Raw genomic sequence first — 72,089 nt, forward strand, 5'->3', positions numbered from 1 at the left:
CCTTTACCTATTTTGAGATATGTTCAGTTTGTGACATATCACATGTCTCTTCATGCTTCATTTTCAATAACTTTAAAACAATATACCCAGTAGATTAGGGGACAGATTAATTCAAAGTTAAACAAATAAATATAGGAATTTAAACGTGGTATCCTTGTAGGACACAAATGTGGACTAGGAGTGACTTTCTACTGTAACAACTTTCTGAACCCCTTGCTGACCAAAACCAAGTTTGCTTTGGGCATAGAGTGTTTAAAAATTCTTCATGGAAACAGATGCCTCAATATTGCCTGAAGTTAAAAAATGCTTCAGAAAAATGCCCATTTTAGACACCAAGGAGTTGTAATACATGATGTAAATTTCAAGACACAAATCCATAAAAAACCAGACAGCTCTATATGCTTCAAGTTATACTGTGAACTTTAAAAAATACCTATGTAATACACAAAATATTCTGTGTAACAAAGTAACTGGAAAAATTTCCACATAAACAATAAATTACTCCCTAAGCTATTTCACTAGCTGTAAAACTGGCAATGCACAACTGTGCCAGCCGTTTTATATAAGATAATCTCCATATATAGCTTATTGCCTCCCAAAAGAATGTATATGTTGGTTGTAGTGCAGTTACAATCTGGGACAACTATTCATTTCTACTCTTTCTTGAAGTCTTTGAATAATGCCTTCTTGTGATAGTTTAATTAATAATTAGTATATCATTAACTTACCCAATTATTTGCATTGTCTCAACTTACTCTATGTGACCCTCAGTGCTACTGGTAACAGAAATTGCTTGTGGTTTGTTTATGTTTAAAATGGTGATGCTGTCAGCGTGAGGTGCATGCACAGGGGACGAGGTAAACACACCATCACTGTAACATTTCATAAATCCAAGTCCTCGGATTTTGAGAGCAGCTGACCGCAGCTGTTAATTCTGGTAATCCAGAGGAAAACTCCAGACTGACACTTAGAGACCGTCACTCAGGCAACACATCAGGGTCCTACCAGGCACATCAAAGAAGGTGTTAGCAAGTGAAGTCTGATGGAATTTCTGATCCCAGATCCTCTCCGTGTGCTTGCACTTTGCTTGCAACATGTGTACCCTCATCAGTGATTGCATAGTTGAGTCGTGTAATTTAGTCATGTAATTTGCTTCAGAAATTCCAAATTACAAAATCAAGGAAGAAGCTTAAGGAAAAGCATAGTAAGTGTAGCTATTCTTATAAATGCAAATTACTGATTTTTTTTACACAAAAAAAAAAAAAAAAGAGGAGCAAGCTTTCTTGTCCACACTTCCATTAGAACATATTTTAATTATCAGAGATTTATTTTTCTACTTTTCTTCCCACTCTTTACTTAACTTTTAGTTTACAAAGCAAACTACACCATCCCTCAAGAGGTCTAATACAATTGACTTCAACATTTCAGAAGCAATTTGAATATGCTCAAACAGCTGTAGACACTTTATTTTGTATGAATAATTTTAGTGTTTGAGAAACACAAACTGTTCTGATTTGAAGTCCACTTTTTAGACAGGTAACTGCTGTAGAATGGGCTGTGCATGCTTTTTCTAAGTTTTCCTGCCAGCATAGCCCCGTGGTAAGGCCTCTGAAACCCATCTAAGGGAAATGAAGATGCTCTTTCCCTCCCTGTCCATGTCATACTGGCTGTCACTAGCAGTGAAAGCAGATGTGCTAGAAGTTTTTCCTGTATTTATTTATTCAATAGAGATATTACCTAACCCTTAACTTCATACACTCTGCCAAAACTATTTCAGAGGTCACTAAAAAGCATGACATAAAAACCTGAGGAACAGGACAAGATTTATGAAGAGATACAAATGCCTCCAGAATGTAAAGTAGGACATTCAGTTTGTCCCATCCAAGTGGATTCTGCTAGAACTTCCTAATCTTAGTAGAATATATTATTATGAACTGTTAGTTTTCCCTCCTTGGGAAAATTACTGCTGTATGAATATATAAGATCTTCCACCACTACATCCCTTATGTATATAAATTAGTCACTGGGGTTTCTCATAAATAGATTTTTTATCTGGAAAAAAAATCATGTCTAGTTTCACATGGGCTCATACGGGTTTCATACTGAATCACCTCTCTTCAGGCCACAAGGACCCATGCTTCCATGCTCTGCTTCTCCTCCCTCCCAGAAAGTGCTGCAGCTTGTACAGAAGCAGAAAAACACCACTTAGGCCCACCAGCACCACAGAAAATACCAATCTTACCCTGAAAACTTTTCCTCAAAGGATGCTTTTCTCTGATTTCTGTCATTCAGCAACTGCTAATTTTCATGAAGAATTAAAATTGTCTTAGAGCATTCTAACTCCTGTGCAATCCTTTGAAACTGAACAGTGGACTCAGTGTGGGTCTGACAGATAGGTGGATGGCATGCACAACCATTTACATATTCTTTCCTTAGGAAAGCAGGCTTGAGATTCTGCAGCATGGTACTCTTAATTAATGGAAGCTCTAACTGGGACGCAAAATAAGACTCCTAGTTACACAGAAATTTAAGTTGTAAGGAAATTGTTTATTATTGAGGTGCCGAAATTGCTCTCCAGGTGTCATAAAATGACAAACTACATTTTAAAAGCAATTTAATACATTACATAATGGTGTACCTTCAGGCTTGAGGAACAGTGAACTTTAGTGCCATGAAACTAAACAGAACACATAATTAGGTTTTAAAGAGCAAAAATTTTGTCCTCTATTACCAAAGTATCCAATGTCTTTAAAATAAACATCTCTTCTCCTCCTTAGCTTTTGGGAGATGAAGCTTCATGTTTGTGTGTGTGCACATGAGTGTATGTGTTTATATGTATACTTGTGTATACATTAAGGATCTTGGGAAGAGGCAGATCAAAATAGCTTTTATTTATAAACCTTTTTCTGTATGCTTTGGGAGCAAATTACAAAGTTTAAGTCCTGTGTCTGAAAAAGTTCTGTTGTCCCTGCCCTGGAAACCTCCCTCATTTACCAAGGATTTTACAGCTGTAGTAGAATTTAGAGGGGTATTGTGTCACTGAGGTGCTTAAATCCTGTTCCACAGACAGCTTTGATTATCAGGACAGACTTTGAAATCAAACTCTGCATTCAGCGCATAGCCAGCTGAACTCCAGGGCAAACATATTACCATGACCTGTTGCTAAATACATAGGGCTGCTGTGTTTTACAACTGCCTGAGTTTTTATAGCATGGAGCTTTGTCCCTGAGGATGAGTTGCAGCAATGAAATATGAAGGTCAGTGATGTAAATATTGTTGTGGTCAGGAGCGAGGCTGATAACAAAGGACACAATGTACAGCTCATTATGGAAACAATATTTTTGTTATTGGCAGACTGGAATCAAAGAGAATCCCCATGCTTCACTGTTTGACACAGGTGCTCTGCTGGGAAGCAGTTCCTTTTTCCTGAAGGCAGAAATCAAGTTCCACTTAAATTTACTGTCATCCAAATGCTAAATCAATGTCAGACAAGTGCTAATTTTGGTGGGCCATTACATTCAGTGTAATCCGTACAACTATTTCCGCTTCATCTGGATACTAATCTTGGCAGTGCACTGAGAATTCAGGAAGAAACTAGTATTGTTCCAACTTCATACCATGTTCAAATGAGAAAACTAAATTGTAACTTGACTTATCAGGTATGTTGCAGCTTTTTAGATTGAGAAATCATTACAATTATCCTAATTAAAAGGACATGAGATATTTCAGAACATTGTTTCAGCTCTGAGGATGACAAACAATGTGCAGGACATCAGGGAAGTGGCAGTGGAGAGATTGCAGACAAATTCTGATTTTGACGGAATGAAAACATGGAACATAAGTAGTGCATCTTATTTTGCATGGGCTTATGGATGACCCTGCAAGTCTTGATTCACAGGTGAATTGGAGGTTTTTCCTCACAAAAATGTTTATGTAGAAGGCATTAATTTTTGGAATGACTTCTACAGAGCAACTGTGTCTTGGCCACTGTTGGAATTATTGTGCACATGAGAATGTGTAACATACTTATGAATGATACTGTTAGGAATAGCAACAGCTAAAGCAGAAATAATCTCAGATAATCTCACACATTTAATGTAGATATCCTGTTGTACTGTGCATGCATTTATTTGTGTATATCAAATGGACAATTAATATACACAAGTGCAGGTGTTTGTTTTGTTCAGCTAGAAAGGTATTCATGAGCAAGCAGATACACTTTAAATTTTAAAGCTGATATAGCCTTTAGAACAGGCTTTTACTTCTTCATGGTGAATTCTTTTGGTGCATACAGCTGAAAGATGCAGATCATGGTTCTTTTCCCTTAAACAAAATTCTGCAGCAAGTGTACCACTCCAGATATTTTCAAAATAAACATTAAATATAACCCCTTGTATAAGGGGTGTTTCTATAGGGGCTAGTTTCTATAGGCCTTGGTCATACTAAACTGCCACCCTAGGTTTTGCTTGCATGTATTTACAAACAGGATGCTGAATGTTACTACACAATTTTAAATAAATGTTTTCAGTGAAGCAAAATTTAAAGCTTTCCAAATGTATCTTTTAAATAATAGATTAAAAGTAACAAATATCTGTTCACATATATTATTAGTTCATGTTTATGTGGTATTACCCATCAATATGATGAACAAGTACATATTCCCTATAAAATTCCTCACTCTAATAATGTATCTAAATATATTTAATTCTAAAATTGAAAGACTTTGTAACAGTTCTTGACTATTGGAAGCCATGGTGTTATTCACAGCTCAGTGCAAAGCAGGCTGCCTGGAATCCTCAATAGTGCATCTGAAGTTCTTTCTCAATGAATTAAACTTAAGCTGTCTCTAAAATTAATCTCTACTTAAAAGTAATAAAGTAATATGCATCTCATTTCCTCCCTCCAGGGGCTGATGAGTCAGCTTAGACATTTTGGGAAGATGAGTTCCCAGCTGAGCTGTTGTAACTTCTGGCAGATATCATGAGCAGACAACAGACTGCCTGCGGTTCCATCTCGAATGATCTGGAAAAGAATTTATTGAAAAAATTTTGCTTATTTGAGCATATTCATGTTTTGAAACAATCCAGCATTTCATAATACCAAAGCAGTAGGTTAAAGTTTGGATATGATCAGTTCCTGGTTTAGGTAAATAGGTAACTAGATAACAGAGGATAATTCACAAATATTTGAGCATGTGAATCATGAATGAAGCCTATGACCCTCCAAGTCAATAAAGACAAGCACAAAAAACACCAAGGAATCTGATATCTAGGTAGGGCAATGTACCCAGGATGCAAATTATCTCACTCTGTGGAGGGCACTCTGCTTTAAGACTTCATTACAGATGCTCAGAAAACTGTGAGAAATCCATCATACCTTCAAACAGCTCATTGGTTATGAGAAAGTGGTTTTGGTGCATAATCTCTGTGACTTTGACTCATCTGCAGAAAGTAGGTAGAACTGACTAATAATGTCAGACACATAATACCACTTCACAGTATCTGCTTAAAAATTGCTACTACCATCTGGCCACCCCTAAATACTTACCAAGAGTTTAAAATCTTTTACAAGTGAAATGAAACCTTGTGTTTGTCAGAATATTAAAACTGATCTTCCCCCTTCTCTTTCCTGATATGGGAGCATTTATGGGATATGGGAGTGTCTTTTTTCTCTGCTTTAGATATTACTGGTGCCTGCTGAAAAGAATAGAGAAACTCCAACAAAGAAGTTAATTCTTAACTTTTCCTTTTTCCTCAGTTTTAATCACCATTAGGTATGTGTGTGTTAGCTTTATAGTTTGGAATCCTTAACAACTGAGAAGAATTTAAAGTAAATTGACAAGAAATGCCAAACAAAGCAGTTTTTCACGAGTTACTGTGGTGTTGCTGAAGAGCCAGTTCCTTAAAAAAGTTTAAAAGTACTTTACTGCAAAATAGAAAGAAAGCTCTTGCGACATTTTAAATCATGATAAACTGCAGCATAAGAGAGACTCCTCATGAAACTGAGATGGAAGTACATGTAGGGTGGACCAGAAAGGGTCCCTAAAACATTCTTCAGTTCTGCAAATGCATGTGCTTTTCTGCATTTCTATTATTAGGATACTGTCTGGCTCCTGGACCAACACACTGCTGGTGTTTGGAGACTACAGGCTCTCAATACCAGTAGTCTCGAAAACCTTTGTGGATCCATTTGGGATACACTCTTATGTCTTTGCATGCTGTGATTTTTCTTGTAAGGCCTATGACTGGGTTTGGAGAGACTTCTTGGGACTTACCCAGTCCTAGATTCCAGAATCTTTGAATTCATTCTAATAGCTTCTCAGATAAAATTACAGAGACGATACCTCAGTCAAAAGAGATGATTCCTCAATCAGGATGATGTTAGGACAAGATTTCAGATCAGTGAGGTGGAGTATAAGGAGTAATGCATAACACTTTTCTTTGCCTACTGACAGTGCTGTCCTTGTACCTCCCTTGTACCTCTGAATTTGTTCAGCCAAGAAGTTTACTGTTTAGTCTAAATTCACTTCCTCAGCTCACTTTATAGGCAAAGGGAAAAGATAAATACTTTCCAAAGACTTATTGGCCCCATCCACTCTCAAAATCTATTTAAAGGTTAATTGTTCTTTTTCTCTCCACTGAGATTTACAGAGCATTTTGTTGGTAAAAATATTTAGGCTGTAACTGGTAAAATATGATCTGATAAAAATATCAGGCACAGCAAATTTCTCTTTATGGACTTTTCATAAAGTAAAGCAAATCAACTAGGAATTTTAAATAATATTGGAATAAATGTCTATACTGAACTCATGAAATCATACAAAAATCTCTACTACCTTATACATTGTCTGTATATGGCATTAACATACTGTAGATTAAGAATTTTCTGTAAGGAATGCCTACAACAGTCTTGCAAATATTCAGAATCACTTAAACATCACTTACTAAGTATATCATATTTGCTTTCTTCTTCAGTCTCAAGCACTAAAGACAATCATTATGAAGATACTATGAAGATAATAAAGATCTAATTTTTGATGTCTTTTACAGTGTCATGAAATACATCATCTAGGCAACTGCATGAGTTCATTTTAACAAGAAGGAAATTGCTATATTAAGAAAAGAAAACCACGGGGGCGGGGGGGTGGTGAGAAAAACAAATAGAATGGAATGACATAAAATGCAGGCATATTTTGTAAATTCTCATATCTCTTGTAAAGAAACAGTTCCTGAGGACTTAGGCTTCTTAACATTTATATTTTCTTAAGGAGAGGTAATCTCCGAGACTGAGTTACATCAGTATGAAGATTACTTATTTACATACACCCTTCAATGAAAATGAAAGAATGAAAATAAAAATGTTAAAACTAATGCTCTTAAAAAAAACACGATCTGTTCTCTTGTATCTAAATGGACATTTGTATGCAGATATTTAAAACTGACCTCTTCCTGTCCAAAACCCATAAGGCCTATTATTCTTCCATTTTAGTAAAAGGGAGCTCCAGGGACAGTCACGAGTGAGATTGAATGTCTGAAGGTGGAGAGTGACTTGGATACCAGTAACTGAAATCTGTGCAAATTAAAACCCTGTGGCTCTGAGAAGAGACTAAAATAAGCAGAAGAGCTAGAAGCCATTTTAAAAAGTGCTTGAAAAGGGATTGTTAAAACTGTTGTTACAAACTGGAATAAATGAGGCACAGATGCTTAGACTGAAAGGACAAAAAAAAACCCAACACCTCACACATTTCAGAATATCTTTGGTGGCTGCGATCTGAATATTTGTATCAGAAGTTTCTGCAAATCAAAATAAATATATAACTCATATATCTGTTTGGTATTGCCTTCTATCAGGAGGATAACCAAGATGGTGAAGGGCGTTTAGGGAAGCTGCATGAGGTGCAGCTGAGGTCACTTGGCTTGTTGTCCCTGGAGAAGAAGAGACTGAGGGGACACCTCACAGGGGTCTTCAGCTTCCTCATGAGGGGAAGAGGAGGAGCAGAAACTGATCTTTTCTCTGTGGTGACCAGTGACAGCACCCAAGAGAATGGGCTGAAGTTGTTTCAGGGGAGATTTAGGCTGGATATTGGGAAAAGGTTCTTCCCCAGAGGGTGGTTGGGCGCTGGAACAGCTCCCCAGGGCAGTGCTCACAGCATTATCCAGCTCAAGAAGCATTTGGATAATGCTCTCAGACACATGGTGTGACTCTGGGGGTGTGCTGTGCAGGGCCAGGAGCTGGACTTAATGATCCTTAAGGGTCCATTCCAGTTCAGAATATTCTATGATTCAATGATAAAGGGGAATTGTTTTCCCTTAGGAGAACAGTACTTTAGCTGCTACTGTTCATTTCTTGATTCTTCATGAAGAGTTGTTGAAAGGAATGTTTATAATATAAGGAAGTATGTTACCTAGTTGCAGAGGGAAACAAATCCTGTGAGCAACAACTCACAGTTGCCTGATGTAGTCCATCTGTTGAAAAATCACACCTAATTAGAAGCTCCTGTATCCCCTGTGGCAGTTTGGCAAGAGCAGTGAATTTGCTCCAGAAATATGACTTGTCTTTTGCTGAGATAGAAGAGCTTTTGGATCTAACAGCTCTTTCTGCCTTACTGTCTGCAAATGTGACTGTATCCCTGTTGTGAGTTGCATTAAAAGAAGTGTTAAGGCATTAATATCCTATTTTAGTGGCATTTTTCTCTCTGAGAAATCTACATTTTTGCTATGAAGAATGCTGGCAGAACTGGTGTGTAAATGTTGTCGTGCAGATTTCCTAGTTGAGCTAGTTGTTACAATCAAGGAACATGTTTTAAATAAAGTTAACCATGACATAATAAATATCTTCATAAAGATGTGCTGCAGGCTTTTAGTAACAAGCTAGTCACTGATGTGAATGGACTCATTCTTCACTTACTCAAGGTAAAATCAGTATCTCAACATCCATAGTAATTTCTACTGAAATATACTGAAAAAGCATATAGATAATGATTGATAATATAAAATTTCTTTTATCAAGAGTATTCCATGGCTATAAATATGTGTTGATGCTTTAGCTGGGAAAATCTTACATTTTAACAGTAAAAAATCAAAATACTAAAAGGAATTACCTGACTTCTACTTGAAAAAGGGATATCTGTATCAGATAAAAGTTATAGTCAACATAAAAAAGGTCCGATTTTCATTACTTTAAGCAAATGCCCCGAAAGGATTACACATTTCCAGCAAAACCTCCACTTACCAGATCCAGTGCTGCTCACTTGACTTAGTTCTTCATCATCTTCATCATCACTATCACAGTTTAATGGCTGAAAAGCTGTTTCTGACTCTGTGTCTCCTTGATGAGCATCTGGCTTTTGCTCAGCAAAGCTTCGCAAGGCCACAAGGCGATGGTGTATTGCTGCATAAAGGTGTTCTGTGTCTTTTGAGCTTGCCTGCAGAACATAAAATGTATACAATGCAAAACAACTGAGAAAAATCTCTATTTTAAAACATTCATTTAAAAGTATTGAAAGAGTTGTACTTTGTCCTTTCTAATCAAAACAATCAGCTTAAGATCCACACTTAATAATTAACATCCAAATATTAAATACAAATAATGTGAAGTTCTTTTATGTGGTCTGAGCTTTATATGCAGCTGTTGATTATTTTCTCTATAGTTACAAGAAACATAAGCTTAAAAATTACTTTCCCTGGAGAACAGATCAGTTTTTATGGAGTATTTGATATTTAGATGATTCTTGGGCTTGGTTCTAGAAGTAGGAAAGCTCTGACATACAGTCTTCAGGTGGATACTGTAGGGATGGATAACAAGCCTCTTCAATATCTGTAGAAGCAGGTTCCTGCAACCCGTGCCACACCCATACAGCTCTCATTTATTGTGACTTCCTCATAGATGTCTATTTTTACTGCCCAGTAGTGCCAATACAAATTTACGGAATGCAAGTTTCTCTATGAAAACAGTGCAGTACTGTTTCACTCTCTATGAAAACAGTGCAGTACACTTGGAAATCAGGACATTTGTAATTCTCACAAGCAGACCAGCAGTCCAGCACAGCCATAGTCAATGTTAAGTCCTAAGTCAATCCCTGTTAAGAAGTGACAGATTTACAGTACTTGCATATACAATGCATGGTGCTTTGCTTGTGTATGATATGTCACACTTCCTGGAAATGATGATTTATTTGTCTTTCCCAGCAAGCTGAATCCTTCCTAGAAAGATCTGCTGGGGAAACCATAAACATCCTTAGACTCATGTGGATGTTCTCACTTTCCAACTAGGGACATATGGGCTATCTATTTGCAAATAAGTCCAGCACATTTCCTTCTCCAATTTAGCCCTTGCTGGATAAAATCAGGGTTCCCAGGACATCCTTGGGTCTTACACATGGTGATATTGGAACTCTGTATTCTTCTCAACTGAGAAATGGAGGTCCTGCCTTGGTTGGATTTATTGCAAGTGCTATGTTGAGAACTATGGCAGAAAGCTGCTGCCTTTTACCAGAGTAATTTACAAAATGTTAACTACTTGCGAAGAAATTGTAAGTGTATTGCTTTCATTAAAGAAGAGCCATTTCTGCACATTATTGGAATGATATCCATTCCATTGGTGGTAGGTGAACCAGAATCTGGGAACGTCTGTCTTAAGGCCAGATTATATCATCACACCTGTTTTTTTATTCTAATGCATTCCATAATAAAAGCCATGTAACATCTAAGCTGAGCACAGTTTGATAGAGCATGAAGGCCATTTGCTAAAACCAACCTTCAACAGCCCTTCAGAATTCTACATGAAGTGGGGTTTTGGGTGCAGCTGTTGTCTCCTACTCACCTGAGTTAGAAATACTTGAACAGAATGGTCCTCTTGATCTGTGGCAGTGAAGCACAGGCTCTTTCTGTTTGCTCTTTTTATAACCATTTGTTCCCACAGTTGGGTGTTGAGAATCAGTCTCAAGCTACCTTGATTTCGCATAACTAAAATAAGAAGGTTAATATGATAAGATACACTGCAGCTGTTTTTTCCAGCACTTGTATACAACTAATATTTTCAAAAATTATTCTTTATGATTTGGTATAAAATCCTGATATAGTGAGATTTTTACTTTTTTAGTATCCAAATATAGTAGTTTGTTTCAATATGTCTGGCACACAAAGGAAGTAATCTGCTGAAACTGTGCAATACAGTACAAAACAGTGACAGCACATTTAAAAAAACATTCCAGAAGAGTCTTGAAACAGTGCTGCTGAAAAAGCAGAACCAACAAAGAGCAAACTGTTAGCCTGGTGACTGGGCTGAAGACACAGTACATCAGAGAAGTACACAGAGAAGTACCTCAGAGAACCTAACAATGTACGTGAGCCCAGTTCCTCAGTCTGGAACACACAGAACTTTATCACATAAAAAGAATCTTAGCAACTTGACTTAAATACAACAATCTTCTCAGATTTAAATGTTCTGAAACAAACTCTCACCAACAATAATACAAGTTATTTGATGTTTTCTGTACGGAATATTTCTTTATTTAACTCGTACTTAGCCTTGACTGTAACATTCCATGCTTATTGCTAGAAGTGTCATTAAGCCTCAGGGATCCTCTGCCTCTTTCAGTCCAGCTTAAAGAAAGCTTATTAAATACAAAAAGCTTGCAGTTGATCTGAAAGAGAAATACATAATGAAAACTGCCAGCTAACGCTAGTTTTATTGGCTCTAAAATAACAACTTTACATTTACAACTTTATGGTTGTAAAACTTTTGATATGGCTTTTAATACATCCATGTATTACACGGCATGTGCAGAAAGGTACACAGATATATCCGTACATAGATATATAGATGTATCACCTTTACTACTTAAAATGAAGGGGCTCTTAGATCTGTGATCTCTTTTCTCACCATAGAAAACATTCAACATGAGTCCCAGTTTACTTTTTCAATTGTTTCATCTTTATTAACTCTTTGTCTGTTGAGAAAGTTGCTGAGGCCCTTCAGTTTTGCTGCTGCTGTGTTTTTAAGAGTAGCAGCAGTCTCTGATATCCACCAGCAAAGCTAAATTTGCTGCAGAAGTTGTACAACCTTAATTCCTCACTCTTCACAAATGTTATGCAACAGGATACTAGTACTGCTAGAAGAGTACTGCTCCAAAGATAGTAAAACTTTTGTGTTCTGCTAAGACAGAAAAATTAATCAAAAATAAAATAATGTTAAGATTTTTTAAATCATAATTGCTATTTTCTGAGAAAATAATATTTTGAAGCCAAAGAATAACAAGATACGCTCAGCCAGGTTGGAAAGATAATTGCTATTTTAGCTGAACTATAAAACAAATTACTTTTACAACACATTGCTTTTTTTTCCCCAAAAATTTTTTTCATAAACCCCATCTTTACTCAAATCACTTCCAGCTCTAAGGTTGTGATTACAGCTAGTATACGATGTAGATGCTTATAAAATACCACTGAAATAGGCACCTACTAAAAGAGACTACAAAATAAACAAATATAGTATGAAAAAGAACATACCAACTTACAGAAAAATGGGTTAACTGAGGCATAGCTTAAAAAAAGGCAAAAATTTAAAATATAAATTGAAGTTATTTTCAGATTGCTGCATCTGCAGTTGATCTAGATATTCTTTTCAACAACTAAACTACTCATCACGGTTTTATGAAATACACACCTGCAATACATTTTGTTCTGCTTCTTCTCCAGTTATAACTTCAACTTTATCTAACAGGATTTTCTCCACTGGCTTGGAAACACAAGCAGCTGCTGATTCAATTAGTGTTGCATTCTTCAACAAAGGTCTTTCTGTAGGAAAAAAAAAAAGAAATTCTTTCTGTACAGGGAGTATTTTGGGAATAGTTTTAGGATAACAAAACTAGTACAGGTCACACAGGAAGTGACCTCAGTAATACCTCTGGTATCTCACATTGTTTAGTGTTATTAATAAGTTTTTGGCCAAAGGAACAAACATTAGAGGAAAAGGCAGGAATACAAAATACCTCACTAAAAAGGCTTTTACAGAATTGAACAGGGCTGTTTATAGTTGCAGAGATCTGTCCCCAGGGAGAAATAGGAACAATCAGAAAGAAGGCCTAAATATTTAGAAGCTGATTTTCCAAATTAAACTCATCTGATATATTGTTATGCCAAGTATACCTATCCCAATACTCAGAATAATAATACATTTATAATGAATATTTAACAGGAACAGAGAAGGACAATATTTAAAAGGAACAACATTATTACAAAGCTCTGTATCTTCGCATAATCTATACACATGTTCTGAGGGGTTTATATTTAGAATTTTTTACTTATAAGAATGCTTACACAAATCATAGGATCTAATACATCTGTTAGTAAAGAGGAGGGCAGAATTTATCAAGAAGGCTCACAACAGGGGCCTGCTGGGGACTCCCTCACAGCCTAGGTTTACATGGCTCGCTTAGTAGAAATCTCACACCAGAGTCACAAACAAACCCTGAAATCTGTCTATGTTGAACTTTCAGTCCCACAGTTATAATCTAAAATAACAAAGTAATTGATATGAGAATTTGAAAAATGCAAGCAGCAGACAGCCTAAAATTTTAATTCAGCGATGTCCACAAGGCATTCATAAAGGTCGCTGCATTTTTCTTCAGACAATAAACAATAATCTGTAATAAATAATAATAGTCTGTAACATTTTCTTGAGTTAGTCCAGTTCACATGTCATAAAACAAACTCTGCCTGCTTTCTGAAAATAGATTTTGGCATACTCATGACTGGGTATCTTGAGAATAGTATTGACCACCACTTATGTGACATCCTCTAAAATAGAGTGAGATATAACAATAAAGCCAACTGTGCTTGTTTGCTGAGTATGCTTACTTGTTTGTGGCCTGACATGAGAAGATCCTGTGGACATGGACGTTATTTCTCCTTTGTGTAAATCAGCTTCATTGCACAGCTTGGGATGCTTCTCAGGACTCTAGAAAAACACAGGGGAAATAAGAATTCCTATTTTAAAAAATGGCTATGTTAATTTATATCAAATAGAATATTGAATAATGATGGCATGTTAGGCTGAAGGCAACCAATTTTAATAGCTTCAGAGTAAAAGTAGCCCACATGATACAATTTCAGTCTCTAGAGGAAGTAATATTACTATCATAGAATCAGTACATCTTTCTTCCTTCAAGAAGAATGACATCTTCGTATGGATCCTGGACTAGTATTTAAATCCAATGAATAATTTAGGTGTTAAGGTACTGGTTTATTTCCAGTTCAAGCCCATAAGTTCCCAGAAGAGTAGTAGAGAACGCCCAGACACCACAAACTTAACCTCAGGAGACTTAAAAATTTCTATCACCTTCAGTTTTGCAGTTAAATTTTCTTAGTCATGTCTAAATAAATGATTGTGGCTCCTGACAATGCTCAGTGTCTCAACTCATACCTTATAAAAGAATCTTAGCCAGAAGACATCCCAAACCTATGGCTGCCAAGCTTTTTGCCTGGCAGATAAGCATACAGTTTTCATCCTACTTCAACTGAAAACTGAATTTCAAATCTGTTTTCAATGGTGCAGTCCTCAGCTTCAGAACCACTTTTTTGTCCTAGAGTCCTTCAGGGCATAAGCTGCCTCACAAGCATGCACAATATGCTTTAACACGGATACTCTCTAAGGTGTCAAAGTTTTCCTTCATACTTATTTATCACAGAATCACAGGATGGTTTAGGTTGAAAGGGGCCTTAAAAATCATCTGGTTCCAGCTTCTCTGCCATGGGAAGGAACACCTTTAATTAGACCAGGTTGCTCAGAGCCCCATCCAGCTCGGCCTTGGATGGTCATCCTGGATGACCTCCAGGGATGGGGCCTCCACAGCATTTCTAGGGATTTGTTTTACAGTGGTGTCACCTCCTCAAAGAGAATAATTTCTTCCTAATAGCAAACCCAAACCTACTGTCCTTCAGTTTGAAGCTGTTTCCCCTTGTCCTGTCACGCCTGTGAACAGTCTCTTCAGCTTTCTTGTCGGCTTCCCTTCAGGAAAGGAACCCATCCAACCGCTTACAGTTACTATGGAAGTTATTTGAGCAGCAGGAACCACCACATTGTTTTATCTTATGTTGAGGGTGTTCCACTTTACATGGAAGAGATAAAAACCTCTTTTTCAAGTAAAAATCCAGGAGTGCATATTGGTAGGCATTAGTAATTAAAGAACCTGTCTAGGGTGGTGAAGATAGGAATGCCTACTCCTCCAGCAGCACATCCTTAGATATTTTCTCCTCAAGAGACATTGGAACCATAATTACTCACATCTTTAAAAGAAGGACGACCTAAAAAGAACCAATATCTGAAAAAGTAATCGCACTCTTAAGTACACTAACCTTGATAAAAGGTCTTCCAACATGTGCAGATCCAACCAAAACTCTTTCAACCATGTTTTCCCCAAACACAAAATCTGAATTGCTGCTGTTTTGTACACTTCTTTCTTTAAGCAACTGACTTCTGTGGGGACAAAATAACAGAAGAATGTGATTCACCACATTTAAAGCGCTGTAAAGATTCACCACACCTAACATTAAAGAAAAACTTTAAAGAGTAATCACCTAAGTAATCAGATAAATTCTTTAAGAGAATTTGAGAATATTCTCTATGGAAAATTTCACAAAAGGAACAGAGTATCACAGTGAATTTCATTAAGATTATTGAGGCCATTCCTTAGGACCAAAGAACAAGCAGCAAAACAGCATCCCACTTCTCCTCATGGAAGTGTCTTACTCCAGAAATTTTAATGAGTTGCTTTAGTTTCCTTTTGCTCCTCCAAAGGACTACCAACAATTAACACCTATCCTTTCAAGTTCTCCACTACTGTGCAGAATAATGTACACTTTGGTGCCTTATAGGCATTCCTTCATCATCCTCATGTTTTGGAAGTGCAGGAAGGCAATGTATTCACATACACACACAAATACTGAAAAAATGTACAGATTTGATAGCAGAATGCTTAAGATGAGGTGTGAGTAAAACAGGAGGGAAAAGTGTTCCGATTTTTCAATTACCTGTTCCAGAGATATATGTAAGATGAGAAGCAAACTCAATACTTGCAATCCTTTGGTACTGGCCAGCTATATTTTAGAGATTACATTCAAGAATATTCTATACAAGTAGAATTGTGATTGGACTTGCTAATTACATAGCAAATTTAAATTAACAGGGTTCTTTTTTTGCAAAAGTCACTAGAAAAATCCTTGTAAACTCCTTTATGTGGAAGTTGTTCCTGCTGCTGGTTTGGTTTTGGTTTTGATTTGTTTGGTTTTGTTCTTTTTATGAGAGGGTTGTACATTGTTTGTGCTTTCTGTAGAGCTTAATTCTGCACGTCTTACTGGCATAGGCAAAACCATGCAAGTTATTTTCACTTTCTGTTCCAGAAGGATGACTTGGCAGAAAGGCAGCCTGATACTGTGTCACAAGTGGTGCATTCTTCAGCACCACTCACTTCTCTTTCACAGTATTTATCACCCTCGGGAGGGCTTAACATAACATATGTCATGTACAGGATATTCCTGTTAATTAGCTGGGTTTGTTGGCAGAACTTTGATGATTTCCTCTAAAATAGTTTCTCTGTTCACAACTACAGTGCACTTAAAACCTCTTCAAGGATGAAGGGCTTACCGAGTACTACCTCTCTCCATCCTTTTTAATGAGAAAAATACTCCTTAGCATTCTTATGCTTGATGTGTTTCTAAGACAACACATTTGCTAGGAGCAAAACAGAGAAATCAGTAAATACTTGTTTTTTCAGCCTTTAAAGCTTCTATGCATGTTCTGGGCCATGAACAGGAAATCTGAAGTGTGTTAATGAGTTTTTTATTCTTAAACACATTCCTCACTAAAATTCACTGGAATGTGACCAATTTCCATACTGATTCCATTTCAACTGCTACTTCTAGGCTGTTCCAATAGCAGCTTAAGGACAGCACTGCAAAAGAGCTAAAAAAACCCCAAGAATTAGAGGCTTATTTCTAAGAAAAAATGTAGGAAATTGTTTTGATTATATTCAGAAATGTAAGAAAAATTAATCAATGCAATCAGTTCTCTTTTAAGAGAAAGTTAACTGGAAGTGCCAGCCTTAAAATGTTATTAAAACCTCAACAGCCTTATGTTGCTGTATGGCAAGAACAAAGTGTTCTTGCCAGGGATGCATTGTCAGGGATGCAAAGTGTTCTTGCCCCAGGGATAGCATTTGTCATGGAGATACAAAACACAGTCCCTGATATCAGGGAATGATCACTAACAACGAACAATTGGAGGAGAAATATGGATCAAGTACTCAGATGGGATTATGAGGGGAATGATTCAGGTACTGGCCTTCTCAGAATGTCCAAAAAGGAACTGAGTAGCTGCCAGTTCCAGTGCTGGCCTCAAACCCTTTCAGTTATATAAGCAAATCCTTGTGCAAAGTTGAGTTGCTGTGAGTGCAAGCCTGTATTTTCCCACTGTTGTATTTCTGTCACTTGTGACACAAGTTTTCCAAGCTTTTCATCAGAATCAACAAACTGGAATTTTTTTCCTTTGCAGTTTATTATTATAGTCAGCCCAGGAAATGAAATTTAGTGGTTTCATGGAACATGGACAGCTGCAGCTACTGCAGGGGGATAACAAGGTATTTTCACTCACTTCCCCACAGAATCATATAACGGATAGATGGAGATGTGGAAGAGGAGCAAAAGTGAGAGAGAGCAAAGCAATCTCTGCATTTTATTTTATAAATAAATGTCAACAGTTATGCCTTGGTTGGAAATTAAAAGCAAACCTAAAAAGTTGTTTTCTTAGCAATGAGGTCTGGCTGCAATGTTCACTTACTGTTCAGCATGTATACAGAGTTTAATAAAGTAATTTGCTTCTTATTGATGAGAAAACAGCAATGCCAGAAAGATTTTACCTAAGTATTTTACAGCATCAGTCACTTAATATGGATCAGAAGAATGGCACATCCTTCTGCAATCTCAGAATAGCAGTAGGCACCTGGTAGTATTTAAATTAGTTTTCAACTGTCAAAGGAACCAACATTTACCATGATTATGATAGAACTACTCTGTGGTGATATTCTAGAATTCATGAGGCCCAAACACCCCAAGCATGGTGTTTGTGAAAAAAAAAAAAAAAAGACAAGAGAAAGAAATACCACAAGTACCTTTAAGTTAACTTGTTGGCACTGAATCACTGTGTTGCATTTCTCTACTTCACAAGAGAAAGTCACTCACCAATCTTTTCCTAGATACTATGCAGCTGACAGAAGGTAAATAAATTTAAATTTAAAGTACCAACAGCAGCTGATTTAGCTTTTCTTACATGCATTACCATCATTCAGATTCTCCTAAAAACCCAGTGTGCTCTGTGGCTGCATGTTGTCCCCAGAGGGCATCACAACAGCATTAAATGTAATAGAAAAGGTTAGTTCTTCCAAAATCACAGCAAGCGTCTGCCCTCTAATGATTCTAATAGTTATTTTTTTTGATAGGAATTAAGAATCTATGTTGTTCGTGCATCTAAACTCCCTTGCCTCCTCAGAACCCTGGCACTGTGCACCACAACCTTTATCTGTGGTCCATCTAGCCCTGGCACAGACTCCTTTGCAATTTACATATTCTATGCCCTCCTTGGGTAGGAGAGGGAATTAGGCAGCATTAGAAATCTATTATCTGTGGCCCTAGCAATTTTGAAAAGTCATTCTCTCATCAAAAGTGATACCAGGTGTATTCCTGATGCTCACAATTTCCAGGTTAAAAACCCTCATCAAGATTAGCAAGCAGTATTAATACATGAGACAACCAGAGACCTAGAGTTCTCATGAGTCAGTCCCCAGAGAGAGGTAATAGCCCACTTTTGCACCAGTATGGCTTCTTCTCAGTGCTGGCCTTGAACCCTTTCTGTTTCCCAAGCAAAACCTTGTGCAAAGCTGAACACATGACCAGAAGCCAGAGTTTTCCCAGCACTGTATTTCTGTCACGTATGACACAAGTTTTCCAAGATTTTAGTTAAAATCTGATTAATCTCCAAGAATGGGGCTCTTTCCATCACATACAGTGTCAAGAGGATGGGGAAGCATCCTACTCCAAGGACATCAGCCTCCTCACAGAAATTCTGAAGTCTGTGCTGCACAAAAATGCCAGCCTATCACAGTCACCACAGACAGCTTCTCGTGCCAGAAGTTCTGCTTTGTGAATGAAAGTAGAGCATCAATTGCAGCATTCACCTGGTATTCCAAATCAACTCTGTATTTTTTTCTTTATGCTTCTTGTGTCCAATATGCTGAAATATATTGGTTATTGCTCAAAAGAATGACATTTGGCATATGAAGCTCATGTGAATGGACACAAATCCTGGCACTGCACACAAACAGCAGAGAGCCTGTGTGGGTGCAGATTGCATGGCCTTAGTACCATGTTAGGCATGGATGATGAAAGAGCATGCCACCAGCCAAGTGACAAGATGATGCAGAAATATAATAAACAAAAACTTACTGTGTTTTTTGAGAGCTGGAAAGACTCATGGTAATAGATGACCCAATTGCTGTTTTGGAATTTACTGAATTCTCAGTGGATGAATAAGAGCTGTCTTCAGATAGCTAGGAATAATAAAATCAAATTGATTAATTACAGCTAGTATATTTTCTGCTATTAACAGATCTGCTAGAATCCAGAGTCACTAAGGTATAAAGATACACAGACAGATAAAGATATGGATAATAGATGTTGTAGTTGGCAGAGCTTCCTCCAGCTGGGTACTAAACCAGAGCCCTCAATTAAAATACTAAAATCTCACTTTCTAAATAAACAAAATCCAAAACACCCAAAGCTGATTTTCTGACAGAACCCTCATATCAGAAAGGTAAGACAGTCTGCAGAGAAGAGATAATTTTTCAAACACAGTCAGCATGAGTTTAACATTTCATATCATGTTAGTGATACAGTAATTCCACTGAAACTTAAATGGGAACTTTCTTGAAAATAATGCATTCTTTAATGCATGATTAATTAATTGCATAATTAAGTAATTAATTAATTGCTTTAAAACAGCACTGGTTTGTTTGGTGTTTGGTTTTGATTGTTTTGAGTGTTTCTGTTTGTTTGGTTTTTTTCCTTAATTGGAGTTCCAGTAAAATTATTTTTCTTTTTACCTGAACACATGCTTCTTTCTTAGTCATTAGAGATACTACAGGAATTTCAGGACAGGTCAGGACTTGTGGGGGCTGTAAAGTGGCAGGTCTAATGACATTCCACAATTGACTTGGTGACAAGGATCCTTGCAAAATACAAAGACAAAATATTTAAACATACACTTTTTCTTCACATCTAATTCATACCTTTATGTCTTGCCTCTTAACTGAAACTTTCAAAACATTTACAAATAGTATTTACTGTTTGCTTCATTTTGTGAAAAATTGTAATGGTTTCTAAAATACACAACTCTGAAGTGAAAACAATGTGTTATCCTATCAGGATAAAAAAGTAATGTTATGTACATAAACATTTTATTTGTAATTACAAAATATATTTGTATTTATATATTTAAGTACATCTTTGTACTTATATTTGTTGCTTTGTTTTAGGTATGTCTTCTGGCATTTCAGATTTAATTCTCAGCCTCAGATGCCAAAAGGTTTCTTCACTGCCTTCTCCAGAAGCAGAGGTAAAATGTGAAATGTGAAATTTCACTATGGAAGGTACATTCAGTCCACTCAGGAAATAAGTAGTCAGAGCAGATGGTGAGACCAGAGTTCATAGGACATTTACACTGTCAAACAATAAGTTAGGAACTGCATAAAGATACCTAGCTATCATTCAGTATGGAAAAGAGCTGTTCTTTTTTTGTATTCATATTTTTGTGGAGCTACAGTGAAAAAACATTACAATGACAGTTACCTTCTCTTGGACTCTTGATGATGTCAGGATTTCTTTGAAGAAGAGCTGAGGTCATGAATATGTTATTCTTCTTTACTACAGAAAAGGAATTTACAATGAAATAATGAGTACATCCAAATTTTAACCATTAATTAATATTTCTGTATCCACTCCCTCTTTTGGTAGTACCTGAGCAATATTCCAGCATATTCATCTGGAAAAGATTGCCAAAATAAGTGTTACTGTCTCAGTTTTTACAGGTGGGCAGACTTGGGCACAAGAAAACACCAGATGTTTCTTGGCTATGTCATAGGCTTTTGGATGTTAATGAATGTTTTTAATGGAAAATCTTTCTTCATCTTTTAAAACTGGTGTTCCTGTTTTGTAGAAACATTGAATGCTATCTGGTCAAGTTTTGGGCATTTTTAAGACGATTAAGTGAGGCCCAAATACATAGAAATAAATAAATAGCAAATAAATGTACCCCGCCCTGCGAGAAGAGTTAGTAGAACAATGGCAGTGCACTATTGACGCTTTCACCGTTTTAATAAAGATATCAAACACCAGTGAGAAGGTGATGGCAACCATGCTGTAAAAGCCTAGGAGGTAAGGGGGATAATTTTTATGTCACTGATATCCAAATAGCTGTTGGGCCAAGCAAGGACTTCTGGTAGCAACCCACTGTGAGAAAGTGCAGGATGTGGCTGCAGAGGGTACCTACACAGGTAGGGCAGCACTTTTCCAGGACAACCATAAGCACAACACAGCACAGCACAGCAGGAATGAGGCCAAGATGTGGGCATGGGCTGTAGGGCCCTCCAGACCACCCCAAGGCTTCTGACCCATTTCCAGAAAGAATGAACTGCACATGAGAACTGATTGCATAAAAAAAGAGAAACTCATCTCCAGGGCGGGGAAACCATTCTACATAAAGGTACCCTGTGAAGCCCAGGTGTGTGCCCCAGGATCCTGGACATGCCTTCAGCCAGACCAGTGCTGATACTGGAACCAGGACTGATAATCTCTCTTTCTCTCTTTCTTGCTTTCTCTCTTCTCCTCTTTAATCCTCTTTAAATCTCTCTCTTCCCTTTCACCCTAACCCCTCATCCAAAACCCATCATGTGGTTACAATAAGAGATCATGACTTATACCAGTTTTCATGCTTAGTGCGTAATTTACCAGTAAAACTTTTTAAGCTTTTGCAGAACCTCTGACTTTTGTCATTCCTTTCCACTGTGAACACCCCAGATTTGTAAATCTTGGGTGCTGCCTTACCCTTAAGGGTGCGATGCCACACATGTACCATGTCGTGTAGAATGGCACAACTGATACAATACATACAATCACCACTTTTTCATTGCAAAAGTGTGTTTTGCTGCTCGTAAAATGCTGGGGACTCTTAACATTGTTTAGAAATCCTCTATGCCAGTGTCTGTCAAGAACCTGTCTCTGGTAACAGACATAGGCTAGGATTTGAGACCACTCCATCTTTCCTGTTAGTGCTAAGAGAGGGAGGATATTCCCTGGATCCCTGGTTAGGTGGAAGACAGGCTCCTAGGACAGAAAGTTATATTCCTGTAGAAACCATCACCACTGTATTGCAAGCAAACTATTAATGTAATCACCATAATTTCATTTTGGTTTTTTAAGTATTATTTGTATCACATTCTTTAAATGCAAGCTTTTAAATTATTCAAAGATTCCACCCCTGCCCCAGAGGATTCCCCAACTATGAAAAAGAAACTTATCTTCTATTGAAATACCTGTCCTCCTTATAAAACAATCATTTCTGCCATCTAAATATCAGATTAGTCCAACACACTTCAGCTTTTCTTGCAGGAAAAGCATTTCCGCACACATCTTTATTTTGCCTAATACTTGCTTTTGTACATAAATATTTATTTTTATTTACCTGCCTGGGAGGGAGGGAAAGTAGGAAGGATGTTAAATGAAGATGATCTCCCTCTTTGCTGTGTGAGAGCTGTATCTAAAAGAATAAGAGAATAAATTATCACTTGTTTGGAGAATAAAAAAGACAAGTTTTAGGGTTAGCCAGGCTGATTTCATGCTTTCATTGACAGTAGAATAAATTGTTGTCTGCTACCCACCATCTTTCTGAAGCAGATTGTTAGGTTATGTCTATGCTGCTGACCCCAGGATGTCTCTGAGGCCCAGGAGCACAGCCTGGCTCAGGCACACAGCTAACACTCTCTGCATCAGCTCCTGGAGACTGCCAGGTTCAAAACAGAACCAGACAGTGACCTATCCCTTAAACAGTGTGGGCAGTCAAGAGGGAAAACACTCCAGCTTCCTCCTGCACTCTGCTTTTTTTTTTTTTTGGAATAGGCATGCCCTAAAATTTCTCACATATCTATTCCAGTTTAACTTTCAGAGTAAACCAAACTTAGCTTAAGTCCTGTTGGGTACATTTAGATGTGATTAAAAAAACCCCACACTGTACATATATTAATGCCTGAATTCAGAAGTACTTTTTGGTATCATCCATATGTTAAATCCAGATTCTGTAAAACAGATGAGTCCTTCTGCACAGTAGCCTCAGGGACTGGTGTTCATTTTCATGGAAACAATGCACAGTCCTTAATGAGCCGTCCCAGTCAGCTCAGGGCTGGGTGGCAGGAGGGCCCTTCTGGAAACTGTCACATCTTAAAGGATTGCCTACGGAACAGTGATCTCTTCCAGAAGCCAGGGATGTAATTCCTTTCCTGACCTCTCCTCCCTTAACTGTGTGAGCAATTCAGAAAAATTATCTTAAATTTATGGATTTTTCACTACTTTATGTAATATTATGTAAGTATGGAAAAAATAATGTATTTTAAATTAAAAACATGTTCATTGGAAACTACCAGCAAGTATCAATGTTTAAGTTTTCATGACTTGCAGCATGCTTACAATGAAGAAACACGTCTTAGGTGGGAGAATTAATTCTTTTCACTGCCAGATGAGAATACAGAACTCCACTCAAAACATGACTGGAGGTAAATGTCATACCAGTGTTAGACTGAGAGTCAGACTTCTGGAAAGTCAAAGATGATGACCTTGCACGTTTTCTGGAACAACTAATGAAATCTAGAGAAAAGAAAATATAATGTAATTGGCAGGAGGCATCAGCACAATATTGTAATACTGAATTAAAACCTGAACAAAATAAACTCTAGGAGGGACTTAGAGAACAGCTTTAAGGCAGTACCTAAGAGCAGGAGGGCTGTGGAATCTAAGTTAACACCTGTCACAAAGGCCTGGGGAATCTTTATTTCTGTTAAGTTCAGGGAACCCAAAGCAAGCACTTTGAATTAGTTCATAGCCCATGGGCTCAGAAAACATTAAGAATGAGGAGCTACGTTATAACATTACCCAAGCAAACAGAAAAAGACAGTTAGGAGTTCATACAGATGAATACACTTGGTCAATTTTCAGGGCTTCTGGAGCTTGTCTTTCTGGTAAATACGAGAAGTAAGATGGAAGAACTTGAGGGAAGACAGGGACATGTATATTAGGACAGAGTAGGTGGCTCTACAACCCACAAAATCTTAGTCCGGTAACTGGTATTTGCCCCTGGTCCTAGAAAGAGTCCAAACACTGTTTTCACAGAAAATAGGCAGACCTATGAATCACTTGGTTATATTATGCTGTTTCAGTGAGGTGGTGATTACCATTTTCAGCTTGGCAAACTGGGTCTTCTGCAGGCCGCTGGAAAAAAAACAAGCATGGAAAGGTCAGTGAAATAGAACAATCATTTTCTAGACAGAGACATGAAGTATAACAGTCCAGCATATATGCATTAAGTCTTGTTTCTGTTTTCTGTTCTTCCTTGTTCTATTTTCAGACCATTTATTACAATTGTTCAGCAGGACTAAAATCTTATCCTGCTGCCAGGGTAATTGTCTACAGAATCCCTATTTCTTACCAATTTTTATCAATAATGAAAAAGGGGAAAAAAGGCTTTTTACCTTCAAAGAACGATCCTTCTTCTCAAAAACAAATGTTGGCTGGGCAAGCACTGATTTCTCTGGAAAAGAGAAGAGATAGTTTTCAATAACAATTCCATAACAGTATTTAAAAATTAGAGCTTTGAAAATGCTGTGCGATAACAAACAGGACTTTATCCTTTTGTTACAAAGGAAGAAACTAAAAAGATGCAGTAATGTACAGTACAGTACATTAAGAAAAGCAAAGCTAAAATCCCCAAATCTGAGTATGAGTTTTGCCTAACTACATGGCATGGGATTTGGCCTCATATTTTTAGTATTTATCTTTTTCAAAAAAAAAAAAAGTGCTTTAACCTTTAAAGAAACATCTGCCATCCTTTAAGAACAAGGGTGAACGGCATCTTTGCGTAGCAGAAAAGAGCAAGGATGTGAAATGTACACTATCCTAAAGGAAGGAAAACGAGAATGTGTTACACTTTCAGCTACATTCATACATTTTGCTCTTTAAGCTTCAGGAAGGTGGATGTCTAGGGTTAGTTTTCATGAGTGTGTATGCTAAATAAACATATGGAATTCTATAGAGCTAATTTTAGTCTCAGCATACCTCTGCATCTCTTAGACATAACTAAAAATATCTTGGATCTATGCTCTTTTTTTTCTATGAAATATTTTTCTGCTTACATTTGCCTCACATCACAGTTTATGTTGATTTAGGGTTCACTACTTCTACATCTCATACAACTTCTTCAGGCTGTTTACTTTGTTAGGCTTGTGGCCTTCACAGCCAGTGCAACTCTAATGGACTAAATTTGGTTGTCAGTGTAAAAGAAAAAGCTGTTTTCACCAGCACTACTGATTAATGACACATTTATTATATGAATTAATGACACATTTATCATATGAATTAAGGGCACAATTAATGGGCAAAAAAGCAGGCACAAACAGATCTTTTTTTAAAGACCACCCCATACAGGACTCATCTCATTCTAGCTTGATACATTTGTCATATGCAGTAAATGGAAACAATCAGCTTCTGGCTATGAGCATATTTTAGCTGTGTGCTTTCGATGACAAATGGAAAGCTAAATGCATGTATTTCTCTCCATGGCTGATAAGTACAGAGTTCAGACTAGGGTGACTGCTGAGCTATTTCACTGGCCTCTGGCCAGAGAAATCTCACACTTGGTGCCTTGTTAGCTGACATTTGACAGAATATTTACTACATACACAACATTTTTGTAAAACTCTTTTCCTCTGTTACCTCTTTAACAAAAACATCCAAGTGAAAATATGTAGATAGGTATTTTTATCTAGAACTACACACCTATCTGTGACCAAACAACTGGAGCTTTAGTATCAATTACTCAAAGGTTTAATAATGCAAACATCAACCTATCATGGAAGAGTTAAAATTACTACACCAAAAATGTATTCAACTATCAAGAAAAAAGTAAACATTGTTAAAATAAATGCCCCTGTATGCAAACAGGGGCAAGGAGCGTGAAACTTTCACTCAAACCCAGGGATATACAGACAGAGGAAGAACTACTACAGTTTTGCTGTTGTTAATTTTATTTTTACTTGGGCATTGTGTGTGTGTAAAGGACAGGATTTAACAAATTTAGCATGCTTCACAATGAAAGCCTATTTCTTCCTTAATAGAAAAAGCAGAAAAAAGTTCACATTGTTCCACTGAAATAAAGATAACTCTCTGTCATTGAAAGTTGAAGAAAAATTCCATAATCTGGTTGCAGCTAGGGGGTCAATGACATGGCACAACACGAAGCAATTCCACTTCTATTCACTAGAGGGGAGTGGCACACATGAACAATAGTATTTCACTTAAATATTATTTTTTTGAAGAGAATAGGCTTTTTTCTGTCCCCTTAAAAACAAACAAAAAGCCCAAAACTGGCATTCTTATTGAATTAAGGAAAAATACGAAAAGTAAAGAGTAACTGCAGAAACCTTCATACTCTTCTCAGTAATCCTCAAGCTCAGAAGCTTGCACTATTTTTAAAGATACATTTTCTACTCCAAAGAACGGAATTAGAAAAGAGTGAACTGCTGTGAAGAAGCAATTGACTTTCTGTGAGAGAGTTAACTTTTCCTAGACCTAAAAGGCTGTAGGGGATTAGAAGGAATTAAGAAAGCCCGCTACATTTGAAATAGTGAGAAGATTCCAATAATATTTTAAAACCCAAAAGAAGAAAAAAAACCATTACTGCTTAATTACCAACAGAAACACATGAAGCTCCGGCATAATGGTACCCTTCAAAGACAAATATCCATATTTTAATATTGCAGTAAATATAAAGAATATATCCCAGCTACTGCTCTTGAGCCAAAGAGCTGCCTGTAGATTAAGTAAGAGGTTGCTGAGGCTGCCACAGTTATTTATAGTTTGTACAGTTCTATAATGCTTCTACTCCAGTCAAGAAAACCTTTTTGTAATTCCTGAAGCATACTCCACAAAGCTCATCAGTAAGATCTTCACTCCCCAATCAGGCTGTTCATAACAGAGTTTTAAAAATACATTTGTGTTAACTATATATGTATCCTAAGCATAAATTTCCATTTCCATTTTCAGCTTCTCAGATATTCAGGCACAACACATCTGCAGCTGATCTCCAGAGAAAAAGACACCCAGAACTTCTTGTGGATGTAACACAAGGCCATCAAGGAGTTACCACAGTCGTGTTGATGTGGTAATTTTAACACTGGCCTGTCCCTCTGCATTTCTCCCCTTCATTCCCTGCTCTGAGTCTGCCTCTGGCAGGGTGGCTGTGCTGGCTGCAAGAGAAGTGCCAGACTCAGCCACAGGAACAGGCAGCAGCCCCCAAGGCCAGGCACAGGCAAATGCACACAGAGGAACAGGAATGGGTGGGCTGGAGCCATCCTCCCTCATCAGCACCACCAGGACACAGACAGACATGGGCTGGCTAGTGCCTGCTTCAGACCGGGCCGCTCCAGTCCTCGGTAGCTTGGCACTAGTGGATAAAAGAGGCTGTTGGAAAAGTTACCAGAAAATAATGCCAAATGAGCTGCCTCTGGCTGCAAGGACTGGAATAATCCACCAGCCTCAGCCAAGAGTCCAGACACAGAACCTGTCTGCACATGAATAATCACCACAGACTGGGCTCCCTCTCTCTTGCTACAGTTCCCCTGAAGCTGCTGAATCAGAAATCTGTTTGCTGTACTCAAAGAGCAAAACAGGCCCTTGCCTGGAAGATGCATTAGAAATATTTCTTGGTCTGAGATCTCACCTGGGTGGTGTCCCAGCTCCAGCCTCCTGTCTTGCACAGAAGCCCTATCAAATGTGCTCACACCTGAGCTACCTGACATGGAAGGTGCCCAGGTTGCAGGATGGAGACTGCATTCCATTTCAAAGAGCATTTTGGGAAAAAGTAAATGCTGGTTGATGCCTTAGGAGCACTAGCCAGAATAATATACAAGAAATAATGTAAAATCGCTTTCACCAGATTTGTTTGTATCCTAAAAGCCAGCATTGTCCACGAGATGTAAGAGTCTCTCTGTCTTTGCTGTGACATTCCACTCTCCACTTCCATTGCTATTGCCTGTTCCAAAGCTATTGAGACTTCACAAAATACATACATTAAAAAATAAGTGGGAGGCTGATGATTTTGAAAATTTTGTTCCATACTACCCTAAACACAGATAAATGATCCATAACCTTTGAGGGCTAAGTACACAGTGGAAAGAATATAAGCACCTATCTGTTTCTAATTTTCAGGCAGTACTACACCTGAAATTATGCCAAAAGCGGTGACAGTACTGTTTCTCTGTTCCTCTCAAAGAAATGCAAAACAATTCCCTCAAATCTTTCAGAAGGTAAGATAGGACTTGTGATCTCAATACAAGTTGTTTATTTCTGATGTTGAAACAGTTAAATTTTATGTTTTCAGTTTTTAAAAATTAAATCTGTTGCATCTTCATCATTAACAAACTGACCAGAAGACTGAAAATTCTTTAATTCATACCCATAGCAAAAACTTACACATTTTTTAAAGTAAAGACTGACCAGTTGCTTGGCAAGACTGAGCCCAGCAGTGGCAGCATCTCTGGGATAATGAATTTAGAAGGGCAAAAAAGTACTGCAGAAGGAGTATTGCAGCTGTGAGAGGAGTGCGAATGTGAGAGAGGAACAGCTCTGCACACATCAAGGTCAGTGAAGGAATAGAGAGAGAACGTGGATAGTGAGGCAGCTGTGCCCCTGCAGGCCCTGCAGGCCCAGGGGGGAGCAGAGATTCCCCTGCAGCCCCTGCAGGAGCCACAGCACAGCAGCTGGGTGTGCCTGAAGGAGGCTGGGAGCCCATGGGAAGCCCGTGCTGGAGCCGGCTCCTGGCAGGAGCTGTGGCCTGTGCAGGGAGCCCCTCACTGGAGCAGGCTCCTGGCAGGAGCTGTGGCCTGTGCAGGGAGCCCCTCACTGGAGCAGGCTCCTGGCAGGAGCTGTGGCCTGTGCAGAGAGCCCCTCACTGGAGCAGGTTCCTGGCAGGAGCTGTGGCCTGTGCAGAGAGCCCCTCACTGGAGCAGGTTCCTGGCAGGAGCTGTGGCCTGTGCAGAGAGCCCCTCACTGGAGCAGGTTCCTGGCAGGAGCTGTGACCCCACTGTGGGCCCACACGGGATGAATTCATGGAAAATGACAGCCTGTGGAAGGGACTCAAGCCATAGAAGTTCATGGAGGAATGTCTCCTGTGGGAATGATCCTGAAGCAGGGGAAGAGTGTGAGGAGTCCCTCCTATGAGAAGGAAGAATTGGCAGAGACAAGGTGTGACAGAGCTGATCATAACCCCCATTGCCCATGCACCTGCCCGGTGAGAGGAGGCAGAGAAAGGAGGGAGTGAAGTTAAGGCTGTGAATGGTGGGAAGATTTTTTTTTTAAAGAATTGGGTTTAGTTCTCACTAGCATATTCTAATTCAAATTCGACTGGTATTTTACTAAATTTACTTCCCCTCTTTTTCCTCTGATGGTAATTGCTGAGTGTTCTCTCCCTGTCCTTATCTCAACTCATGAGCCTTCCATAATTTTCTCTCCCCAGTCCAGCTGAGAGAGTGAAAGAGTGGTTTTGGAAACACCTAGCATTAAGCCAGGGTCAACATACCATAACATTAAATAAATAAAACAAAACAAAAAGGCAAATAATGGCACAAACCAAAACCAAACAGAAATCCCCTTCTTAATCAGAAAAAAACTTTCTCAAATAGAATATGATACTTGAAAATTGCATAATGTCCAAATAATTTCACTGACTTACAAAACCTTTAACTGCATCCAATTTTTGCTTTACACCATCCTAGTAAGTACTGCACAACACACAAAGGCTACATGACAATTTATTATTAGCTTCAAATTTTATCCTATCAAATGATAAGGCCATGACATTGAATTATCAAGTTTCTGTGCTCTGATATGCTACAGCATATTTTGGAAGCTTTGCATGTTATTGCTATAATTTGCAAAAACAGAAGCAGAGACTCTGCTCTGTTTTGATGCTACAGCTTAGATTGCTGGTTCCCACAGAACTCTAACCAAAAGAAATTAATATATTGATTCGTGAATCTATTGATTATTATTATAACAAATTCTTGCACATAAGACTGCCATTTTGATTGTTCCACATTTAAACTACCTCAATGAGAACATGTAATTTGGGAAGACGTTGAGAAGAAAAGTAGATTTAATGTCACTTTAGTTGCTACATCCCCAGAAGTAGTTTTATGTCACTAAAGTGGTAAGGGAAAAAAAACACATGGAAAAACTTTGACTCTGTCACTAATGAATATGGGCTGTGTACAGCTATTACTTGAAAAAACACTAAGTCAAAATTTTGTGGCAATATACATGAAAGAAAAGAAGCAACAATGGACTACCATTTTAGTGAGAGATATGGATTGAGAAATTTACATTGATAAATAAAATTGATAAAAGAATTTAATAAAATTAATTATTTTCACTATGCTAGATGATGATCTGTACATTAGTGACTTCAAGGAGCACCAGAGGTAAATTATGTAATAATATGACCAATTTTTATTCAAAATGCTGCAAAAACATAGAAAACTTATCAACACTTTAGACAGCAAAACTGCAACAGGCAGAAGAAAAATACATATAGTGAAAAAAAGAAACAAGTTAAATTTACAAAATATGCTCTCTAAGCTTGGGCTCACGTATAAATATACTTTCTGGCTTTTGATACAAAAGACATCTGTCAGTATTTCCAGTGATGGGCCATTTTCATCTAAAATTAGATGGAACTTAAAAAAAACTTTTGCCATCTCTCAAGGAGAATTCAAGAACAGGATTTGCCAAACCCACAACAGAACCATAGTTTCTGGTTTTAAAATACTCATGGAAGTTCACAACATCAAACAGAGTCACTTCACAGCCAAGAGAAACTGCCACAGTGCTGCCAGCCAGCATCTCGAGTCCCTCCGTGGCCCCTCTATGTAAGCCAGGCTTTCCTCTGCCAAAACTTACATATTTAAAACAGATGACATGAGGGGGTGTCCTCGAACTTCATGCAACCAACTTAATGAAATGGGTCAACTTAAAAGGACTACGAGAAAAGGCTTATGAAATTTCCCATTGCTGACCCTGAGTTACAGGTTGTTCCCAGAAGTGCTGGGCAGGTGAGCATTCCTATGGAATTCACACACACAGCTGGCAGCACCTTTGCAAAAACAGGTCACTAAGTGGAGCTCTAAATGTGGGCCTGGAAACCTTGGAAACCTACTTTCAGATTCTCATCTATTAGTCTTCATACTTTTGATTCTTCTTATGAAGCATATTTAATCCTTTCTAAGACAACTGTCTTGAAAAATAAGATCAGTTTTAATACCATGACTGGGGATTTTCCAGGCAAGCTTACATAATTTTTTTTTTTTTGCTAGAGGCATTGTAATACAAGATTGATTGCTTCAATTTCCATCTACATCTATTATATGTACATGAGGGGTTTTATTTAATCTGTAAACACTAAATAAGAAATAAAAATAAGGTAATAAATCAAATTAAATTCTAATCAGGAGAGTTTCCCATACACAATGGTATCAGAGATGCATGTTGCTATACAACAACATACACCTTCAGTATCTTAGTCATAGTTCCAGACCTGTATGCTAATGGAAATTTTTCTTTTATAATACTCTTCTGAATGTCAGTGAATCAATAAATTTCCAACAATTCCTCATGAATCCTGATTTTCCAAATAACTTCAACAGAAATCGTTCTAAATAGTTAAAAAATATTTTGAGTATGGGTTAAAATAAAGTACTTCAAAACTCTTGAGATGAAATCTTTGACAAAGTTTTTTATTATTAGAAAAAAAAGGGACCAGCCATTGTTGTGAATTTTATTTCTAGAGAATTTAAACATGTATCACTGATATTTGGCCACTGTCTGTCCTTGCTGCAGGAGCAATTGTACTTCAGTGGCCCATGAAGAGACTGCTGGACACAGCACTGGGCTCTGTTCAAACACCCTGTAGTAAATATGAAGGGCACATTGCTTATCCTGGGTTCACACAGCATCCTGTAAATACAGTTTAGGGAAACCAATAAATAACTTCACACCTCCCTGTCTGGATCAGCAGAGAGTACATCATCAAAGAAGGGAGTTTCTGTTTTATTGCGCTCAGAAAGAATACAGTTCATGTAATTGACAATTTGCAAAATAAAACTCCTGAAGGAATTTTTCCTAGGACAGCTTTGCTACATTTTTGGGACTCCAATATTGCACACTCTTTGTTATAGAAATAGTTCATAACCCACATAAATAATTTCCTTGTCATCAGTGGCAGCAGTTATGAGAGCAAGGATTCTTCATGAGGGCACAGTCCTGCATAATCAGACTCTTAACATTTTAAGACATGTTCATCCTCTCCTAAGTCACTCTTTTCAATGCTACAAATTCTAAGCACAGATAGGGATTAGGGTGGAAAGGGTTCTTCTATCAAAAAAATTCCATCTAATGCCCCTAGCTCCCACTGTGGTTCATTGCATGCCATGTGAGAGATGAGATTTAAAATTTAAAATACTTCTCTTCAGCCATGGAAATTCAGGTGACAGCCTGTGGAAGTGTTTATCGATACAGCATATGTCACACCCACTCACCTCTGCAGAGCACACTTCTCATCTTTATCTGGGTATAACATAAACAGGCATTAAAATAGCAATAAAACTACCCTATCTCAGCAACATTGTTATTGAAGTTGGAGGGAGACGACCCACCTTGCGTTGGTCAGCCATCGACTCCACTTTATTCATCAATCAGTCACCTTTTATAACAGTGTTAATCAAGTTCATGCATATTGCAAAATCTGAGCTCACAACAGGTCAGAGATAACATACCAACCCCTCCTTATGTTTTCAATACCAAGATTTGGGTTCTCAAAATTATTCTTGCTTTCCCAAAACAGCCAAAGATAGAACATCCACTTGTTATGAGAAAACTGCCTGAGAACTCTGATGTGCAAGGCTCTCAAGGCCTTCATGCTTGTCACTTTTACCTGTAGTTAAAAATAACCTGAGAACCTCTGCTGTTCACAGAAACAGGCTGTGAGAACCTGCTCCTCACAGCTACCTTCTAGGCCATCCCTGAAAAAATCTCCAACACATTGTAACATAATTTCTGAGAAAAATGTAACCCAGTTGGCTTTATTTCAAACATTAGAGTGAAGAAAGTATTTTTGAGAGTCTCATCATTGGAGTGTTATTTTAGCAGCACTGCAAGCCCAGAAGTAACTGTGTCAGTAGACCAGCAGGACTGTGCCAAAAAGCGTAACCAAAAATTATTTTAGAAACACTGAAACATCCCACTGCTCAGAATTTTAATATATTGTAAAAGCCAGTAAAATACTCAATGCAAGGGCAATAAAATTCGTAGACATAAAAACTGTTACCCTTTCCAGGGCATTGTACAAATTTAAATTTCATAAATCCCTGTGAGACAACACAGAAGTAACCCTCAGGGGGCTTGTGCAGAAATTGAACTGTACAGGTAATGAGGTCATGATCCACCAACACTCACACATCCATAAATTTCAGTGAGTAGGCTGGACTGTGTGCTCATTATTAAGCAAAAACTGAAAGGCTGGTCAACTGACAAATTAGCCCAACCTCTCTAAAATGTATCAGTCGTAACATCACGCTTATCCCTTGAAAGTCCTCTTGGTAATTTCGGTTCACTCATCAACCCCTGTAGTAAACAATGGTGGCATTATCTGCAAAAAGTCCTTAATATTAGCACTTGTTTTCGTTATGCATCCTCATCAGTTTTTAATGATACTGATAAATGTTCTTAATTCATGGCTCTCCTCACTACCTAAATAGGGGATTTTGCTGTCCACTTCTGCAGACAGGCCTCAGTCTGAGGAGCTAGGGCAGGACAGTTTTGCTCCCAAGGTGCAGGGCACGTCAGGGCATGAATGTCCAGGAAAACGAGTGTTCCTTCCAGGTATGGCCAGAAATGCCAGTGCTATTCCCACCCATTGTCAGGCCCAGCAATTAGGAAAGCTGCAGAAAGCTCGAATGGCGGGGGAGTTAACACTGTCAGAAACATAGAGAGTCCACATACACACATTTGGTAGTGTCCTTCGAGTAAAATATGAATTGGAGGTTTCCGACACATTACCAGTAAAAACAATGTAATAAAGCAGCACAGCCAGCCAAGCTCTTGTTTTGCATTACACACTGCACTGTTACCAACCAACACATTCTTTGTGTTTATCCCATTCCCAAAAAAACCCCTGGGGAACACAAGAGACACGCAAAAGACAACAGCTAACCACACCTACCTGTAAAGCATTCCTCCTTGGGATCTAGCGTGCTGCCGCGGGAGCCTCGGCAGGGCCTGGGCATGGTCTGTTCTTGCAGGTGAGCAGCTCGGCGCGGAGCCCGGGGACCACCGGGCCACTCTCTTCTCTTGGGGAGGTCGGGCACCTTCGCAGCCCGCCGGGCTCTGTCACAGCCAGCGCAGGAGCACGGCGTGCCTGCACACAGAGCATTCCCTTTGCGAGCGGGAATTGGCTCGTTTCTCATTATGAGGTCAGCATGAGTACCCTTTTATACACATCTCTTTCTCTCTATAGGTAATCAGACATGTTATATACGCCGGGGCCGGCTCTGTAAAGCTGCCCCCGAGCCGCTCGGGGCCGCGGGACGCCGGTGCGGGCGGGCGGCGCTTCCCGCAGCCGCACAGCGATGGAGCGGCGCCGGCAGCCGGCGGGGACAGCCCGGGGATGGAGCCCGGGGCCGGCTCCTCGCCCGCGGGGCGGGACATGGGAGGGGACTCGGGAGGAAAGCCGGGCACGGGAACGCGGGGAGGGAGAGAGGGCGGGCCAGGGAAGCTGTGCTGCCCGGGAGCTGCGGGGGCTCGGTCACGGGTGAGCTCCCGTGAGTACTGTGCCTGCTGTGGGTTTGTTTTTTGGCTTTTTTGTTGTCAAAAAGAAGGTGAAATATCAGGCAGGGTAGGCGAGCACCGCGGTGGTTCGCAGGCTGATGTGAACCAAGTGCAGCGTCAGCACAAAAAGGTGTTGCGGTCCCTCCTTGCAGACGCGCTGTGCCGCGAGGTCTGAAGCCTCGCCCGTGCGTCCTGCTGCTCTCTTAAATGGCAACAGCCCCAGATTCTTCAAGTGGGAGCGATTTCAGGCCATAACGTATTGCAGGCCTGGTGTCAAACTGCCTATAATCATAACAGTTCAAGACAAAAAGGCAGAAGCAGACTCATATGTCTTGTCTAATCTGGTGTCTTTGCACAGCCAATATCAAATGTTCCAAAGAAACAAAGAAAAAAAGATGCAAGAAGTCCAAGAGCACACAGATGCTCCGTGGTTTTCTGTCATTAGAGACTCAGTGTGTGTTGGCATAACTTCTAAAGCGTGCCATTTAACCCTTCTGCAGAAGAATCAGAGAAAGTTTTCGATTGGAAAATACTTCTAAGATCAAAGTCCTGCCTTAACCCAGCATTGCCAAGTTCCTCATTAAACCATGTCTCCAAGTACCACATCTAAACCTTTTTTACATACCTTCAGGGATGATGACTTTACCACTTCCTTTGGCAGCCTGTTCCAGTACCTGACAATCCTTTTGGTGAGGGAAATTTTCCTAATACACAATCTAAATCTCTCCTGGAGCAACTTGAGGCCCATTTCCTCTTGTCCTGTTGCTTGTTGTCTGGAAGAAGAGGCCGAGCTCCACCTGGCTACACCCTCCTTCTCTGGACATGCTCCAGCACCTCATTGTCCTGTGGTGAGAGTCCCAAAGTGAACATAACACTTGGGGTGCAGAAACCTGAGCCTTAACTGTTAGAACTCGGTATTTTTGTGAATTGTATGTGCCACCTCTGTATAAACCTCAGTAAGTCCTTGACTTGTGGTGTGCACTTCATCGTCACATTTCACAGCAGTCACAGTCTCGCATGAAGTTTGTAATTTTTGTTTTGCAAGTTTTCAGTTTAAGTTGAATACTGTCTAGTTGCTGTTATGTGCAACATTACTATTTCAGCTTCTGAATAACATTTCATTGTTTTATACTTTTGTCATACATTCTGGTTACCTTCTGAGATACACTGTTCAATATTTTTCTTTTGAATTCACAAACACCCTGCTCCAGATGGTTGCGGCCGTTAGGCAGTTGCAGAAAAGGTAATGGCATAGAGCTATGTCTAATTTGTCCATTGAAAACAACTGCACTGTCTGACAACAGATACAGATATTTGAAATTAATGCCTTTAACTCCCTATAACCGTCTTTATAGAGTTGTGTGGGATCAATAGATATCCATAAGGATAACTGCTGGAGAAGGAGAAGGTATTTCTGTGGAAACATCACATTATCCTCTCCTGTTCTCAGCCTCAGCATCCATTGCTAACCACTGCTCAAGAAAGGATTCTGTGGTACCACTCAGCATCACTATTCTTATATCCTATCTTAATACTATATTCATATTCTTTGTCAAACTCCGTTAAATTATAAAATCTTTAATATATTGTGACAGCCAAGCTGGTACATAACATCATCTGAAATTGGCAACTAAAAGTAAAAAGAAAGGTGAAATAATTTGGAAATCATAAAGCACACATATCTATTTTTTTGACATTTTAACTATGAATATGGAAGTTAATCAACAATCAGCTTCTCCATAAGTAGTTTTTCATCACATCAAGATGACATCAGTTTTGTATTAAGAGAGAAAAAAGTAAAAAGCAGAGTAGTTACCTGGGTCTACTCTTACCTAGATCACAATGAATTCCTATGAATTCCTATTAGTTCAAGCTCTGAATGGTGCAATGTTCTTTGATAGGCAAAGTAACTATGAATCCTAGATCAAAGTCATTATAATTTAATTATTAGTCTAACACTTTTCTGAACACTCAGTTATAATAAACAAAACCAAGCGTTTGCAACTAGTGTTCAGACAAAATCCTGAAAATGCCTGCATATGTCCTGCTCTATTGACTTCTCTGGCACTCTTCTCTGCAGACCTGTATCTATCAACAAAACCTCCAAGGACAGCACAGGTTCGGGGAATGTCAGCATGATGCACTCACATTACTCCTACTTATCCAAAGATAACATTTGACAATTCCTTATTTAACATGAATAAAATAAGCAAAATACATTCATTTTAATTTACAGATACATTAATCACTCAACCAAACCCTTATTCTCCACTTATTAAAATGTTAGGAGGGAATATAATTAATATCAAATGTGGTAACAGTGCTGTTGAGGTTTAACCCCAGCCAGCAGCTGAGCCCCAAGCAGCCACTCACTCTGTCCCTCATTTTCCAGTATCAGGGAGAGAACTGGAAGGGTAAAAGCTGGAAAACTCGTGGGTTGAGATAAAGAGAGTGTAATAGGGAAAGCAAAAGCAAAGGAAAACAAGGAATTAAGTCACCACCTCCCATGGGCAGGCAGGTGTTCATCCATCTCCAGAAGAGTAGAGTCCCATCAAATGTAAAGTGACTTGGGAAGACAAATGCCATCAATCCAAATATTCCCCTCCTCTTCTTCCCCCCAGTTTATATCTTGAGCATGATGTCACAGGGTCTGGAATATCCCTTTGGTCAGTTTGGGTCACCTGTCCTGGCTTTGTCTCCTCCCAGCTTCACTGCCAGCATCGCCGTTCAAAAGCAGGAAAGGCCCTGGCCCTGTGTAAGCTCTGCTCAGCAATAACAAAAACATCTCTGCAGTCTCAGCCATGTTCAGAACAAATCCAAAACATAGCCCTGCACTAGCTATTGTGAAAATTAGCTGTCCCGCAGCTGAAACCAGCACAAGTGCATTCACCTCCTGCATGCAGAGCACTGATGAGTACATGGAACAGACCTTGCCCTAGACTTGATCTCTGAGGAACACCATTGAGAAATGGTCACCAGTCAGTGTAGTCCCTTTTGAGCCCTGCCATCCAACCTGTTCTTCACCCAGAACACCATGAGCCTGCTCAGCCCACTGCTGGACAATTTTCCCAGGAGGACGCTATGAAGGACAAAAGGATCAAAAGCCTTACTAAAACTCGGAAAACATCCACTCCCTTCCCTTCACCCACTACACAGCTGACCTTCTTGTAGAAAGATACCAGATGAGATGAACATAAATTTCCCTCTATGAACTTATGTTGCCTGTGCCTGATGGTTTTATTGTTTTTTAAATTCTTTTCTTCACACTCTCTTCCCCCCATAGGTTCTTTTTTTGATGGCACGAACATCTGAGCCCACACAAGCTGTGTTTGTCCCCAGCACATCCTCTGAACATGCAGGGCAGGAGAGCAGGGCTGCTGTAACACCACACACGAGTGCACACACAGTCCTCCCAGAGCCAGGGCTGCTCCCAGCGCATTTCTCCACTCTCAGCAGAACCACACACTCCCACTGCCAGACTTTTAACATTGTATTTTTTCTTATTAAAGCATTTATTCTTTAAATAAGCCTGAGTCACAAAGCCAGCTAGACAACCCCCTCCTAAATCATTATGCTATCTGTAGACTGTTGATGTAAGTGTAGAACAGCTGCAGGCTTCCAATGTCTAGAAAACCCACACATATTCACTGGTGATTTCCCCAAAGACAGCTACTTTTTGAGCAACACCAGCCAATTTTTGACTCATTCTATATGAGCTTTATATTGTAGAATATACAAATTTTTCATCAGGACTTGATGCAGTGCTAAGTCAAAAGACTAGAAAAACTTTATCTGAAAATATGTAAGGGCAGTATCATTAATCCAAACACACATGTACAGAGCAACTTTTACTCCAGAGCCTGATTTTATGATTCAATTTGAAATATTTGGACCATTATTTTAAATCATGGTATTTAGCAAGACAATAATACTTAATTTGATCCAACATTTTGGAGTACATCATGAGTGAGCATTCAACAAGTCACCCAACACTGTAAAAACTAAGCAAAATACTGCTGACCTTTCTGGATTTCAGGCAGGAATCAAGAAAAGAATTGTCAACAAATACTGTAAGAGATGTTAAGGCCTCCAGGAAAACACATTCCTGTTTTCTGTATCCAAATCCCTGTTTACTTAAATTACAATTACTTTCTAATTTCAAGCACTCAAGTAAGGCATCTAGATTAAGAGCCCCATTGCTCTGCTTCTACTCTGTACTCAGAGAGGGCAGTTGCTGGGATCTGCCCCTGAGGCAGGGCAACCAGGTTCCTTGTTAGCAAATCCTTTTTTTAAAAGATTAAAGCAAAACAGTGCTAGATAACTTACATAACAGTGAACAATTCTATTGAAACTGTAACTGGAAAAAAATGAAAAGCGTATCTAGCTGTTCTGGAGGATGTGATCACCCTAAGAGAGGAAATATTGAAACAGAAAAATGGGGAAGGAGAGATATGATACCATAAGAGATAGAAATATATCACCACCCATGACTCCAGCCATGTGTGGGTGATTGTTGTCTGTGGTTGTGATATAGAGCCCTGGTCTGTTGCAGGTGGGGACCCACATCAGAGCATCAGAAATTGGAGTTTCATAACCCTGGTTTTCCCCATAAATGCCCCGGAACCTCCACCAGGAGTTCTGGCCATGGTCAGTCTGGAACATTCTGCAAGTGTGGTGGCATTGAGAGGAGGCGGTCGGACTGTCTGTGTATCTGTCTGTGCCAGGACAAAGTTCCTGAGGAAACTTCCAGAGTTGTGTGTTGGCACAGTGGTGGATTGTGCTTTGAGAAAGAGACCAGCAGAGAAAAAACCTCTACCCTGCCTCAGCAGGATCTATTGCTTAAGGACAACTTGTCTTTTAGTTCAAAACCAGCTTTTTTAAGGCAAAACTCACGTGCAATGTGCAGCTGTTTTGCTACAGTGATTTTTTCCAGTGATGTGAGCCGCCTCTGGACAGACACTGTCCCTTTAGTGACTGCAGAAGGAGCATGGACTCTCAAGGATTCCCTTCAGACAGCTTCCAAGTGAGAGAGATTAATAATTTCTTGTATATTCCACACTGAGGCAACTGTCCTTCTGAACTCTGTGGAATACTTTTCAGTAGCTTGTGCATAAACGTAAATACTTTAAAAACCACAACATTTAAGTATTTGTAGATTCATACCTGCTTTTTGTGTACATGAAAATGCTTACTGCCATTTATTGTAAAACACAACAGACAGGACTTAGGCTTTTTTTTTTTTCATGGCAGTTGTTTGTAGTCATATCTTTGTGTTCAAATATAAGATATAAAGAATATTTTCTTGTTTTTCTTTGTCTGCCTTTCTCATCCATCTGATGTATTTCACAGGGTGTTATCAGCAACATGGCATTGCAAAATGTAAAATCTGGTGCTGTGCTGCATGGTTGCTATGACAATACTGCATGTTCTGCTGTAAGTGACTCAGTAAATCAACTCCATGCAACATCCTGACAACTTTCCAGTTGTTCTGTGATAGATACGCCAGGACATCATTGGTATCACTTAATGCTATGTACAAAAGGCTCGGTTTTAATTAACGTGCCTCCAGTAATTAGTGAAAGAAAATTGAAGGACTAGGACGTAAAACTCCTGCTGTGCTCAGCCTGACAGAGTCAGAGCATGCACTGTCTTGTTTGCTCTTCAAGAGGAGAAGACTGGAAAAGGTTCTTCCAGTTTCCCAAAAATCTGCTCTATCGGCTGACCTCAAGCCATGTTAACAGCCGCCTCAAAGACTTCTCTAAGAGCTAGTCCAGAGATGGAACGAAAGAATGAGAAAGAATGAAGAAGAGATGCCTAGGAAAGCAAGAAAATACTGATTAAAACAAAAGCTAAATGAATATGCCACGAGGTCTAGTGGTGCACACATGCCTTGACAATTATAGTGAAAACCTGCTTTTGCTAAGGAATAACTGGAGATTTTGCCTTGCTGTTAACAAGGACTGTATTCATTTTTGGTGTCTTAATACACCCCTTTTTCATTGAGTTTCCATTCTTTCCTCTGTTGACATTGAACTCTCATTCCTCCTGGGATAGGAAATGGACTCATTGCCATCAGACCTGTAATCAAATACAGAAGCACAATAAGCTGCAAGACTTACTATAAATCTCATTTTTATGCTTTAATTTATGTACGTATAGTATTTCAAACATCTGTAAAGTCTTGATTGTACTGCAGAAATGCATTTGAGTGGCAGAAAATTCACTGATTAACAGGCTGCTTATGTTTAATGATGCATATGCTGAGGAATATGTCTTAAATTGAAACAATTACACTCTTTGCAGTAGGTTTGCATCTTCTTTAGCTGTGGTTTGTGTTTTACCTTCATTTACCAGCACCGTTTAACATCTTTATTAGCAGCATGAGCAGTGGTGTTGAGGGCACCCTCAGCAAGTTTTCTTGGGGGACTGGGGACATCAAGCTCTATGTAGCTGTCCTAGGGTACAGTGGCATTTGATTAAATGCTAAATAGCAATAAAATGTAGTTTAGCATCACAAAAAATAACACTGGTTAATAATGGATGAAGTTATGATAGTAACACAATTATGCCTTGAAGGAGCATAATTTTTGAGGACAAGAATGTAGAGAAAAGGATTGTTATTGCTTCAGTCATCTGTCAGGGGAAGAGCAAATGAATGAATATGATAGGAAAATTTTTTTCTATTTCACTATTTTGTTATGTCAGAGGAGCAGTTTCCCAAAAGATTCCCACCCATCAGATGGAAGACAATTACACTGTTCATATTTACTGAAAAAAAAACCAGGCTGGAGCCCTTTGTGCTCCTGGAAGGGTTTCCATTTGGGGACTCAGTTACCAAGAGGCATCAGCAGATTATTGTGCAGTAGAACAGACACTTTTGATGATTACTTCAGACTTCAGGCAAAAGTAGGTTTTATTATCCATTGGGTTATCTTTCAACCATTTGCAAATTAGATGACTGAATTGTAAGAATCAATTAAGTTCCTTGTAGTCCCATAGTAGTACTTTTTTTTGTGTCTTCATTTGGTTCTTTGCAAGTACAAAGTGAATTCCTGGAGCAAAGAATAAATGAAATTCTTTGCTGCACTGTTCAAGGAGGTCATGAAATGTTCAGAATTACCCTTTTTAACAATAATCTTTATTAATCTGTAAATCAATGAGTAGCAAAAGCTGCTTCAGCTGTTAGGGCTCATTAGTGTTTTAGCACATGCAGAACAATCCCTTCTAACTTCTTTTGCGTCTGGAGACATGCAGAGGAAATTCCTTAATAATTTTCTGGGTGCAAAAGTTGTATCACTGTAACTATTCATGTTGCTAAAAATAGGGGTATTTTCCCCCTAGTGGGGAAAGAAATCACATTCTTCAACTCAATTCTCATTTACCCAAGAACTGGGAGAGGAATAAAACCCTAAAGTCCCTTTCTACTGCTGTGATTAATTGAAACTTGGATACAATCAAACCAAAAATATATAGTGCCCCTGGCCAAATCTGATGTTAAAAAACAAAGCCTTAATTATACAATACAATTAATGAAACAGTAGTTCTCTAAGAGTGTTGGCAAAACATAACCCCACTTTCAGAATTGATTAATTAATTATTTTTTTAAAGCACAAGAATTGTCTGTCAGTAACACAGTACATGAAATCAGTTAAATAGCCATGGTCAACATGTTTCACAGATTTTTTTACTAGAACCTGAGGCATCTAAAGGCCAGAACCACATCAACTTTATGGAAGCCTGGGAAGTACTTTTGATTTCAACAAGAGACTGTTCAAACCCTTAATAAATCCTATTAAACTTACTAAGCTCTAATTCCTTTAAGCAGGCAACCAGACAGATTTGTGATATGAAACATGAGGCATTATTTATGTCACTCTTTCACCTTGCTTAAATAGAGATTAATTGTCTAGTCCTTTTTGTATAAAACACACACACACAATGCAGTCATTGGTTTTATTTATTGCTTCCTGTGTCATTAAATTACCTAGGCTTATGCTGTGGACTCGATTTTCTTATATAGAATTCATATTTTAATGGTTTTGGATTCTGAATCCTTTAGAGTTCATTTGAAGCTGATACTCAAAGCAAACCTTGGGCTGTTAAAGCCTACACTAAGTGAAATGGTAAAAAAAGCCTGTACTAGTCCTGTGGAATGCAAGTGTCATATTTCACACATCTCTGATAAACACTGAAATCTCCCTGATTTGCCTCCTGTTTAGGCTCAGTTTCAAGATTTTGGTACTGTGGTTTGTAGGGTGAGCAAAAGGGGTCCCAGTGGAAGAAAATGGAATTTCAGCCGCTGCCATGGCACGCTGGCAGGCACAGGTACAGGAAGGGTTCCTTCCTTGCAGACCCTGTGGTGCAGCTGCCAGGGGTTCTGCAGCACTGCCAGGCTTTAGGCCCAGCTCCTCTACCTGTCTGTGAATGATTTCTCAGTGTTTGGCACAAAGGAGCTCAGTTCCCACATCCTAAAGGCTTCGACCTTGCTGACACAGACATGGCAAGGCTGCATTTTGCTGCCCTGAACTTCCTCTTAATAAACTAACTTACTGGTCAGAGAAACTTCTTCAAGCCTCTTGAAAGCTACTGTGCTGATATAATCTCCCTATAAGTGAATAATTTGTTTAGATTTTGTTTTCAGCATCAATATGTTTAGATTACCTTACCTTTGTGTGTGCATGGACATTGCTGATCAAGTAGCTAACTACTCACAGCTGCCAGCTCATGGTGTTTTAGAGTAAACAAGAGCTAAAGGAAGCATTTCTGCATGAATAGGTTTTTATGTGATAGCTGTGATACAGTATATTAAAATTACTATAATTGATATTGCTGCTGTGGAAACTATTATCATACTATCAGTTGAGTTTTTTGTCATTAGACAAACACAATTAGGAACAAAGCTACACATGCTGTATTTTTGTTATCCTTTTTTTCCAATAAAATCAGAGCAGGCTAATACACAAAGTTAGCTGCAAGCAAAAGCTATTGCTCAACGTTAGAGCCAAAAGCCTGATTTGAGTCACTGGAGCTGTGGCAAATGTGAATAGTGACAGATTGGGCTTTTGTGTAAGAGATCAGCAAGTGGAAAGAAAATCAAGGAGAAAGAGAAGTACTTATGTTCTTTTAAGAGAAAACTAGACAGAGAAAATCAGGAGGTAAACTCAAGTAATTTTGCCTCTCCTAATCACAGATACTTTGTCAGTTTCTTCTTTAATTACGTGGAGATTATCATAACAAGAATAGTGGATAATGACAGGTTTCACTATATTCCAGAAAAACTTTCATTCTTTAATAGTGTTCACAGAGTTCCTCAGTATGACTGGACATAAATTGCTAGGGAAAAGAAGGTGGTAAAACCTATAGCTATTGGACATAAATTGCCAGAGAAAAGAAGGTGATAAATATTAAAATGCAGCATTGAAAAATACATTCTTGTGGGTTTTTCCTGAGGAAATATGATGACAGATATCTCCCTTTGTGCCTTTCCTATAAAATAAAACGTTTCCGTACTCTTAAAATATAACTACTTAGCTTTGTTTCTCCATAAGTGTACTTAACTTCATTGAAAATGAAGTTTGAGATACTTTACATGTGTAAAACTAGTGAGAAATGAGAGCTAGCTAGTATTACATACCATTGCACAACTCCATTAAGCCTTTCAGCAAACCAATTTACTGTTCAACACATGTCCTGAGAACAACTACATCTGTGTATAATAGCTGAGTGTTCCTGCACCAAGCCCCAGATAACAGTTGCATATCCTGAAACTGTCCAATAAAACCCCTAAAACTGAGCAAAAATATTATTAATACAGTGGACAAAGAGAACTTGGAACACTGCTACAAGACAAATTTCAGCAAGACAGCAGTAAGTGTGTAAAAATACTAAGTATAGGAATTACAATGATATAGAGAGTCAAAAATGAATAAGGGATGAATTTTATGACCCAAGGCATAAACCACCAACATTTGCTAGAGGTGGGAAGCAATACCCAGCTGAGGTATTGTGGAATTACACATTCCTCTGAAGTTCACTCAAGCTACTTTCATGGACAGAATGGCAAAACATTTATCTCGTGTGTCTAAAACTAACAGTCTTAAAGCAGGATTTTTTTTAGACCTCCATTTAGTTTTGTGTGAAACCTTTTGGGAACCATTGGACTTCTTTTGATTTAGAAAGCTCTGCCACTTCCCTATATGATAAGAAATGTAATATATTAGTCACACAATCTCTTTCTGCAAGGAAACTGTTTCTGCTTCCTATTGAAACATAAGTTTTCTGATTCTATGATTTTGTTAATAGATATTTTGTGACTTCAACTGTCAGGTTACTTTTGCTAAAGACCTGAGCATATTCTGATAATAGTTTGGTAAAAGAATAAAATAACAAGGTAGATTGGGAAGAGATGGAGGAAGCCAAAAAAGGGAGGAAATCATCTGCACGAACATTGCTCCTCAAATTGATTTGCACATAAGGGTATGGGAAAAGGGAGAAGGTGTTGAAATAAATAAAAGATTTGGAGGAAGAGAACCAGCAATTCAAGACATAACATGTTAAAACGAGAGGCTTTCAAGGCAAAGAATCCAGGTCAAGGAAGGGATAGGACTGCTGCTACTGGGGACCATTTCTGTTTTGCTACACTGTACAACAGTGCCCTGTAAGTAAAAGCCCTGTGTTAGTATTCTGTCAACTGGCAAGGCTTCCACAGAAATAAATGGGACTTCATGATTTCCAAAGGTTTCTCTGGCAGTCTAACCCTTTGAAAAGAGTACATAGAGAGCCCTAATAAGGATACAGGCAGGTACTTCTTTTGCCACCCTAGTTCAAATAAATCATACCCTTTTCCTATTTAGGTGTGTATCTTCTTCCTCTTTTGAGACTACAACTCAGATTCCTCAGTGGGACTAGAATATGAACTTCTTTCTGCCTGTCTCCTCTGACCTTTTTCACCTCTCCTCTGGGGCAGAAGTGGACCTGTATGCAGAACTCAAAAGACTTACTGCTTCAAAGAAAGTTATCTTGATCATCAGTGTCGCATCTGGACACAAGATTGCAAACTCAAGCTGTATAAAGAGCCTGATCTATACTGGTGCACCTGCTCTAAATATCTGTTCACAGATGCATTGAGGAAAGCTGTCAGTCTGGAAGACTGCTCAGATCCGATGCCACGCACGCTCTGCAGCATCAGGTGCACAAGGGTGAGCCCAATATTCATCTGCAGCAGGCTAAAGTCAGCAGTGTAATGAATTCTGAGGAAAACAGTGACTTGGTATCTTCCAATCTGTCATGGTATTGGTCAAATCCGGCCCTCACGTCAGTCCAAGGGAATGCTGGCCAAAGACAACTTGTGCAAAGTCACAGGTATTGAGGCAGAGCCAGCGCCGTGATGGAGAGTACAGAGGCTTATAGTAGTAATTACAGGCATGGAATCCTTCCAGCCACTTCCTTTAGGATATTAAGAACACTAATTATATTTAGATCCCAGTTAGCTGTAAGGCACTTGTGTTGCAGAAGTGCCTTTTTAGTATTCTTTATGCATCGTTATCGACTGTCTTTTTAACATTGGAATGTTTGTTTAGGATTTCTGGAATAAGGAAAAAAAGGTCGCTACTGTTACTGTTTCAGGAATCTCCATTACCTTCTGACAGTCAGTGTTAGAATTCAATGTCTTGGCTTTGTGAAGCTTTTGCGAGAGTCTCTACATGGAATGTTGGAGTACATTGTCAGCACATTTCAGTGAGGTGGCAGCAACAGCAAAGATCCATGGCATAGCTGAAGTGGTTTTTTTACACAAATGTGCTGGCCTGGAGTTTGTTGTGGTATATCTATGGAACCTCTATCTACAGCTATGTTTCTTTCTCTTCACTGTTAATGTAAAAAAAACCTTTCCATAGCTAGAGAAGCATTTAATTTTAAATGCACTTTCATTCAAAATTGCCTCCTTCTTTCATGCTGTAATCTCGTCAACCACTACCTTCTTTCCATTGAAAATTAATTGTCTCTAAGTAGAAATTATACTGCTTTTGTCCTAACACAAATAACTGAACAGTCAAGAACACAAGAAAATATAAAAAGAAATGGCAACTTCCCAGACAGACAATTAAGTCACATAGCCTGTTTCTTTCTTCTGAGTCATGTGAATTTAAATTGTCAGTATCGTCAAATGTCAGTGTCAAAAGCTAAAGGGACTTTTCAAATACTCAGGTTTTTTAAAGTGCATTCAGGATCCTTACTATTTTCATTTTTTCTGGTTTCAGTTTTAAAGAAATTTGCAAGCCTATGTAGATCAAAAGGGGAAGAGTGAGTCTGGAAAGGTAATCTCGATTTATGATGTGATGGGAGTGTATTGTAGCCTTCCAGAAGGCTTCTGTCCTTGTTTCTGAAAGGTCAGGAAAGATCTATTTTCATTTTGTGCAGTATTGTGCATTTTATTTTATTTGTTTATTGAATTAAACATTTCAAACTGTACTCACATGAATGTTTTTAATGGTATCCAGGAGAGTTCCTTATTGTCTGCAAAGGATTTCTTAGTTCCTCAGTAAAATATTGAATCAAAATTCTTGCAGTTTTAGCAAAAAAACTTACCACTGGTGACTAATAAATGTTTTGTGTTTGTAAATCTGCCTGGAACAAGACTTTTCTTATTTCTATTGTTTCAAAAAGACCCACTGTTTCTCCTCTCCCTGTAGGAATCTTTAAGGGAGTTAAACCCCTTTGACATCCATTAGGTGATAAGTACTTAACTTGGTTAGGCTCCTTTGAAATCCTAGCCTTACTTTCTGAAAGGCTGACTGAAACTGCTTTTTGCAGGAATAATTAACTGTCTAGTGCCCAGCCTTGAAATCTACAGTGAGCTGGTGCACAAAAGCCAAAGGAGACCCAAGATAAAAACATATTTACTGGTCATTAAACCCCTGAGCTTAGTAAGTTTATTCTTCTCAGGAGTTCCCTGGTGTGCAATGCAGACACTCTTACTTGATTCAGAATAACTTGGCTTTTTCACTTTTAGGATTTGGAGATGAGATTATGCTTGTGCATTTACAAGCATATTCAAGGATATACAAGTACAAGACATTTTTCCTCTCACATCTTTTAAGCAATCAATAGTGTGTGTTTCTTCTGTTCATTTTAATGTAAATAAAATATCATTAAGTAAAATCTAGAAAATTATTTCCTGAAGCTTTGGCCCTTAATCAAAATTCAATAGCTGATCAAAGGACGTGATCTTTCTGCTGAAAGTCCAGCAGCTTTGTTTTGGGAGTTTACCTCAGAGAAGACAAAGGATAAATTAAAACTGGGCAGAAACTTCATAGACTCACAAAGGATTTGTTTTCCTAGACAACAGGCTGTGGACCGGGTTAAAAAAACAAACAAAAAAAAACCAAAGCAAAAACCAAAACAAAAACTCAAACAAAAAACCCTAACAAACAAACAAAAAACTCCAAACAAAACTCCAAGAAGTATGAGGCTAAATATATAGAAATATACTTTTTAAAAGTCTCGAAGATACTGAGCTGAAAATGTTTTATATCTCTATTAGATTTGTATTAAATCACTTCCAAGGATGACCCAGATTCAGATGATTTTCTGATTATTTATATAAATACTCTATATACATAAAGAAGCATGAAATATGAAAAGCTATGCACATTCACGGTAAAACAGGATCTATATTAATGAAATTTATAATTTTGCATTATAATAAGTGGCAATTATTTGTATTTGATAGACCAACCATATTTATACCTACGTTAGATAGAATGAAGGAATATTATTAGGAAGAGCAGCTAAAAAAAGATAAAAAAGAAAAACCTAAAGGGAATAGAAGTAATAAAGGAAGATAAGAAGCAGGCTGTGAGCAGGAGTGTGAAATCTCTTACATGTATATTCAAACACCTTTAGGTGAAAGTATCTCCTGTCCTGGGAATAGCCATTTCCATTGCTTGTGGAGCTTGGGGAGCGAGGATAAACTTGGGGCAGGAGATGTTTGTACTGCTAGCCAGGTCACTGCTCCCATTCGGGGGCTTTCAGAGGTAACACCTCACCTTGCAATCAGTGGTTTCACAGTCTGTGAACCCATGGCAGATGCCTCCCTCCACAGATGGAGCAAAGCTCCATGACAAGGCTTTCTTACCCATCTCTTTTCTTCTATTCATGAACAGTCACTTCAGCCCACGCATTCATGGGCTCTGTAACTTTGTCTTCTCTGAGGCACCCTTGCCTGTGCCTTACTGTCCTGCATCTTCCCAGAGCACAGCACAAAAGGATTGAGAGTGGCCTGTGCTGGGAGATGTTGGTGGTCCTGTGAGGAACTTGGGTGCTGTGTCTCTCCTAACCAAGTAAATTGAAATATTCAGACTTGGGAAAGACTGAAATGAATGATCAAAAACTTCTTTGTAGATTGAATTTGATGGTCCCATGGACCATGAGTTCTGGGCAAGGGAGAAAGCCTAGTGGAATCCCTCATCCAGTAGGATTTGGTTTTAACTTTGTAATTTTTCTTCTAGAGATTGGTTACTGTTCTCCCCAAACTGTCTTGCTTTCAGACAGCTTTTATTTCTCTGGAGCCCGGCTTCAAGCAAGAGCATTGGGAACACTCCTCTTTAGTCCCTGTTTTACACATTTTGGAGTTTGTTCTGCTGTGAGTTTAAGCACTGTTAGAAGGAAAACAAAGATCTTTTGTCCTTTGTAAGAGGCTTTTGGGGTCTCATCAATAAAGAGTGTGGTCTTACGTAATAGAGATTTTTTCTCCTGAGGTGGTGCCCTACCTTATGGCAGCTGTCAGGACAGACAGTATTGAGATGGGGCAGAATATAGAAATCTGATTTCTCAGAGAATCCTTCTGCTTCTTGCTGCATCAGTCTGGTAGATGAATGGAGTGAAACAGCATCCTTTATATATTATAAAGTAGAGCAACTTTCAAATGTGCATATGAAGTTGGATCAAGATGGTTATTTAAGGGCCTTGATGAGATAATGGAATGACTCTTGGATGAAATTTATCACCCAAGGACATTCAAGGCCGCTGTGTTGTGTGATGACACTTAAGTAAATGGCAGAGCTTTATGCCTCTGGGACAGTCCTTGGATGTGATCTAATACATTAATTTCAACGTAGCCAAAGACATCCCAATTTTGCAGTTCAGTAGAACACTTTTAACTCTTGCTGGTTGATTTCTTGCCAGTATTTGACTTTTAAATTACAAAAAAACCCCTCTAGAATCATACTTTGAGTCATTCATGCTGTTTGGGTTGCCTGAAGTTGCTGTTTGGGTTGTCTGCTCTTTCCATTTTAGTATATATATCTTCTGCTCTTCAGCCAAGTGCTACTTCAGACCTACAGTACCCAGAATGGTGCATTGCTGCTGTAGAATCCCAGAAGGGGATGATATTGTGTATCTCTCAAACACCCATAGCCTGGTTACCCATAACCAAAGTTATGTGGTAACAGATGAGGATTGTTGATAAAAACAAAGAATTGCTGGTAAGAGCATGCTGTGAGAAAGAACAGCATGTGGCTGCAGAAGGGAACACACACTGCAAGGGCAGCACTTTTGGGGACAATTTTTCTTGTCCTGGCTCCTGGGAACAAGCGCAGCACAGCAGGAATGAGGCCAAGAAGTGGGCATGGGCTGTAGGGGCATCAAGACCACCCAGGACCCCCAAAACCTCCAACTCATTTCCAGAAAGGTCTGAAAGAATGAATAGCACCTGAGAACTGATTTGCACAGAGAGATGCTCATCTCCAGGGCTGGGAAACTTTTCTGTGCAGAGGTACCCCTGTGAAGCCCAGGTGTGTGCCCCAGGATCTTGGACATCCCAGTGGCTCCCCTGATCCTGGAACCAGGGCTGGTGATCCTTCCTTCCTTCCTTCCTTCCTTCCTTCCTTCCTTCCTTCCTTCCTTCCTTCCTTCCTTCCTTCCTTCCTTCCTTCCTTCCTTCCTTCCTTCCTTCCTTCCTTCCTTCCTTCCTTCCTTCCTTCCTTCCTTCCTTCCTTCCTTCCTTCCTTCCTTCCTTCCTTCCTTCCTTCCTTCCTTCCTTCCTTCCTTCCTTCCTTCCTTCCTTCCTTCCTTCCTTCCTTCCTTCCTTCCCTTCCTTCCTTCCTTCCTTCCTTTCCTTCCTTCCTTCCTTCCTTCCTTCCTTCCTTCCTCCTTCCTTCCTTCCTTCCTTCCTTCCTTCCTTCCTCTTCCTTCCTTCCTTCCTTCTTCCTTCCTTCCTTCTCTTCCTTCCTTCCTTCCTTCCTTCCTTCCTTCCTTCCTTCCTTCCTTCCTTCCTTCCTTCCTTCCCTTCCTTCCTTCCTCCCTTCCTCCTTCCTTCCTCCTTCCTTCCCTCCTTCCTTCCCTCCTTCCTTCCTTCCCTCCTTCCTTCCTTCCCTCCTTCCTTCCTTCCCTCCTTCCTTCCTTCCTCCTTCCTTCCTTCCTTCCTTCCTTCCTTCCTTCCTTCCTTCCTTCCTTCCTTCCTTCCTTCCTTCCTTCCTTCCTTCCTTCCTTTCCTTCCTTCCTTCCTTCCTTCCTTCCTTCCTTCCATCCTTCCTTCCCTCCATCCTTCCTTCCCTCCTTCCTTCCTTCCCTCCCTCCTTCCTTCCCTCCTTCCTTCCTTCCCTCCTTCCTTCCTTCCTTCCTTCCTTCCTTCCTTCCTTCCTTCCTTCCTTCCTTCCTTCCTTCCTTCCTTCCTTCCTTCCTTCCTTCCCTCCATCCTTCCTTCCCTCCTTCCTTCCTTCCCTCCATCCTTCCCTCCTTCCTGAAAGACCCAAGCAGAGTACCAAACTACACCTGCTTGAATCTCTGGACCAAGCCCCCAGGTGGTGCCTCTGTCTCCTTGTGTGTGCCTCTCCCTGAGTGCTGCATCAGGGATAGCCTGGCTGGTGAGGTAACAAAATTAAATTTACCCTTCACATTTCACCTGTGGTTTCGTGGTTGTTCCCGAGTCTTGCCTGTGCCAGCTGACACAGGTTATAAATGCTACCTGTCCATTTAGTAGCGCCTATCACAGACGTACCCAATTACCTTTGGATACATTCTTTTTCTCTCTCATGCTTTTTTTCTGAGCGGAGTCAATGGTACCTGTCAGTATCGCTCAATTTAACTAAAAGGCTGAATATAAATTACTATTCTCAATCATAAATTCATCAATAATATTGGACTTTTTTGATTAAACAAATTTCATTTCTGGAGTGCTTCATAATGGTGAATAATAAATATATATATATCTTAATCCTATCAGTGATTCCAGTATCTTTGTATCTCCAGGGAATGCCAGCCATAAAAAAGCCCAAGCTGTCCAATGTTTTCCTGTTTTATTCTGGGGTCTGCTCATTTTTCAAAAATAAATGCTTGAGTGACAGAAAGAAACTGATGCCAGATTTACTTTCTTCTGCTACTTGCAAGTCTTGTTTGAATTCAGGATGATCCCCTGTTTCACAATAAGATTATTGCATAAGTTTAGGTAGGTGATCGCCCCATGTATTTAAGTCAAAAAGTACCTATTTTGGTAATGTTCTTTTACTTCTGTTCTATTGCAAATGTTGGGACTTGGCAGCCTCAGATCTCTTTTTAGCTTCTACTGGTTTAATGTATTGATTTGTGTCCTTCCACTGCCCAAAGTCCTGGGTGTTTGTAACACCAGGTTTTCCTTTAATAAATCATGTTCTCAAAGAAGCAAAGAAATAAGATACTCTTGATACACCTATATTGTGACACAATATACATTACTAGGAAAAATCTTTTGTTTGTGATGCCTCAGGTACTGAAAACTCTAGATTTCTGTGATTAAAAATTAGAAGGCACATAAATTGCATTTAGTGCTGACTCATTCAAAGTAAAAATTCCTTTGACAGTTGTTCCTGTTCAAAAACATAAACAAATCTAATATCTTAACAAAAACTTCACAAATAAATATTGGTTTGTAATAGATCATGTGATTGCCCTACAGACAGTCTCTACTTAGAAGTGTGCTGGAAATGCATGCTGAGAGTCAGCTATTCTCTGACTGAGAGTAGCCAAGCACATCAAAGAAGCAATATGCAATTTACATTAGTGGGTGAGTGGATTGCCTGTTTTCCTGACTATGGAGGGCAGAAGGAGCCAAGTATTACCTTATTCAAGCTTGTTGGTGAAGTCAGCATATATACATATATGTCTATATATATAAATCTAGTACTGCCACATATTACTACAGCAACTTAATGAATCTGCAGTTGTAAATCAAGAATTTAATCTAGGTAATATTACTCCTAAATCAATTATTAAAGTTTCACTAACTCCACCTATTTTATCTGACCTGACCTATTTCATGCCTTTGTAATATAATTACAGTTGTGTCACCTGCATGCCATGCTGGAGACATCATGGTAGATTGTGTGGGCTTGGCAGTCCCATGGGAAATTTTAGCATCTTGAAACTGTTCAATGTCGTGCTCTCTGTGGACTTCTTGCCATTTGGTTTCTTAAAAAAAAATTATATGTGCTTCAGCACATCTTTCACTGAAGTCTTCATCTGTTTCCGAACTAAGAGGCAGCACTGAGTGAAAACAGAGCTTTATAATGCTACTTACAGTTACAAACAATGTTTCCATGGAATTTACTGCAAAGGAGAAATAAACTGAGAGGGAATGTGTGATGCAAATGCAAAATAAATCACAGCATACATTTGTGAAATAGCAATATGTGACTTAAAGTACCATCTTTGCTGATGCATCTCCTTTATATAATTTCATAGTCAAACTGCCATTTTAAGAAAGGGTAGAAACTCTTTGTTAGCTTCCTGGAATCAAAATGCTTACAGTATTATTAGAATAATATAGCCGGCCATGCTGTATAATGGCCATAAAAATTATTCTGGCACCTGCCAATTTCTGCACCAAAATTTAAACATTTGCTTAAACTACACAAGAGGCATAGAAATGTGCCCAGTTCAAACTAAAGGTTAAAAGAAATTTTTTAAATCTATGATTACTCCTGTAACAATTTTATTAAGTATTCCTGCTTCTCATGTGCAATGGTTCTTTTATTGTTCAACGTGCCTTAAACATGCTTTCCATACCAACAGTCTTTATTAGTGAATAACAGGGTTTCCAGGGGACATACATAGTTCAAATGCATGCCATTCTACTGTGCACTGCTAACCTGAGAAAGCATTTCTAAATCTTCTACTTTTTCTGTATGACTTCTGTATGACTTGCCTTTTTTTGTTCTTTTTTTTCCCCCCTTTTTTAATATCGGACCACTTTGTAGGTTTTGCCTGACAAACATGGGAAACTTTTGCTTGCTAGAAAATTGCAGGCTTATCTGAGAGATTATAGGATCTACTGCATAAAAAGTAGCAGAAGAAAAGAAAGTGAATGGTGTGAAGCTTCTCTTGTGTTCACCTGATTACATTCTGTTATTAAATAATTAAATGCCCTAAACATCCATAAGGCTGTGTTAACTGGGAGGCTGGGAAGGAAATATTGTATGATAAACCACTTACAAATGGCTTTTGTAAACCTTATCAGCAACAAGTCAGGCATACTGATAGTTCTCTTTTCTTACTTCTTTTTCTCCATAATGCACCTGTGTAACCTGTAATGGGGACAGATTCAGCTGGAAAGCTCAGTGCCAACCTAATGACCTGGATTTTCCACTGGCTTTATCCTAGCTGTACTCATGTGTATGCAAAACTTGAAATGCCACCAGGGCAAGTCCAGCAGTTCTTTAGCTCCTGCATCATCTCCAGCATTGCAATCAGGTCCGCAAACTTGTGCAGCTAAAAGGGGCCAAAGCTTGGAAAGGTCAATCACAGACACAATCACTGTGTCTGTCTTTTTGAGGGGGATTAGAAGAATGAGATTTTGAGGGGGATTAGAAGAATGAGATCATCTTCTCATTTTAACTCATCTACCTTGGGTCCCAAATCGATGAAAAAGGACAGCTGATAAAGTTTATCTCCATTTTCACTTTGGCCCATTCCTCACACAGGGCAGGCTGAGCTGTTCACAGAACAGCTATCTCAGGAACAGCCTGGCTTGATGTCAGTACAGAGCTCCACAGCAAATTAAAATCAATGATGAGTTTACTTCAGGTGGGCTGCAGGCAGCAGCAGAGGGATTTGCCAGCTATGGTTAACACACCTTTCTAGCAACCCAGCTCTTGTGCAGGAAGCCCCCAGCTGGTATTTGAACATGGCAACTACAGCCTAGAGATCTCATGTTAATGCGGAACTGAATCAGTGATAGTTGGTTTTAATGCAGTGCCCCAGTTTAATTCTGGGGCAGATAAGAAACAAATAAAACAGTTTCATTAAGCAACAAACAAAATTCCTGCTACTGAGAAGGTGACTTTTGGTGGTCCAGTAGACTTGTAATTCCAATCACCTGAGCTGCCAGATCTGAGTTTAGCTGTGACCTTGAGTTACTCTGTCTGTGCTGGTACTACCACGCTGTGTAGGAGTTTTCCTCCTAGAAACTACCCCCCGAGTTTTTGTCACCATGGGAAAAAATCACCCACCACAGTTCTGCCTAGAGAGCCATGGAGGATGTCTGGTGCCTTTATTGATGAAGGCCTAGCAGAGTTTAATCCAAGGAGTAACTCTTCCTCAGAAAAGCTGTGTTAGCTGTGGTGCCTTGTGCTGGTTTCAGCCACAGACCAGTTCACTCCAGAGCAAACAGCCAGCCTGAGCTGAAAGAAGAGCTGGGGCTTCTGAGTGAATAGATTTAAAGCTGGAAAAACACTCGCATTATGAGTGAAATGAACTCTGCTGTAAAGAAAAACTGGGAGAGGCAAAATGTCACTCAAGAGAAAAGAAAACACACTGGGGTTCAACTCTGGGAGGAATAGAGACCATAATATGAAAAGATTTCTCTCCAGGATCCCCTTTTGTTTGGTGTTAGTAGAACACAGAGACTAAGAGACCATCATCAAGGGGAAAGTACATACTTGGGAACGGGGGACAGGGAGCTGTATGGCACATTGGTCATCCAGGTATTTCGGCTACATTGTCACAGTAATGCAGCTCTCAGATCACCCATGCCCTGACCTTACCCTGTGATGTTTGTCCAAAAATCTTTTCTGTCTCAGCTATTTCAGAGGGCCCAAATGCTCCATCAGAGAGGGGAATGAAAGGTGAAGGTGCAATATCATCATTCCCTTGCTTGCACAAAACTTAACAAACCTCGTTTGTTGAGGGTTACAGTGTAGTTGTGCTGTAGCTCTGTGTTTTTAATGAGAAAAACAGTCTCATTTCTAATCTATCTAATGTATTTCTGATCCTTCTCCACACTTGAGCCCTGTAATTGGGGGTTGGAATACCTGGAAAGCTGGTCCTGGTTACAGCCACACATAGTGACAAGTAAATGATTACATTTTCTCTATCCCCACCTCTGAGCTGGGGATTTTCCACTACAGTGTCTTTGCTAAGGGAAAGTTTTAAAATGGTAGCAGAGTCTCAAGCTGTCTGATTTTAGTGCTGATAGAATGTTACTTGATTTGCTTGACTAAGGAAGCTGCTGGCAAAAAAATGTTACAATTGGCAATTTACTTGTCTCCATGCATATTTTGGCTCCATATCAAGTTTCTAAGTGTTTTCCAGACAAGCGCAGAATAATCAGCACATCTGCCATGCAGGCAAATGTAAAGTTGATGAAAATATTTTATTTATAGAAGCTAACACAAAAATGTAATTTGATGTGTTACAAATGTCAATTCTAATACTACTAATTAGAGCTATAATCTCATTGGGGAATTAAAAGATTTCTTTCATTTACTGAGACGGTGTTCTCTTTTTTAAAATTCAAGTTTAGAGCTTACAGCATCAGAAACCTTTCCCACACATATAATACTAAACACAGGACATCCTATAGGTGTAAATATCTGAGACTTATTCCCCCTCTCACAGTCAAATATATAAGTTTACATGAAATGCCTTCTGAATGCAGATCACAAAATGAAAGATAGAAGCAGTCTGCATTACTAAATTACTGAAGATAATTTGCATTATATTCACACTTTTACAAGCAATCTTACTCCTTTTTCTAATGGGCAATGTATACTACTCTGCATGCTACAGATTTATACTGCATACCATTTTGCATAGGCTATACAGGGTGTTTTTTGAAAGTCAGTTATACAATTAATTTGGATAAATATACAGCAATCTTAAATCATACAAAAGTATTTCTAGTCTGGCCTGACTTTATTTTTCATCTTAAATACATAAAATAAATAACACTGGTAGGATATTATTCATTGCAAGAAAATATATCATATTGTATTGCCAGCAGACTGCCCATCCTAGAAATAATTGGTAAAATTCAAGTCAGAACAAAGTGTAATTTAAATGAAGACTTGGAAAACATAAGAAAAGAATGCTGGTTTAGTTTTTGTTTAACAAATCACCCCTATATAACAAAGCTTTTCAATGCATATATATCTATATACATAGCATAAGCTCAGACTTAAATCCCATTTATTTCAACAGGTCCTAAGCATATGCTCAAGTTCTTTGCTGAATTACAGCTACAGTATAGCTGATGTGTAAAGCCAAAATATAGTATATACAGTAACTGACTTTTTGATCTCAGTATTCCTCATCAATTTAACTTCCAAAATTCATCCTTAAAAGGGTTGAGAGTTCACTTAATTTTCTGCTACCACTTGTGACTAAGTTGTAACAGGGTTGTTGTTAACAGCAATTTAAAGGACAATGATTTATGGAGAGGAGGTTAGTAATTCTAACTAATTAAGAAGCATAAAATGACAAACCATGAGATCACTCCTCCTAAGTGGCAGGATAGAAATCGCATTTCTTTCTGTCAAGTCCCCAATATTAGTTGAGAATTTTCAATCAAAGGTTCTTTGGAGTACTTCTTATATTCTGCCACAGTGACAAGAAAAACAGTAATAGTTTGCAAGCTTTTTTGAACCAGCTTTATTTTTTATTTTTCATACCTCACACATTCTGCATATTGCTCATAGAATTCTTCCACAAATTATTGAGGTAACATCCATTTAACCATCTAAAAACTGAGCTTCTCATTTATTGTAATAGCCACTGAAATCCCTATATATAGAAAGTTCAAAAAGTCATAATACACGTGCATACTTATTTTCTATATCTTCTTTATGTGTAACTGTTAAGTGCAATTTTTTCCACTTTGATTCTTCAGAATTGTGAGTTTACTTTGGAACTTTTTAAAGGCTTTTTATTCCATTGCTTCAATTCACCTAAGTTCTATCAGGGGTGAATATGAAAGTAAAAGATACAAAGAAGTAATAACACAGTATTGCATACCTTTAAACAGGGAAGAATTTAAAATTGAGGAAAATTTACATCATCTCATTAACTTAGAAAATTTAATTTAAAAAAAATTTAAAATCCAACTTGCTAAAAATCTAATGCTACAATGTGGTCAACTTGATTATTTTGATCTTCTACCTGTTGTACTTGACACTTAAAATTCAGAAGTATATTTATTAGCTTGGATATTTCTTTTCTGGTCTTGAATTAGACCCATTTAAAATGAAATTTTTAAAAAATTCATGTGAACATTCTAGCTGCCACTGTGAAGAACTCGCTCCTGAAGACAGTGTTTGCTGTGCAGGAGCATGCTGCCTGTGGCTCAGTCCTGTTTGGCTGTACCACTCCTTAAGATCACAAGTAATGGATCAAAACCTGCCTGAGAATCTCAGCCCTAGTGGATTGCAGGCATAGAGGCTTTCTTCTGGACTAGAAGATGTTTCTGAAGCAACATGACTCCTGGTTCCTGTCCCTTATGTGCATAACGTAGCCCATTGCACACATGTAATGCTTCTACAAGGCTTCAAATAACATTAACTGCAGAGTCTATAACAGCTTTGAGAGATTCATTTTAACTGTTTGCTGTGTTTCATGCACATTTTTAGCATCCTGGTTTAGTATTCCTGGCCCTAGTTAAAGTCAAGTTATGTCTAATTGCTCAAGGCCAAAATGTACAAATCGGAACATAAAGGAAAATCTATTATCAAAAGCACTTTTGTGGTAATAAGTTTTAGCCCATATGAAAAAACCTAACTGCCCAAATTTTGATTGTTAGTGAATTGTTTCCTTTATAAGCTTATTATCTTCAATCTTGCAGTTGAAAGGTTGAACTGAAAATAGGTTTGTCCACTTCCAGTATGCTGTCAGAACTTTCAACTTCAGCTCTGCCTGCTGTCAGAAATGTGCACATTAGGTTTTCTTTTTGTACAGTTTGTTCTTTCCCCAAATTTCAAAACACCCTAATGGCTGCAACAATAGCTGTGGAGTAATTTTGTCTACACAATTTAAAACACCAACTCCATAGCCAGTTGTTATTGAAGATTTGACTTAAGGTCCCACTCTGACTGAAAGAACATTTAATCAGTTTGTTCTCTGCTTAGATTAAAGTCAGCTGCTTCTTCCCCAGACCCGTGTGAGGAATACACAGCTTAGCAGCTTGAACAGATAACAGCTGCACTTATGTACATACACAAATGAGCAGGAGGTCAGCTTTGAGTCTAAAACACAGATTATTTCAGCTAAAGTGGGGTGGAAAACCAACCATGCACCAACACCAGGAAAAGGGAAGAAAAGTGTTATTTAACACTCTAAATAATGGGAGGAAGAATAGTTTTAGTAGAATGAAAGTGTGGAAAGGAGTAAAAAAAATGTACAGGAGAGCCTCAGTCACTAAGGAGCAGGCAAGAGAGCTATGGTAGGGGCAACAAAAGATTTCAAGACTCAGTTGTGGGTCCTAGAACTCCTGAACTATGGATGGAAGCAGTGAGAAGGTGCAACTGAGCACACACCCTTAGGGATATTATCCCAGAAGCAAGGAGAACCTGGCTAAGATCACTTGCACATTTATTGAGATGGGAAGGGATATCCTTCCAGAGTGATAAACAGAGAAGCCTCAAAACAACTTTGTATAAGAAAAAATTCCTTGCTGTTTTTTTTTTTTTTTTCCTTTAAAGCTCAGAAAGGAGAAAACCAGGTAACAGGTGGCCAATATTCACGAGACAAATTTTGCTTGTACCTAGTTTTAATAGATATGTTGAGAATGGCCTCTTAAAATTCCTGTGCAAAAAGGAAGTTTTAATTTATTGAACATCATCATATCTATTTATAAATTTTATTATATTTATGTTTCTGCCACTTTTGCCGTTTTTTCTTTAAGACTTTCAGTCTCTCAATATAAACATACCAATATGATGCCATGAATTCTATACAATTTCAATATATCTTTTTAAATACAGTGACATCCATCTGTGGCATCTCACCCTTAAGGGGAAGGGGAGCATCAGTGCTGGTGGTAGGAAGGAAGAGAAGTCAGAGATTCTGCAAAAGCTTGCAAAGTTTTATTTGAGCAAAAAGGGTAGGGTGAAAGGGAAGAGAGAGATGGATTAAAGAGAGGAAGAGAAACAGGTGGGTTAAAGAGCAGGAGAGAGAGAAGGGAAGGTTCTGGGAAGGGAGGGAAGGTTCTGGGAAGGTTCTGGGAAGGTTCTGGGAAGGGAAGGGAAGGGAAGGGAAGGGAAGGGAAGGGAAGGGAAGGGAAGGGAAGGGAAGGGAAGGGAAGGGAAGGGAAGGGAAGGGAAGGGAAGGGAAGGGAAGGGAAGGGAAGGGAAGGGAAGGGAAGGGAAGGGAAGGGAAGGGAAGGGAAGGGAAGGGAAGGGAAGGGAAGGGAAGGGAAGGGAAGGGAGAATGGGAGAAGCAGAGAGATTGCCAATCCTGGGCTCCAGAGCTGATCCAGCTGATGAGGTGTCCTGTGACTCAGGGGGTACCTTTTTACAGAGAAGTTTTCCCCACCTTGGAGATAAATTTCTCTCTTTCTATGCAAATCAGTTCTCATGGGCTGTTCATTCTGTCAGACCTTTCTGGAGGCTTTGGGGGTCTTGGGTGGTCTTGATACCCACTACAGTCCATATCCTCTTCCTGCTGTGCTGGGCTGTGCTGCATATCTCCAGGAGCCAGGACAAGGACATCTGTCCTGAAAAATGCTGTCCCTGGTGTGTATGGCCCCTTCTGCAGCCACATCCTGCTCTTGCTTACAGATATGTTCTTACCAACAGTCCCTGGTTGGCTCCACAGCCACCCAGCTGACAGTATTTGAGATATACATAACATCCTCTTATCTTCCAGGCTTCTGCAACACCATTATTTACAATTAAAAAAATAAAAACCAAACAAAAAACACTTAAAAATTAAAAAGTTTGAGAATATATACAAAATATTTCTTTTCTACCCTATTTCAAGCATTACAAAAATTACACTCTTATGCAATTATTACAAGATTCTTAAGAACTTTTCTAATTATAATACTTTAATCCATCTGGTTTCCCGTTTTCATCTGACAATAATAGTGCCCTTTAGAATCTACAGCCTACAAGCTGCTAGAAAACTGTAAATGCCTCTCTTTAAACAAAGTTCTTTTTCTTTACAGTGTTCTATTAATTAGCTATTATTCTAACATCCACATATATCTTTCACAATTTACAGACAAAGCCCAGATTAGTTATAGAATGTAAACTGGGTAGAAAAATCATGAGTGAAGGGAGGAACGAATGGTATTTTTAACTATTTAATGATAGAAAGTGGTTTCTTATAATATTAATAGGTTCCAGAAGGGACAAACATGATGCCAAGTGCATCTTATTGAGCATTAAGAAGTATTACAGTCTTGTATGAAAAACATCCTGGATTTCCCATTCAGTTTTCCTTCAGGAAACTGAGGATGGAGTGATTTATAAATGGAACAGTGTTGTAATCTTAAAGTTATGGACATTTTCCTACTTTTTGTGAAAACTTTTTTAATAATGGAGAATTTGTCTGCTATACAGAAAGAGGCATTTTGCTCTGATATTGCCATGTTGGAGATTTCCTAGTCAGCCTTAGCAATAATTTATTTACAAAACCCTAAGGAGATTGGTAGCTATCCCACTTCATCCAGAGGCCTTCAACATGAAAGAAATGACACCACAACCGCCCTGTAACTGCTGCTGAAATTCCTTGAAAATTTTCCTTCTGCTGGTGTAAAGGATAACACTGAGACATGCAAGCAGTTGATTTTGTGTTTGGTGATTAACTGTTCCAGCTGCACAGAGAGGAATATGAGATAGAAAATCTGAGCATTGGAAGGTTGTACCTGAAGGATGCCACCATTAATATTTTCATTTAAAGATGCATATTATCCTCCACTCTGGTGAGACCCTACCTCTGTGTCCAGATCTGAGATCTCCAAGACATGGAGGAAATGGACCTCTTGGAGTGAATCCAGAGGAGGCCACAGAGATGATCAGGAGGCTGGAGCACCTCTGCTGCAAGGACAGGCTGAGAGTTGGGGTGCTTGACCTGGAGAAGAGAAAGCTCTGAGGAGATCCTTGAGCTGCTTTTCAGTGGACTTTTTACAGGGGCAGGTAGTGATGGGACAAGGGGGAATGGCCTTAAACTGAAATAGGACAAGTTTGATATTAGGAAGAAGTTCTTGAGTGTGAGAGTGGTGAGGGCCTGAACAGGGTGCTCAGGGAAGCTGTGGATGCTCCATCCCTGGGAGTGTTCTAGGCCAGGCTGGATGGGGCTTTGAGCAACCTGGTGTGCTGGAAGGTGTCCCTGCCCATGGCAGGGGCTTGGAACAGGATAATCCTTAAAGCACTTTCCCAGCCAGGCCTTTCTATGGTTCTATGACTATGCTCTCACTGAAACAAATTTTGTCTGTAACACCAGCTGGAGCTGGCTTAGTAGGTATTCTGGACTGCTTCTACACCTGTCATTATGAAGGTGACAATGGTTATATTCTAGCATTCTGAATTACACAGCTCTTTTAAGGGTCTGGTTTGTTGAGCCCTAAGCAATAATATTGAGCCCTGGCTCAATAAAATGTGTCTTAGCATGTATAGAAAGAAGCTGCATACAGTATGTGCCTCCACATTTCCACTTTATTTCATTTCTATCAGATGTAAATTTGTGTTTGAGAATGTAAGAAAGCACATGACAAAGAGCCCTGTACTACTATAAGAACAGTCAAAAAGCTTAAATTAATTTTGTTTGTGAGATTGCTGAATTTAGTTATCTTACAATGTTCCACACTCACTGAAATGAATGAAACTCTGGACGGAAATCAGAAGACAGACTTCAGTTTTACTTTTTCACCAGTTTAAAGTTGTTGTACTGAGTTAGAGGAAGCTGGTATTCCTTTCTTTGTCCTTTTCAAAGTCAGATTAATGTACTTCTAGAGTGATTTAATGCTATGATTTTGTTTCCTACAGATCAAGCTAAGAGCTGATATGAGATGAAAGAATCTCCACAATAGTACTACAACAGTGATCAGGGATTCCCAATTTTCAGAGGAAATAACAATATTTTCAGAGATGTGAATTTTTCTGTATTAATATAATTCAACAGAATTCATCTGTTTTCCATAAAACTTGAATTTTGACCTTTCATCTGTGACAGGGAAAATGCAACTCTAAGCTTTCCGATAAACGCAGACCTAAGTGTGAATAACTTTCATACCATGATCAGATTTTTAGTGAAAATCATCAGAATTATTTGCTTTTAGGTTTTTATCAAAACCATGATACTATTAGGTGAGTTTCCTCTTATATTTTGTTTAAATTCTCAGTGTATGCAAACCTTATTCAAACTGCAGCCAGACCAAAGTCAGAACCTTTGTCAGCAAAAACTGCGGAGTTTCACACAGCTTTAAATATTTTACAAGGTCTGAAGCTTTGTTTGCTGTCATTTGAAAGAACTGTTAAGATACTGCTCACAGTTTGCCTGACCTCAGCCAGTCATTTGGAAGGTTTGCTCTCAGGCATACCTGTAACTTTCCACTTCACACTCAGTCTCAACTACTTGGGAAGAACTGAGTGGGCAACACGTGAGAGTCTCAGTCTACATCAAAAATGACATTGCTGTTTCACAAGTCACTGGGAAGTTAGAAATAGAGCTCTTGAATGCTCACAAATCAGTGTCCTAAAAGATTAAAAAAGCATCACACTGTGTGGGACTGGGTGCCCATCACACTAGAGAGCAGGAGATGACACTGTAAGAACCAGGTCAAGTGGCCAGAAGTGGCAAGGAACTCTAATTTGAGCAGATCATGAAGTCAAACAGAAGAAAACTGAAGTTTCAAATACACATATCTATTGGCTTCTGGAAAATGTAATTTTATGTTGCCAAAAATCAGTGAATCAGCTGCCTGGGAGAAAAGTGTGAATGGTAATAAAAAGCATTTTAAGGATAGCGTGAAAAATTTGCGGAAACTCCCTATTTTCTGACAAATCTGGCAGCAGCAATGATCTGTACGTCTGTATTTCTATACAAAAAATATATACTAAAATGGAAAGAGCAGAAAACTGTCAGCAAGAAAAATAAACTAAAATCTGGAAACTTCTGATAATTGATAAAGAAATCAGCATTCCAACTGAGAAATCTGTGATCTGTAGGGATAGGGATAATAATGAGATTTTTCATATATTAGGAACAATGAATAGATTCCTAATATAATATATAGGCCACAGCTAGATAGATATAGTAAAATGTTATTAAAATGCAGCATTTGTTATTATTTCTGGACTGTATCTGCAGAAGAAAAAACATAGATTGTTAATTTATTACAGAGAGATAATTGCACAATTTCCATGCAAAAACTAAGGATATCATACAAATGAAGCAGGGGAGAAGTCAGCAGGTCAATGTAATTTGCATTTAAAGTTTTAACAACCTAGAAAGTTCAGCATTGTCTGAACCATAACTGTTGATTTTCAGTAACTGTTGGAACACTGGAAAAGTTCCAGAATGCTGGAAAGAAAACTAATGCTTCACATGCATTTAAAAGGTGGGCAATCCAGATAATTGCTAATTTATCCACTTTAAACTGATTCTTATAAAATCTATCATGATATTAATTAATTAATACAGAACTTTTAGATGGTACTAAAAGTGTTTGTCAATATAAACACAATGAAAATAAAGCCTGACAACACAAGAGACTTTTTTTTACTGTGATGCCAAGATCAGAGTACCCTTTCTCACCCTTGCGTATGACAACTGACCCTATACTCAGAATTATCTCACCCAGTTACCTGGAAAAAAAGTAAAATTATCATTGCTAGAGCCTGTAGATGACACAGTCTGAAGGGCTGGTAAGCAACAATACAGACGGGTCGCTAGTACAGAATGGGAGAAAGATTTGAGATTTAAATATTCAGTCAATTCCTTGTGCCTTAAAGTTGTTACTGACATTGGAAAACAGGAAAATCCCTTCATGTTAGGAAAAAAAAGATAGGAAAGAAGAATTGTTAGAAATTGTGGGCAAGAAGTGTTAATCTGATGAGATAGCAGGTGGAAAGCTTGCCCATATGGGAAGACCATTGTCAAATAGAGGGACAGGATCATGCCTTTCCATGTCAGCATCTTTAAGGGATCTTCAAGCAAATGATGTTGCAGTAGGTAATGAGGCTTGGTATCAAGATATACAACTGAGAATGTTAAGAAAAAGGGGTGTTAAACAAGTAGAAATAGCAATAAACAGCTTAAATACATGAGACAAGACAGGAGAAATATAAATCTCCCAGTTTGCATGAAAAATGAAAAAGCTGAAGTGAAGAAAGCTTACAAAGGTCAACTAAAACTGAGATCACACTTAAAGAAAAAGATCTTTTCAACTAAAAACACTGGATTCATAGCACTGGGCAGAGACAGCACTATCACGAGTGTTCAGATAAAATGAAGACAAACTGGTGATGTCAGAGGAGTGGACAGCTTGCAAATCTTTTTTAAGTTTTCAAACTTCAGATCTGAACAAAATTAATTCTGCTATCTAAGACTGCCAGGAAAAAGGGCTCATGTTGGGGAACACTGAGACCCTGCATGACCATCCTTGCCACTTTCTCCTTCCCCCCTCACTGTTTTGTGTTTGTGCAGCACAGTGGAGGAAGGCAGCAAAGGAATCACAGTCAGAAGTACCAGGCAAAACCACAACATGAAAGGATGGTGTGGAAGTGAGTGTAACTTGTCCAAGAATTGTCATAGAAGAATGGGGAAAAAACACAAACAAAGGTGAAGGAATCTTGGGAAATTTTATCATGTCTCCACTGTATCTTGAAAACAAGCATCTTTCCTTTTCCCTTGTCTCATGTGCCCAAGCCAGATAAAATTTCTTACCATGCTCATTTCTAGATCTTTTGGTCTCTTATTTCTCAAAATTTTGACTTAGAAAACATTTTTCTGGAAATGCTTCCTACTGTTTTACTGGTTATTTCTCCTTGCCACTTGACTGCTGATCTCATACATTGTTTTAATTCTACCTGCTTTAAACATGAATCCTTTTAGGGTAAGAACATGACCTTATTGAGTGGTTCACAAATGCAAATTTAGGCTTATGGGCATGCATTTTGGTGGGAATACTGAGTTGTACAGGTTAAAAACCTCAGCCCATCCAACAGCAAAGGAGATGTCTTCTGATCACAAAGCATCCTGATAGTCAGCATGCTCAGGATAAAAACAATATGCTGTGAATAAAACAAAGAATTTGTTAGATATTAACAACTATGTACTATTAAAACAAAAATGCTGATATTTGAGAAACCTATAATTACCAATTTCACTGACCTGTATGAAATTATTTAAATTTAAAACAAATATCTATGATTTTGGTAATGTGCATGCTCATCATTCAAATTATTACATCTTATATTTATCTCTAGAACTGTATAAATGCTTTTTTTTTTAATTAAACAAGAAAGATTAGATTAGGTTAGGTTAGAGAAAAAAGGCAGATTGGTTATCTTTAGTGAAGTAAAGGTTATACATTTCAACTACCATAAAGGATTGCAAAACTTCAGTGTGAGTAGGGTTAAAGGGTGGAAATGTGCTGTAACTTGCAGTGGAAATTTCCACTGCGTGCTTTATTGGCAGAGGTATGAGCCTTACCCATGGTAAGGGGGGCTGGGAGTGTGGTCTCTCCATAAACACTTTGGAATGCTGTGTCACGATATTTTTCCTTCCAGCTTTCTGACCAGTTTTTGGCTTTGGTCCTCCTGAGTGTTTTGGGGTCACAATGCAGCAGTGTGCATCGTGGCCCCAAAAAACTCAGGAGGACCAAAATCCACTAAAATCTGTGAACAATTTTCCTGAGGAAAATCTGCAGGGTCATATCAGCCTCCTCTACTGTTTTCTCATACTGACACATTGCACTCTCTGTAGTATCCTCCAATCCTTGTCACCATTCACACAGTCACCATTTTTATTTTTGAATGTAACACTGTGTTTTTTTTAAGTTTGGTGAAATAAAGACATAATTATGGGTACGGGGGAAAGTGTCACAACAAAATCTGTTCCTCTCTCTGTAAAAGAGTAGTTCCTGTGCTTCTGAACTAGTAGTTGGTTATAGGATACAAGAGGGAAGTTAGGAATACTTGGAGAGAAGTTACCTAGAAAGTCAAGAGAAGCTCAGTACTGGAACCCAAGGTCTTCAATTTATTGGTCAATGATTTGGAAAAGGCCTTGCATTGTGAAGTAGCAGAGTGTGCAGAATTGTCATTTTAAACAGTCAAGATTTAAGCTGGCTGCAAAGGAACTGCAAAAATGCTCAGTGTTTGTGCATTGAAAGGACAAACACAAGATAGGAAAGGATTAGCAGAATAAAAAAAAGTCACTGTGTAGATGTACTAACATTTAATTAAGTTTTTGGCATCAGTAATAAAACTTTAGTCAGGATAAATAATTACCTTAAGTGGGAATCAAAATGTAACACAACCCTGTGAATTATGATGAAAGGCTAAAAGAAATATAGATGGTTAAGCTTCCTTATAAATCCATCTTGCTGATGAATCCTTACTTCTGGTCACAGTTCCTTTCTCAGAGCCAAATTGAATATGTTGGAAACTGAAAAGGTATAAAGAAATGAATGACAAAGAGATGTGGTTTCTACATGAAAAGAACCTGAGCAAAGAAGGACTTTTCATCTTAAAAAAAAGAAAAATATCAGAGGGGACTCAAAATAATGATTTGGCTGAGAGTAAATATAAAACAATATCACAGAATCATAGAATAGTTTGTGTTCGAAGGGACCTTAGTGGATACCCTGGAAGAGTTGAAGGCCAGATTGGATGGAGATTTGAGCAATCTGATCTGGGGAAATATGTCCCTGCCCATGTCAGGGTGGTTGGATCTAGATGATCTTCAAAACCCTTTCCAGCCTAAACCACTCTATGATTCTGTGATCTTGTGACTAGATGAAAATTTAGATCTCATGAGGAACCCTCAAATCACACCCATCACTTGGAACAAATATTTAAACATATACCTTAAAAAAAAAACCTAACTAACCCCCAAAGATAATTAAAATATTTTGTCTATAGCAAATGACAGGTGATCAGAAATACAGACTTTTTCAGGTTTGATCTGAAAATCTTGAAGAGGCTAGGTGTGTTTATGCCCAGATAAACAATGACTTGGTGGACAGTGGAGAGGGGTTTTCTGTAGGTTGTACCTAGCCAATAAATGACCTAATGAGCACAGACATATTCAATTAGATCAGAGCCCAGTTGAACTTGGCTTTGAATGTTTCCAGAGATGGAGCATCCACCCCATTTTCAGGATACCTATTCCAGTGTCTCACTACCCTCGCTGTAAAAAAGTTCTTCTTTACATCCAGTCTCAATCTACCCTATTTTAGTCTAAAGCTATTACCCTGTGTCCTTTGCAACAAACAAGGCTAAGAGATCTGTCCCCATCTTTCTTGTAGGCCCCTTCAAAAAACTGAAAGGCCACAACAGGGTGTGCCTGTAGCCGTCTCTTGTTAAGGCTGATCAACCCCAACTCCTTTAGCATTCCCTCGTGGGAGAGGTGCTCTGATAATCTTGTCTCTGCTCTGTGCTGGCTGCAGCAGGTCCCTGTGGTTCCTGTGCTGGGAGCCCAGGGCTGGATGCAGTGCTCCAGGTGGGTCTCAGCAGAGCAGAGCAGAGGGGCAGAATCCCCTCCCTGCCCTGCTGCCCACGGGCTCTGGGTGCAGCCCAGGACACGTTTGGCTCTCTGGGCTGGGAGTGCCATGGCTGGGCCATGTGCAGCCTCTCACCCACAGCACCCCCAAGCCCTTCTGGGCACGGCTGCTCTGGGGCTGCTCCTGCCCAGCCTGTGCTGCTACCAGAGGCTGTCCCAGCCCAGGGGCAGCACCAGCACTTGGTCCTTGTTAAACCTCATCAGATTCCCATAGGCCCATTCCTCCAGCTTGTCCAGGTCCCTCTGGATGGCATCCTGTCCTTCAGGTGTGTCAAACTACCTCAGCTTGGTGTCATCTGCAAACTTGCTGAGGATGCACTCAATACTTACCTGTGTCATTAAGGTAACTGTTAAATAACTGTGGTCCCAATACAGACCCCTGAGGCACACCACTTGGCATAGATATCCTTCAGGACTCTGAGCCCTTCAACACTAACCTCTGGATATGGCCATCCAAATAATTCCCTGTCCACTGAACAGTCCATCCATCAAATCCAGCTCTCTCCAATTTGAAGAGAAGGATGTTGCAGAGAATCATGTCAAAGGCTTTCCAGAAGTCCAGATAAATGACATCTGTAGTCCTTCCCTGTCTGCTGGTGTGGTCATTCCATCACAGGTCACTGGGCTGGTCAGGCAGGACTTACCCTTGGTGAAGCTGTGCTGGTTGTCCCAAATCATCTCTGTGTCCTCCAAGTGCCTTGGCACAGTCTCCAGGAGATTCTATTCCATGATCTTCCAAGACACAGAGGTGAAGCTGATAGGTAATTTTCTGGGGCCCTCCTTTCTTCCCTTTTTAAAGATGAGTATACTGTTTCCTCTTTCCCTGTCACCTGGGACTTTACCTGACTGCCATGACTCTTCAAAAAATGGTGGAGAGCACCCTGGGAACTACATCAGCCGATACACTCAGGACTCTGGGATGCATGTCAGGTCCTGTGGACTCACATGTGTTCAGGGTCTTGAACCTGATCTTCTCTTACAGTGGGATGGACTTTGCTCTCCCAGTTCCTGGATGGAGCTCCATCTAGCCAAGAGGTCTGGGAAGAGAGGTTGGGGAATATCTCAGCCTTCTCCTTATCCACTGTTACCAATTTGCCAGCTGTATTCATCAGGCAAATTTTCTTTCACATTTTCTTTTACCTTTCCTTTGATTCTTTGTTCAAAGAGAGAAGTTCAGGTACAGTCAATCCTTGTCCATCCTGAGCCCATTCCTACACAACTGGATAGTGTCCCCATATGCTTCCCAAGATACCCACCCCTGATTCCACTGCCTGTGCATTTCCTTCTTGTCCTTTAGTTTAAATAGCCTATCAGCCCTTTCCTGATGGGGGAACAGGAGCTCAGGTTCTCCATGGAACACACCCTCGAAGATCTGCCAGGTCTGTTCCACCTCCCTTGTCTCTAAAGACAATTTCCCAGGGGACACCACTGGCAAAGTCCTTGAACAGCTTGAAGTTTGCTTTCTTAAAATTTAGGGTACTCACTTCAATTTTCTCCTGAATCACGTCCTTCAGGACTGTGAACTTCACCAGTGCATGATCAATGCAGCCCAGACTGCCTCCAGTAATGTCACGGATTAATTAACTCACATGGGTTGGTGACTGACAGGTCCAGTAAGACACCCTCTCTATCAGGGCTATCTCTATTACCTATTTTAAGAAAATGCTTGTTAAATATTTATCTCACTTTGAACGCTAGAGGGCAACAATGAAATTACCCATCATAAGAACAGATAATCTTTCAGTAAAATAGTTTTAAAACGAAACACAGGCATTTCTTGCCATAAAGTGTTGTGGTAGTCAGTATTTTAAGGGAGAGAAAAGAGACAAAATGCAGTTAATCCTATGAGCAGTGATGAAGCTCTCACTCCGGAAATACTTCGCCAAAGGATGCCCAAGCAGAGTGTTAACTTTCTGTCATTGAGTCTCCCACAAGTACCTGCAGTAGAACCATACTAGAAGCAAAACTCTGGGATGAGACCAAACTTAGGGATGTCACAGCATGACAAATGTGTGTTTCTGACATTAAACACACAACACCGCACTTAACAATAACCTGACACTAATATGTAAAATCTGTGAAACCGAGACATTTATAAAAAAAGTGGGGGACAGCAGGGCTCGAAGTGCCGCAGTGAATGGGCCTACATCTGGCTGTGTCTGCTCACCCTGCAGAGAGGGTATGGGCCTGGCTGGTGCTGGGCTCAGGGTGGGTCCCGAGGGCCAAGCCCATCCCAGAGCTCTGAGCAGGGCACAGCCAGAGCCCATCCCAGGGCACAGCCAGAGCCCATCCCAGAGCTCCCAGCAGGGCACAGCCAGAGCCCATCCCAGAGCCCATCCCAGAGCTCTGAGCAGGGCACAGCCAGAGCCCATCCCAGAGCCCCCAGCAGGGCACAGCCAGAGCCCATCCCAGAGCCCATCCCAGAGCTCTGAGCAGGGCACAGCCAGAGCTCATCCCAGAGCTCCAACTAGGGCACAGCCGGCCCAGGGAGGGGATGGGCCTGCTGGGCTCAGCCTCGGGGCGGCCTCGCCTGGGGCGTGTGAAGTGCTGATGTGAAAGTCCTTGAATGCATCCTGAGGAGGGCAACAAAGCCTGAAAGGAATGTCCTGTGAGGAGCCGGCGAGACTTGGGGTTGTCAGGTTGAAGAAAAGGAGGCTGAGGGGTGACTTCATTGCTTTCTGCAGCTTCGTGAGGGAGGGGACAGGGGCATGCTGAGCTCTTCTCCTTGTTGCCCAGTGACAGAATGCATGGGAATGGTTCAGAGCCGTGCCAGGGGTGGTTTAGACAGGACAGCATTCCACACAGCAAATAATTAAATGATGAAACTGTCACAGGGTTTTCTGAATATAAACAATATAAATGTAAACTAAAAAT

The 72,089-nt window shown here is 39.3% G+C and overlaps 1 protein-coding gene across 1 annotated transcript; it reads right to left on the reverse strand.

Moving 5' to 3' along the window:
* Positions 1-2,544: 2,544 nt before the first annotated feature.
* On the reverse strand, positions 2,545-35,070 carry RANBP3L (RAN binding protein 3 like). The gene is made up of 15 exons (XM_064736567.1): positions 34,642-35,070; positions 24,845-24,903; positions 24,548-24,584; positions 23,886-23,963; positions 22,789-22,863; positions 20,898-20,972; positions 20,153-20,277; positions 19,497-19,600; positions 15,357-15,477; positions 13,860-13,959; positions 12,667-12,797; positions 11,524-11,644; positions 10,822-10,964; positions 9,232-9,424; positions 2,545-5,022 (listed from the first exon to the last, which is right to left on the reverse strand). Exons 1-15 carry the CDS (start codon positions 34,883-34,885, stop codon positions 4,979-4,981), a joined length of 1,650 nt encoding a protein of 549 aa, XP_064592637.1. The 5' UTR covers positions 34,886-35,070; the 3' UTR covers positions 2,545-4,978.
* Between the last annotated feature and the right edge of the window lie 37,019 nt (positions 35,071-72,089).

Source organism: Zonotrichia leucophrys, chromosome Z (assembly GCF_028769735.1).
Source record: "Zonotrichia leucophrys gambelii isolate GWCS_2022_RI chromosome Z, RI_Zleu_2.0, whole genome shotgun sequence".
NCBI classification, from domain to species: Eukaryota; Metazoa; Chordata; class Aves; order Passeriformes; family Passerellidae; genus Zonotrichia; species Zonotrichia leucophrys.

What these genes read in the sequence shown, in the direction of transcription:
- RANBP3L (XM_064736567.1), bottom strand. Translation starts at nt 34,885, where the DNA reads ATGAGAAACGAGCCAATTCCCGCTCGCAAAGGGAATGCTCTGTGTGCA. An exon ending in AGTTTGCCAAGCTGAAAATG is followed by an intron (nt 23,964 to 24,547) that starts GTAATCACCACC and finishes TCTTTTCTCTAG; the next exon opens with ATTTCATTAGTTGTTCCAGA. An exon ending in CAGAACAAAATGTATTGCAG is followed by an intron (nt 11,645 to 12,666) that starts GTGTGTATTTCA and finishes TTTCTCTTTCAG; the next exon opens with ATCAACTGCAAGCTTTTTGT.